Below are 72,089 nucleotides of genomic sequence, written 5' to 3' on the forward strand. Positions count from 1 at the left end.
TATATATATTAATATACTGAATTGTATGAATAATATCTCCTTATTATGTCAGTGTTGGAATAAATGTTAAATATTTACCTACAAGGTAGTTTGATTTTGTATTACAGTAATAGAAGAAAACAGTGTCACGCAAGAGCAAATGACACGAAGCACTGCTGCCCTCTGCTGGACAAAGGAGGCATTGCACTACAGCTGTGAGCCAAATGTAACAAACAATGGACGCAAACAGGTACAGCGTGTACTTATTTCGGCGTCAGCCCAGAATGCATCACTCACACAACCACCTGCACAAAGAAATAAAAACCTTCACGTAATTACTGCTTTCGCGAGGCTCATAATTACAGCGGATGTGACACGTGTCTGACGCCTCTTTGGAGCGCGTGCGCAGTGTTTTTGTTCCTCATTTGTGTTGTTATTTTCATACAATATAGAAGTAAGGGGTTGAAAAAAATAGATAATAAAGAATACTCCCTTTTCTCGTCCAAAAAAATAGGAACACTGCACTTTAAAAAGTGGATTTATGGGGGCGCTGTACCGAAATGGGGCATCATTGTACTGGCGTTCCTGTTATTGTGTCCACTTTTGTAACATATAATAAAGAAACCGCTTCAGGATCAGGAAGCACGTGAAGTAACGTTTTTTTAAAAGGGGTTTATTTCTATATGTATCTATATACACAAACATTTACATTGCACGATATGCAAAGAGGTATACAGTCCATTATGGCACTAAGAAAACAGGGAGGAAAAAAAGTCAAAAGACACGTGATCGACCGCTTTAGAAATAATGTGCTTTAGAAATAATGAATAGTTTTGATCACATGTAGTTCAGGCCGAGGTCCGGAAGGAGGAGATGAAACCTTTCTGAAACATGTCTGCATGTCGGATTATGCTAAACAGGAGAGAAGAGTGAAACTCCAGACATGATGACGTAACACTGGCACTTTAAATGTCGCATGACGATGGGTTCTCCATTAAGTCCCAAGTGATGTGTTTTATCCAGCAGTTTATATATATATATATATATACATATATTTATATTTATATATACACACAAAGTATGAAAAGAGCAGACAGAAATGGCACACAAGTATTTCCTTTTTGTTTCTGGACTGTCACCAAACTGTTTGAAACACTAGAGGTTTAAAGTAGATGCAAATAGATAAAATGGTGTTACCAAGGTCTCTTCCGGCGACATAACTGTAGTACAGTACTTTGATAATATAAAGATGAAAGAAAGGGGTGTACAATTTCATTTCAGGCACATCATCAATTTGCAAATTGCACTTTAGAAATGTATGACTTTCTTTTTTATCTTTTTTTTAATCTATAGATTCAAATGCAAAGTCTCTTTTTGAAAGTGTTCATCCTCAGTTGAGTCATGCCGATCGGTCTTTGCAGATTCAATATAATATAGTAACATTGCAGTAAAACTCCACAACAAATATAATGTACACACACTGTGATGATTAAAATGAACATCATGGAACATCATTTGGAAACAAACCCTAAAATTCACTTCATGTCTGCAGTGTTTATATCACAATATAAAGTCAGAATACCAATTATCTGGAACTGTGACCACCAATATTTTCTTTTTCTTTTCTTTTTTTTACTGGCTGCCCACAAAGCAAAGTTAGTTTGCAATGTTATGTCCATCAAAGGCCGTCACATGTTTCACATATTAAAAAATGTCAAGGATGTAACGTTCTCCTGCAGAACCAAAGAGTGATTGTGTGTTAAATAACCCAGTGGCACCTCAGGTACAAGACACCAGCATTCCGTAGTTTAAAGAGTTCAATTTGAGACATTTATATTACATTTTTCATGTAAAAAGACGAAAACATTGGGAATGAAATGTTTCTCTCCTTTAAAAAGGCCTCCGTGAACTCGGCTGGAGGTTTCATATTGTTCTCCAACAAGAGTTCTTTCCACTTGTCCTCCATCTGGTGATGACATTGTCACACACTCCTCCACACGGCAGGTCACATGGCGGCAGGTAGCTTGCGTTGTGCTCCCCAGACGAGAGTCCCCGGAGGGTGCGTTCGTTTTAATGAGCGGGTGCTATAAAACAGTGGCCTCCTCCATGGCGTTGACCCATCTGAAACACAACAGGAGAACTACAGTTTAACGGGTCGTGACCTCTGTTGCGTCATCATGCAGCTCCCTGGTGGTCTAGTGGTTAGGATTCGGCGCTCTCACCGCCGCGGCCCGGGTTCGATTCCCGGTCAGGGAACTCACTTTTTGTTATTATTATCTTTATTTAAAAAGGGACCACGTATAGTTAAAATATTTATGTCACCGTTTGATGCACTGTACCAGATTGTAGCTACAGCTAATTTCTATATTTAGTCTCTTAAACACAACACAATAACAAACAGTATAGTGTAGACACACTACAACAGTATATGTGTTAAGAAGAACACACACAATGTGAAGCTATACAGCACATTAAAAGTAAGTAACACATACTATTAAAAGTAAGTAATTAAAGGAATTAAAACCATTAAAAGTAAGAAATACAAACTATTAAAAATAAGTCATAAAAAACATTAAAATTAAGAAGTACATACTATTAAAATTAAGTTATAAAAACAATTATAAGTAAGTAATAAAAAACATTAAAAGTAAGTAATACAAATCATTAAAAGTAAGTAATACATACTATTAAAACTAAGTAATAAAAAGCATTTCAAGTAGGTAATATAAACTATTAAAAGTAAGTAATAAAAACCATTAAAAGTAAGTAATAAAAATCATTAAAAGTAAGTAATAAAAACCATTAAAAGTAAGTAATAAAATGGAGCGGCTGTGTCCAGATGGCGCGGCTGTGTCCAGACGCCGTCGAGGTAGCTCCGCGGAGATTGTGCGCTCTTTTAGTTTTTGTGTTTATTTTTAATGTTTTCTTTGCCACAAACACATCGGCACTAACAGCATACGACCACAGCACACTTTTGGACATAAACTTTTGCGCAAAACAAGGGTTTTTGTCCACTTTTTCCATCGATCCAGCGTGGCCGGCAGAGATCGTACGAGCGAACCACATCAACAACAGTGGAGCCGCTACTACGGCGAAAACATCGAGGGAAACGGAGCGGAATTCGGAACAGACTGAGAGTTCAAGCCCACCGCCCACCTCTGCCCAGCATCCTTCTTGCTAACGTCCAGTCTCTGGAAAATAAGATGGATGATGTTAGGGCAAGGATCAGATTCCAACGGGACATGAGGGACTGTAATATCTTTTGTCTGACGGAAACATGGCTGACCCGCTGGTGCCGGATCGAGTCATATGCCCAACCGAGTCCTTCTCTGTTTTCCGTGCAGACAGAACGGAAGAGTCTGGTAAATCTAAGGGTGGAGGGGTTTGCTTCATGACTAACAACATGTGGTGCGACCCCAAGAACATTAAGACTCTTTCGCTCCTGCTCACGAACCTGGAACATCTGACGATCTCATGCCGTCCATTCTACCTTCCCCGGGAGTTCAGCTCGGTCATCACCACAGCCGACTACATACCACCACAAGCGGACACCGACGTAGCACTATCGGACCTACATGATGTGTTATGTCGGCATCAGAACAAGTATCCCGACGCGGCTGTGGTGGTGGCTGGGGACTTTAATAGGCAAACCTAAAAAGTCATGCCGAACTTTCACCAGCACATTACGTGTGCTACCAGAGGAAAGAACGTTGGACCACTGCTATACACCATTCAAGAGAGGCTACAAGGCTGTCTCTCTCCTCCGCTCGAAAATCAGACCATGCCGCCATTTTTCTGCTTCCGGGTACCGCAAAAGATCGCGCGGAAGCGGTAGTGACGAGGAACGTGAAGCGGTGGTCTGACCAATCAGAGGCTGAGCTACAGGACGCTCTGCGTGTCGTCGACTGGGACATGATCCAATCCAGTTCCAGTGACGTCAGCGAGTTCGGAAGTAGCAATGAGCCTCATAGCAACGCTTAGCGGACACCATCGTCCCCACGGTAAAAGTTAGGGTCTTTCCTAACCAAAAGCCGTGGGTTGATGGATCCATCCGTGAAGCTGTGAACGCCCGCACTGCTGCCTATAACTCCGGTCTTGTATCCGCAACATGGACGAGTACAAGGCAGCGGTCTATGGACTGAGGAGGGCGGTGAAGGAAGCCAAAAGGAGGTACCGAGACAGAGTGGAATCACAGATGGAGCAGCGCGACACCAGGCGCCTATGGCAGGGGCTACGGACTATCACAGACTACCAGAGCAGACCCGCGCTATGGTGAGTGCCGACGCATCCCTAGCGGACGACCTGAACTCATTTTATGCACGGTTTGAGGCTAGCAACAACAGCGCTAGCTCGCCGGCTAACAACAACACCGTTAAGCGTAGCCGAGGTGAGTTCTACCGCTGGGGACGAACACACACTCTCTGTGACCGAGCACAGTGTGAGGAGGGCTCTGTTGAGGGTGAACACCAGGAAAGCTGCAGGTCCAGATGGCATATCTGGGCGAGTACTGAAGACCTGTGCTAACCAGCTAGCTCCAGTGTTCACCACAATATTCAACCTGTGCCTGGCTGAGTCCGTGGTCCCCGCCTGCTTCAAGAGATCCACTATTGTCCCTGTGCCCAAGAATGCTTCTCCAGCATGTATGAATGACTACCGACCCGTGGGCCTCACCTCGGTGGTCATGAAATGCTTTGAGAGGCTGATAAAGGACTACATCTGCGCCTTCCTCCCTTCCTCCATGGACCCGCTGCAGTTAGCTTATCGCCCAAACAGATCCACAGATGATGCTGTCTCCCAGGTACTGCACACCACACTCTCTCATCTGGACAGCCAGAGGGGGGGCTATGTGAGACTGCTGTTCATTGATTATAGTTCAGCTTTCAACACCATAGTCCCCTCCAGACTGGCCGGCAAGCTGATTGAGCTGGGACTGAACACCCCTGTGTGCTTGGATCCTGGACTTCCTGACCGCCAGGCCACAGGTGGTCAGGGTGGGCAGACACACCTCCAAATCCCTCACCCTGAACACAGGATCCCCCCAGGGTTGCGTCCTCAGCCCCCTACTGTACTCCCTGTACACACATGACTGTGTGGCCAGGTTCAGCTCCAACACCATCATCAAGTTTGCGGATGACACAGTGGTGGTGGGCCTGATCTCCGACAACGACGAGAAGGCCTACCTGGAGGAAGTTGCTGATCTGTCACTCTGGTGCCAGGACAACAGCCTCCTCATGAATGTCACCAAAACTAAGGAGCTGATTGTGGACTTTAGGAGGGTACAACAACAGAGGACGTACTCACCACTGGGGATTAACGGGACTACTGTGGAGAGGGTGAGCGGGTATAAATACCTGGGAGTCCACATCACCGAGGATCTGACATGGTCAACAAACACAGACACTCTGGTGAGAAAGGCAAGGCAGCGCCTCTACCACCTCAGGCAGCTGAGGAAATTTAAAGTTTCCCAGAGGATCCTTCAGTCCTTCTACTCTGGAGCTGTAGAGAGCGTCCTGACAGGAAGCATCACAGCCTGGTTTGGCAACTGCTCCGCTCAGGACAGGAAGGCTCTGCAGAGAGTAGTGCGTTCGGCTGAACGCACTATTGGAACTACACTCCCACCCTGCAGGACTTGTACACCAGGAGGTGCAGAACCAGAGCCGGCAGGATCATGAAGGATCCTCACCACCCCAACAACAGACTGTTTCAGCTGCTGCGGTCAGGCAGGCGCCTCCGTAGTCACGCTGCAAGAACAGAGAGACTGAGACGGAGTTTCTTTCCTCAGGCCATCAGGACTGTGAACTCCGACCTCACCAGGACCCCCACATAGACCCACACAACTGCCCCTCTTAGGCAGGCACACACACACACACACACACACACACACACACACACACACACACACACTTACTGTAAATATTGTGTTGTTTTTTATTGTAAATAGTGTGTACTTGTTGCCCTTGCACATTCCTGCTGAGCATTGCCACTTTCATTTCACTGCACACCCTGTGTGTGTATGTGACAAATAAAACATCTTGAATCTTGAATCTTGAATCTTAATAAAAACCATTAAAAGTAAGTAATACATACTATTAAAACTAAGTAATAAAAAGCATTTAAAGTAGGTAATATAAACTATTAAAAGTAAGTAATAAAAACCATTACAAGTAAGTAATACGAGCCGTAATAGACATGATAGACTGAATCCTAAAAGGTGATACCTGCGTGCGGTGTGTGGGTCGTCGGCCCTGAAGGTGTAGTGCAGGGTCTTCTTGTGGTAGAGGTGGAACACGTTGCTCTCTTCTCCCTCCGGCCTCTCTGTCAGCTTCACAGTGAAGCACTGCAGAGGCAGACTCTCTGAAGCCACTTTGTCCTGCAGGAATCAAAACACAGAGTCAAAAACACCAATCTGGCCGTCAGCAGCAGCATAATGCGAATAACAACAACAATCATCATGCTTAGGGAAGAACAAAAAGCAGTGCGACCCTCAGACATCAAAAGAAAGGGAGAGAGAGCACAGAGAATCCCTTCATTGGGCTCAGGAAAGGTGTGTTCTGGCCGAGAGGAAAGGTGGAGCAGCGAGCGTGAAGGAGGTCTGTTGGCCGGAGGTGAGGAGGGGAAACGGTTAGGCGGAGGAGGAGAGGAGGGGCCTCTGCTGGGGGGGGTGTTTTGGGGGCTGGCAGGGAGACTCTGTGCCCCCTCACCTCACGGGCCGTGAAGGTGTAGAGCACCTTGTCTTTGAGGAGGAACCACAGGCGCTTCCACTTCCTCTTGCTCTTCTTCCGGCGCTGCAGGCTGCCGCTCATGGTGGAGCCCTCCACGGTAAGGGACACCTGGATGGTGACACATGAGGCACAGGTGAGATAGACAGCTGGGGGGGGGGTGACATTATGTAACCCAGCACAACAAAAAACACAAACTACATAATAGCCACCATCTCCACTTTATTTTGATTTATTGCAGGATTATTGCAATTTATTGCAGGATTACGCTACAGGTCTGGTAAGTAACACATACTATTAAAAGTAAGTAAAAGAAAACATTAAAAGTAAGTCATAGAAAACATTAAAAGTAAGTAACACATACTAGAATCTATCTATCTATCCATCTATCTATCTATCTATATCTATCTAATCTAATCTAATCTATCCATCTAATCTGGATAGTGAATGATACTAAAATCGAGTTTCCTGGTGGTCTAGTGGTTAGGATTTGGCGCTCTCACCGCCGCGGCCCGGGTTCGATTCCCGGTCAGGGAACTACATTTATTTAACAATGGCAGTATAAGTATCACGTGACCTCTTTACGCGACACAATGTTGAACAGAACACTAAAGTGGTGCTTTTCTCATTTAACACGACACGCGTCACTTATCTCGTCCCACGAGGCGACTTTTACCATCTCACAAAAACACACTACTGCCTACACCAGGGGTGGCCAACCAGTCAGAGACTAAGAGCCACATTTTTTACTGTGTCACCGCAAAGAGCCACATCATACACATATGTGTGCGCGCGCACACACACCTCTGATCAGCCAGATTTGTTGTAAATGTCACACACCAACATGATAATGACAGAAATGGACTCCTACAGTACTAAGACAACAGGTCTGTCATGTTCAACAATGAACATTGTGTACACTGTCTCACACACACACACACAAACACATTATCTCAGTTCAACCAAGTCCACAAACAAAATAGAATAATTTACAATAGCGTTTTCTTTTACTATGCATGTTGCTTAGTGGGACTTATGGGATTCCTTGCCTTGAACAATCCTCTTCAAATCTGGCTTAATTCCGTTGTTGCCACTTCAAGCAATCCCTTCACATGGTGTCAATCAGAACAGGTGTCCGAAAATCGAACGGTGCACTTGCGCCATGAATGCCGCATTATGGGGGGCTGGAGTAATCAAACGCCCACCAATAAACCACTTTAGAAGAGAGTGTTCGACATTCGGATGCGGTTCTCCCAACGCTGCTTTTATACCGTGTCCGCTGAATTGAGGGCGGCTGGAGAAAGCGTCACCGTAAACTACTTTAGCCATAGTGCGGGACATCCAGCTGCCCATGCGTTCATGGCGTAGGTGCAGTGTTTGATTTTCGGACACTTTCATTCGCGTAACCCACCGTAGAACGGCCCGCCGACATTCGGATGTGGTCTTTCCGCGTTTGGCCCACGAGTTTGAGACCCGTGCCCTACTGGGAAACTTTGCTTTTTCATCTCACGATTGAACTCTACAAAAACACAAACTTAGATATGAACGTAAGAGCCGCATGACACCAGGCAAAGAGGTTGGCCACCCCTGGCCTACACTATAACGAACTAAAGTTTTTGACCTCTGTATAAGGAACATACGGGTCCCTGGTGGTCTAGTGGTTAGGATTCGGCGCTCTCACCGCCGCGGCCCGGGTTCGATTCCCGGTCAGGGAACTACGTTTATTTAGAAAATAGCAGCTGATTGAATACCATCCAAACCGATCTGACAGATGGCAATTACGTTGAAAGTGACATGTAAACACTCCAATTTTATTAAACCTGTCAGTCATCAACATAACTTATCGTAACTTATATTGTAAATTAACGAGTGCAACTGGTCATCTTGTCAAAAGCATGTTTAGTGTCTCAGGCCACCTGGTTGAGATGGGAGACGCTCTTCCTGCTCTTCCACAAACTCGGGGGCTGCAGGCTCTGGAAGACAGCGGAGAGGGGGCGGCTGGCCCGGTGAGTCCGAGGGCTGGAGTTACCGCATGCCCCCGACACGCTGCCACCTACACACACACACACACACACACAGTTAATACCATATGGAAGAGGAGGAGTCTCTTCCAAAAGGAGTTTTTTCGAGTTAGCCACCACCACATAAAAGCAGAGCTTCACCTCTTTTCCTGAGCTCGGCATGGCAGTGGTCACACACTTTGGCCACCCTGTCTTTGAGGTACTTCAGTGGGTATCTGTTCCTGGAACAAGACCGGCACACCACCTGCTCACAGAGACACAATATGAATATTTGACAGCAATAAATACTCTCACTGAATAATCAGAAGTTGGATCATGAGTTTATTGGCTGAATAGCAATTTGGTGCCGGTCAGTACTCTCTTAAAACTCCAGTACAGTGAAACCCAAAGTCACAATGCTATTTAGATTGTTCTCCATTCTGTGCGTCTGACCTTGCCGCAGGCGTTGCAGTGGTGTCGTCTCAGCGTGAGGCTGAAGTCAGAGGTGCAGTTCATGCACATCATCGCATGGGAGACTGGCACCAGCACGGGGGCCGCCTCGCCCAGGGCCATCCACAACTTCTCACGGGCCTGTGGACACATACGGTGGATTAGAAGAGGCGAGAATGACGTCAAGGTTTTCATAAGCGGACAGTATATGCAAAACACACCTAATAAAAACACAATTTCTGAATCTAGGGCCTTCTTTGGAGGAAACCAAACACATATGCACACATGTATTACACGTTTCACCTCTTTGAGAAGCAAACGCTTCAGTTAAATCTATATAAACTCTTCCAAAGATATCCACATGCCAAGTATGAAACACTATTATCTCGAGTATTTGGCTTTTTAAAATAAGTAGACACAAAAGTTAACACAATGCAACGGCGAAACAAAGACAATTGAATCTGACTCGAGTCCTTAAACTGAAGATGACATGAACATAGTCACTGCGTTGTCGTCAACACACAACGAAGATCAAACCACCTGAATCTCATCACAGGGCTCAAGCCGAAGTGATCTCATAGATTACAGATGTTTTCACAGGTGCATTATGGGTGCAGGCAACTGATAGTTGAGTGTGGTGTTTTGATGGCAGTGTTTAGCACGCACATGCAGGCTTTTAGTTTTGAATATTAAAAAGATAAGTACCGGTGTTTGTGTCAAATGCAAACACTTTATTACTCTTAGTTAAAACTTCAACACTTCTCTTGAAGGTTTCTTCCCTTTTTTCTTCCCCGTGAAAGGGTTTTTTCTATTTCTTGGGAGTTTTTCCTGATCCGATGTGAGGTCAAAGGTCAGGGATGTGACGCAGGGATTTGTATTTTGTGATAACGGGCTATACAAAATAAACTGAATTTAAATAGAATTCAAGGCTCTTATCTTTTAGGCCTCGGCTCGATATTTGCATACAAAGAGAATATCTCTGCCACCACAAGGGCTATTTGAATAATGTTGCTGTTATAATAAGTGTTTGAATGTGTATATATCAGTATCTGAAAATGTAATGTGTGCAGAAACCATTTCAAAAGTAAATTTTTGTAATCTAACCCAAAGAAAAAAAAAGTATTGTCCTACCTCACTGCAGGGTCCACCAAACGTACAGAGACCTGCGGCGTGGTCGGCTACGGCTCGGCTCAGCGTGTGGAACCAGTCCTCCCTCTCCCCGACGGAGCTGCAGGGGGGAAGAAGACGAAGAAATCACGCCGGGTCTGGAATCGCTTTGGAGAATAGGAGTCTTGGCAAATTCAAAAGTTTTTTTCTTGTGCGGGGAGACGCTCACCTCGCTGACAGGGTTATGGTGATGTCGGACACCTCGATCTTCAGACAGTTCAGCACGTGGTCCAGAACAGGTTTGCTCACCTGTGTGATGGAGCACAAACACATCACAGGTGGGCCATGAATCACCGATGACGTCGGAGGTTTGTCAGAGTAAGGGATGAATGATAAGTACCTTCATCCCAGAGAGAGACAGTGTGTTCTTCAGCCTGTATTTACCATCCTGCTGAGGGTAGGTGTACAGCATTATGTCGTTCATCTGGTAGAGGACATGGAAAGAGGAAAGAAAAAAGAGGAAAGCAGAAAGAAGAAAGAGGAAAGAAGAAAAAAGAAAGAGGAAAGAGGAAAAAAGAAAGAGGAAAGAAGAAAGAAGAAAGAGGAAAGAAGAAAGAAGAAAGAGGAAAGAAGAAAGAAGAGGAAAGAGGAAAGGGGAAAGGGGAAAGAAGAAAGAGGAAAGAGGAAAGAAGAAAGAGGAAAGAGGAAAGAAGAGGTGTATTATGTTAGATTTTAAGGGAGATAACAGAACAACATAGCAGGAACATTACCATTTAAAAGTTTGGGGTCACTTAGAAATGTCCTTATTTTTCAAATAAAAGCACTGTTTTTTTCAACAAAGATAACATAATCATAAATACTCTCTCAACATAGTTAATGTGTACATGACTCTTCTCTGGTGTTTAATGAAGTCTCTACAGAGGAGTGTAGAGGCCCATCTCCAGTGTTCTAGTGGTACATTGTGGAGGGGTAGAAAACCCTTGAAAACCCTTTTCATGTGAGCGCAGCTGAAAACAGTTACACTGGTGAGAGAAGCTTTAACACTGGCCTTCCTTTAACCCACAAGTTTGAAGAACTAAATTAATATTTCAAATTAAAAAATCATTATTTCTAACCGTGTCAATGTCTTGACTATATTTTATATTCATTTTGCATTTAATTTAATAAATAAAAGTGTGATTTTTCATGGAAAACACCAAATTGTCTGGGTGACCCCAAACTTTTGACCGGTAGTGTACATGAGAAAGAAAACTCTCGAATGTAATACCCCCTAATCACCACAAGGTGGTGGTGTTAGCTTGAGATAAATACATACACACGCACACCTCTCTCGTCATCCTTTCTTCCTTGAAAGCAACTTTCTGGGCCCAACTCCCTCGGTGGTGTTTCCTTTCACATCGTTCACACATTCCCGCGCGCGCGCACAACAAAAATAAATGTTTATTTGCTTGTCGGACCCAAAGCGTATTGTGACGGCCCGCACACACACGAGAAGTCCATTGTGTTCTGGAGAGGCGTTTCATTTCTTCCCCCAGACAAAAGAGATGACATCATCGGTCACACCTTAATGCGTGCTCTAAACATCCGCTGGGGCCGTAAAGGCGGCATCCAGGAATTCTACGCCCTGCTCCGGCCCCCCACCCCCCCACCCCCCCACTCGCCCTCGCCCTCGGGCTACACTGAGACTGGGTGGAACCGGGCCACCTTCACCACAACAACAACAACACAAACAGCCGCACAGTTACGGGTTCGCCGGCTTGACTACCAGCCCCCCCCCCCCCCTCAAGTCCACATGCTTCACAAAAGACTTTCCCAGACGAGTTGCGACCCCGAGACGTTGTCGTTTCACCGCAACGTTTCATCTCGTCCAGTGACCCTTCACCTCGTTCACCTGCCTCTTTCCCCTCACACCTCCATCCTCCTTCTAATCCTTCTCTCTTTCTACCCTGAGCCCAGGCCCGTGACACCTGCTGCACCGACGGTGATTGATGACTTTCGTCTTTAATCGTGTCCGGATTTCTCTTTTTCCTTCAAAGCCCATAAAAAAAACACGTGACCCGCTGAAGCCGGCGACTTCCAGGAAGCGAACGGCTTCATAACCCCTTAAGGCCTCAAAGTATCAACCGCAGACCCTCTTTTATCGTATATGAACTGCAATTCTGTTTCGAGGGATCAGTGAGGGATAAATAAATCCATATCTTCACGTCTATTTGCATCCGCTTGAGAAATAAAAAGCCAAAATCCTCTCTAGGCTGCTCCTGCGGATCTGTAGCTCCGGCATATTTCCCAACATGAGATGAGACACATGGAACAATAGAGTGGGCTTCTCCATTTCACCTTCATGTGTTTGTGTAGCACCACCCTCTCCTCCTCCTCCTCCTTCTCCTTCTTCTTCTTCTTCTTCTTCTTCTTCTTCTTCCTCCTCCTCTTCTTCTTCTTCCTTCCTCCTCTTCTTCTTATTCCTCCTCCTCCTCCTCCTCATCTTCTTCTTCTTCCTCCTCCTCTTCTTCCTTCTTCCTCCTCCTCTTCTTCTTCCTTCTTCCTCCTCCTCCTCTTCTTCTTCCTCCTCTTCTTCTTCTTCCTCCTCTTCCTCCTCCTCCTCTTCTTCTTCTTCTTCCTCCTCCACCTCTTCCTCCTCTTCTTCCTCCTCCTCCTCCTCTTCTTCTTCTTCCTTCTTCTTCCTCCTCCTCCTCCTCTTCTTCTTCTTCTTCCTCCTCTTCCTCCTCCTCTTCTTCTTCTTCCTCCTCCTCCTCTTCCTCCTCTTCTTCTTCTTCCTCCTCTTCTTCCTCCTCTTCCTCCTCCTCCGCATTCTACAGGGTGTCTGGCCTTCACTCCGCTGTCAGTCCCCCCCCCCCCCCGCCCAATACACAGGAAGCCGGCATCCAGTGACCCACACCAAACATCCTGTAAAGGAAGTGGGGCCCTGGAAAACAAGTCCTGAGAAGGGAGCGGAGGAGCGGGAGGGAGGGAGGGAGGGAGGGAGGGAGGGTGTCTCTGGACAGGGTGTGGTGTCCGAGTTGGAGAGGTCTCACAGCCTTGGCCTCGCGTCCCCCCCCTCCCAGCCTCTCCTACCTTGCAGACCCGGCCTCCACCCAACATTCCTCTCCATATTTTCACAGGCCAACGCCAACTGTGTGTTTGCTTCAACATGACGGCAGGTGTTTTCTACCCCGCGGAGACTCAGAGAAGAGATGTAACGAGCTAATATAGAATATTAGAGAGTTATAGGAGAAGATTGATGTCACTCTCGTATAATTCGGTTTTAATATAAAGCTGGAGACGGATGGCGGTTAGCTTAAAGAACTGGAAGCGGGGAAAGCGTTGAGAAGGGATCCGCTTAATAATTATTAGAGTAGATCTCGTTTGAATACATAGGAAGAAAAAAATTAAAATAAAACATGAGGTTGCCAGAAAACTACAGACTCCAGGAAGTCACTACGCTGGGCCAAGAATAAGCCAGGCCCATAAAACCCTCAATAACACACATATAAATGAAATTAACTGTGATTATTGAACATTAAAAGTGCTGGTCGGCATATTTTGTTTCATCTTAGGACAGAGTCAGGAAAGCTGTGTCCCGCCGCTTACCATCTTTATGCTAAGCTAATCAGGTGTAGGAGCTAATAAACATATTTCCAAAAAATTCTTGTCCTATTAATTTAAAACAGAGAGGGAACAAAAGGGATAAACAGTATGTTAACGTCTTAAAACTCGAGCTTCTACGGTCTAATAATGCGTCTGACAGAGTGATACGATGAGAATATTACCAGAAACAGGTGTCGCGGCTGCCTGCTTTTCCTCGAGACCTTCATGAGCGTTCCTTCTTTGACGAACATCTGCTCGAAAGAAAGAAAAAGAACAAAGAAAAAAAAAAGTGTGAGAAAAGCGTGTCTGTCCGTCAAAATTCACTATTTTCTTTACACCTTCGTGTCCGGCCCGCGCGGCGCTCACCCTGCCGGCCTTCAGGAGGTTCCTCTTGCCCCTCACGCTGTATTCGATGTGGACCAGACGCAGCAGGTTCTCCTGAGGGGGGGGGGGGCACAGCGATGGAGGGGGAGATTATCCAGTGATGGACGGAAGAGGAGACAAAGAAAGAATCTGTCCCTGTTTGTTGTCCGTGAATGAAAGAGTGAGGGAGGGAGGGAGGCGGAAAGGGATGTGATACTGAAAACCAAATAGGGGGGCAGAGATAGAGGGATCCTGTGTTTCCACTGTCTGTCAGCCGGTGCGTGAGCATAGTAGGAGAAAAAAAAGTTACGAAAAAAAAAAAGAGTGTGATAAACAGACAAGGAGGGAGGCACGGGGGATCTTGACAGTGAGAGGCGAGAAAAACAGTGTCAGAGGGGGGGGGGGGGTGATGGTGCGTGTGTGTGTGTGTGTGTGTGTGTGTGTGTGTGTGTGTAAATGATCTCCGTGAACAAGTTCACGTTCGTAAGTCATGTCCACCCTCACACACTTCTCCCTTTGTAACGACACACCTGGGACTTTCTGATGACATCATCTTTCCTCACCCCCCCCACCCCCCCACCCCAACTCCCCTTTTTTGCGTTAATCGACGGGCCGCCAAAAGAGGAATAGAGCGCTCCTTCACCTCCAGCATTGCCGTTTACAAGAGGGACACACACAAACACACACGGGCTGTCTAACCTCTCTTCACGCTTGATCTCCATCCCCAAATTGCTCCTTCATTTGCCGAACATAAAGAGATGTCTCCAACAAATGGGCCCACTGGGCCGGGGAATATATATATATATATATATGTATTTATATATATGTAATTATATATATATATTTATATATATATATATTTATATATATATTGATATATATCAATATATTGATATATATAATATATATAAATATATATATACATATACATTTATATATATATACACTACCGTTCAAAAGTTTGGGGTCTTCCAGACAATTTCGTGTCTTCCATGAAAACTCACTTTTATTTATCAAATTAATTGAAAATTTAATAGAAAATATAGTCAAGACATTGACAAGGTTAGAAATAATGATTAATATTTGAAGTATTAATTTTGTTCTTCAAACTTCAAGCTCAAAGGAAGGCCAGTTGTATAGCTTATATCACCAGCATAACTGTTTTCAGCTGTGCTAACATAATTGCACAAGGGTTTTCTAATCAGACATTAGTCTTCTTAGGCGATTAGCAAACACAATGTACCATTAGAACACTGGAGTGATAGTTGATGGAAATGGGCCTCTATACACCTATGGAGATATTTCATTAGAAACCAGACGTTTCCACCTAGAATAGTCATTTACCACATTAACAATGTATAGTGTGTATTTTTGATTAATGTTATCTTTATTGAAAAAACAGTGCTTTTCTTTGAAAAATAAAGACATTTCTAAGTGACCCCAAACTTTTGAACGGTAGTGTATATATATCTTTATATATATAAAAAAATATATATATATTTCAGACTCAACGGGAGCTGAGCGAATGCTCTAAACCCACGGAGCGTATCCAGAGTGAACTCACCCCCTGCTTCAGATTGTCGTTGGCCTGGTCCGCCACCTCGGACACGATCACCAAGGCAGCTGCAACGCAAACAGAGGAAAGAAAGAAGGGGGAGATTTATGCACAGCCCAATTCAATTAACACACACTCGGTGACTGTGACTCCACAGATAGGGTTCTGATGCATGCGGAGCAGCTGCAGCGTGTCAGTACGCCTCTGATGGCTGAGGGGACGCCGCCCTCATGGCTCTGGGCATCATAGCTGGAGATATATATCCTGCAGAGGCTTTACCTTGCGTGTCCTCGTATTCTTTTGAATCAGGAGAGAGGTTGTTCAGGTAATCTGGAGAGGACAAAGGGGGAAATATAAGGTGTGAAAATGTCATTTAAATGCAATATCGTACATGTGTGCATGAGTACACGCCTATGTGTTCACGCAGCTGGCATCTCTTGGGTTGAGAATGACATTGTTTCAAGAAAAGGCTTTAAAGAAATTGCAGCAGAGGATCTAAGAGACCATAGAGGATACACAATATATCTAAATCAGTAATGTAGGCTGGTCCAAAACCATTAGGAGACATGAATCAGGGACTTCTTTCAAATACAACTGAGCTGGAAACTCACTTTACTCACTGCCTCGTGTATATATTTTTTATATATTTGGTATATATTTGGTTTCCTCTGTATATTTAGTATTTTTTCCGGCGACCTTGAGTGTCTTGAAAGGCGCCTTATAAAATAAATGTATTATTATTATTATTATTTTAGTATTTGTATTTTGTATCGTTATTGTGTTTTATTTTAATTTTTTATGAATGACATTTCCTCACTGTGGGATTAATGAAGGAATATCTAATCTAATCTAATTTCTTTAAACCCATTTTATATAACTGCTTTTAAGTGATGCCGTCCTTTTATGCAGTTCTTTGGTTCCCCTAATTTAGTGTGTCTGTTATTTAGTATTTACATTTTTCTATTCCATTTATTTTTCCATGATTCTCTGTATAGAGCACTTTGTAAACCCTGTTTTTAAAGGTGCTATATAGATAAAGTTATTATAATTATTATGATATAAACATTTAAAAGAACACTAACGTCGGGTTTCGATGGAGGGTGACATATCTTCGGGTGGATATCACCTTTGCCCCTTCTTTTTCACACATTTGAAAGCCTTTTTATGACACCCATGATAGCTTTTTACTTTCATTTAATGAGCCGTAGTATAGGGGGAGAATAAAAGAACAGTACTTACATTTGCCATGCATTGTTGTATTTTAATATATATTATGATGAGAAGTACTTTTTATTATCGGGTGTATTATATTATAGTAAAATATAGCCAACGCTAATACATTTATGTAGTGTTCTAGGGTTAAAACCATTCCTAATAAGAGTGATAAACTGCGCTCTGAGTTCTGAATAAATAATACATCTCACTCTATTGAGTTCTAACAGTTATTATTATTATGCCATAATTGCTACTACCGTAAACGTCCGTTTATTGAGCAAAAAAATGGCACTGTGTACGTTTTAAAGAGTACCAAGCATGTGCGTGTGCATGTGCGTGTGTGTGTGTTACCTGTGAGGAGCATTCGATATTGAAGCACTCTCACGATAACCTGCAGCAGCTGGTGTTTCAGAGGGACTTCAGCCTCCTCCGGGCTCCTCTTCTGCACAGAGAAAGGGAGAGTCTCATTTATGTCTCATTTATTTCTCGTCTATTTTATTTGACTGACGTCTGAAATAAAAAATCGCGGTCGCCGTGACGTCCGATCGGAGGGCTTCGGGTGCGTCTCTGAAGTGTGCGCGCGGCTCTGTGAAGGTCACGCGGCTGCAAGTCGAGGTCGCAGGTGACCGCGGGGGACGCTATCGGGCCGGACGACCTTCACGCACACAATAAAACGACTCCCCATTGTTCTCCTCCGAGTCGTCTGCAGGTGAAAGGGGACGAAGAGCCACGCAATCACAGAGAGCCTCGGAAAATCAATCAAGATCTAATTGTCTCTGACAGGTATTTATGCCCCCGGGCGGTGGAGGAGCAACAGGGGACAAGAGGAACACACACACACACACACACACACACACACACTGTCTCTTCTAATCCAATGAAGTCCTCGCCTTCATTAGAGAGGCACAGATAGCTCCCCTGCGGGAAACGGCATCTTCATCTTATTTACGCTGCACGCGCACACACACACACACACACACACACACACACACACACACACACACACACACACACACACTGAATCTCAGACACATTCACAAACACATCCAATATATTATTGATGATACGCCCCTCCAGACACACACAGACACACACACACACACACACAGACCTCGGGCTGGCGATGCGATAACACTGATTCTGTCTGTGAAGGGGAGGGATGGGGGGATGGGGGAGGGGGGGGAGGGGGGGAGGGGGGGGCGAGTTAAACACTCCACTCTTTGTCTTCATAATCTGGAGTGCAGGAGTCAAAAGAATCGAGAGCTGTTGCTTCTTCTAACGAGCCGGCCCTCCTGACGACTACATCTTCATTATATTTATTTATCTCCGTCTCATCATCATCATCATCATTTCTCCTCCTTTGTCTCCAAACCTCTGATTTGAGTTCCCCGCCCCCCCCCCCCTCTCCTCATCACTCCACGATGCATCGAGCGCAATAATAAACCAACTCTCGGTTACATTAAACTCCCACTTGGCTTCGGCACTTCCGCTCTCCTCCTCCTCCTCCTCCTCCTCCTCCTCGAGTGTCGCCGGTAAATTGTCATCCAATTGACGTGTTCAGAGGAAGTGGCGTTCCAGAGATGCTAATTATCGTGTGGTTGTGTTTGGCTGAGCGATCCAAGAGGAGGAGGAGGAGGAGGAGGAGGAGAGAAGAGGGAGCGTCGGATGCCTCTTGCTGCGAGAACACACACACACTCGCACACACACACACACATGCACGGAACCAGCAAACACCATCTTTCACACTCTTGTCACACACACACACACACACACACACAACTGATCTAATTGGGGAGTTGTAAAGGAGGCTGCTTCTCTAATTAGCTTCTGTCCGCCTCATTGCCCGGCTGCCTCTACGACGAATTCACTCCGTCGCTCTCTCCCTCTATCGCTCTCCGTCCACCTGCTGCACGGCCTCCTCCTCCTCCTCCTCCTCCTCCTCCTCCTCCGACAACACACAGGCTTTGCCCAAAAAACGCTGAGACTGCCGCGTGAATATAAATCCACGATGATGCGTTTTGAAAAGAGATTTCTTGAGCGCAGCATTTAAAAAAACGGAATAAAATGCAATTGTTTCACGGGATCCCCACAATGTGTGTGTGCACGTGCACCTGCAATAGGATCAGACACCTGCACAACGAGGAGCAAACACACACACACACACACACACACACGTTGCACACGGTAAGCCAACGTTTGTGGATGGCCCGTGGAGAGGAGGCTCGAAGGCCCGCCAGGGTCTCGCTCTGATCCGATCACCCCCCGTGGACACTTCATCACTGTCGTCACCACGGCCACGATGAAGTCACGGAGGAGGAGGAGGAGGAGGGTGGAGAGGAAAGAGACGTGTCGACGGAGCTACGGGTTTACGTGTCAAGTCCAAGGAGGAGGATGAACTGCGAGCGATTGATGAAGGAGTTATATTCTTTTAATCAATAAAAAAATAGATGCAATGAGGTAATTAAAACGGCCGAATCAGCGCTTCCACTCCTATGAAGCATCACGACCAGCAGACCAACAGGCGAAGGACGGCCGTCCTTCTCAGTAGCAAATATCGGGCCTCCAATGGCCCTCCTTGGTCACACACACACACACACACACACACACACACACACACACACACACACACACACACACACACACACACACACACACACACACACACACACACACACACACACACACACACACACACACACACACACACAGTTCAGGCCTCAAATGATCCTCTTATATTCAATATGGAAAAATGTAGAAATACAATCTGCCGTGCGGTGAATCTTCCAGCGGGCTGAGAGAGAAAAGGTTCTGGAACGTGCCTCTGGGTGTTCATCTTTAGAGGCGTGAGATGAATCACAGTCTGTGTGTGTGGAGCCGAGTGAGGAGACCAACCTTTCTGCACAGGGAAAAGACAACTAGTGCCCTTAAACGAGAGGAAATCCTTTTTCTTTTTACGACGGCTCCAGATAGCAATTAGTGGTTTATGGCGTGAGGAAAAAGATGTAATATCAACTTCACGAGGCTGAAGGGAAGAAGGCACACTGTTGACTTTGATCGGGGTCATCGAGGGCAACGCTATTAGCTGACTTAGTTCAGGTGTGTGTAAGATACTAAAGGTCAGTCTCCATCTCTCACCTCCACTGCCTCCTATTTACATTAGCTCCATTAAAGTCTGCTTTCACTGGGAAAAGGGGGCAGCTGCCTCTGAATATTCATGAGCGGAGAGACAGTCGGGTGCCTTGTCCGCTCGCTTCTCTCATCAGACCAGAAAGAAAACGCCACGGAGCCGTCGTACTTGTACCGCCTATGTATACTTTTGATGTGCCTTGTTTTGCTTTGTGTTTGTGTAATGTGGGGGGAAAAAACAATACAAAATATTTGCCAAAAGAAGATGTATATAAATGTTACAAAAACATATATATCACAAATATATTTCTGCTTTTCTACGTGGATTCGTCTATTCGTTTGTGGATTTGTGGAAAACGAAATGGCAGCGGGGGAGGGGCGGGGTGTGTGTGTGTTAAGCAGTGCTCCGAATGCCAAAACAATATCCTGTAATTACACGAGGACGGACGCGACGCTGATTCGTCAGGTTCCCGGTCCGACTCTTTGGGTGTTTTTACCTCGAACGTCTTGACGGTGTTGGCGAAGGCCGCGTTCCCCCTGCAGCTCTCCTCCAGTAACGACATGCTGCGGTCGTACTGAGAGATGAAGGTGTCGAACACCCCGAAGTCCTGCCGGCGCGACAGGATCACGTCCACGACCCTTTGGCTCTCCTCCCTTCACGCGAAGAAGAAGGAAATCAGAGATTTAGGACATTTAGGCATTCGTGTCCAACACAAAGTCGAAAGATGTTCCGCTTTGACGAATTCTCCCTAAATTACTGATTTCCCGCATTTTCCATAATGATGTTGACAACCTCGAAGGAAGAACGTTGTGCCTGCGCTATAATATGGTCTCTTGAGGATTTTTCTTTAGAGTTTCCAAATACTAAAGCACTGCCAGTTATGTTTTTGTTTAAAGAACATTTGTTTTCTTGCCAAATGTTGTTTTTGAGAAGATTTAAAGCCTCTCATATCTGTCATATTTATTATTAAATCATCTTAGCGAGGTATCGGACATAGGCTAGAGACAAGCTAGGTTCCCCCCCCCCCCCTGCTTCCAGTATTTATGCTAAGCTAAACTAGAACGGGCACTCGGTAGAGCGCATACCTTCGCATATCACAAGATTGGGCATTGAATTATGAACATTTTGGCATTAATTGGATGCCAATTGGATAAAAATTGACCGTGCTATGGTAAAAAGAAGATTTTGACCTTTCCATGACCTTGAACTTTGACCCGATTGATCCCAAAATCTAATCAAATGGTCCCCGGATAATAACCAATCATCCCACCAAATTTCATGCGATTCAAGAAGATTTGGACCTTTTTCATGACCTTGACCTTTGACCTTTGACCCGATCGATCCCAAAATCTAATCGAATGGTCCCCGGATAATAACCAATCATCCCACCAATTTCCATGTGATTCAAGAAGATTTTCACCTTTTTCATGACCTTGACATTTGACCTTTGACCCGATCGATCCCAAAATCTAATCGAATGGTCCCCGGATAATAACCAATCATCCCACCAAATTGCATGCGATTCGGTTTAATACTTTTTGAGTTAGGCGAATAACACGCATACAAATAAATACGCGGCGATCAAAACATTACCTTCCGCATTTTCAATGCGAAGGTAACTAGCCGTCTGTCTTATGTTTAGTGCACAGACATAAGAGTCCCTCTCCCAATCAGGGGGTTGGCGGTTCAATCCCCACCCGAGTCAACGTGCCCTTGAGCAAGACACTTAACCCTGAACTGCTCCCTGAAGCTGTGTCTACGGTGTGTGAATGTAAAGTACCTTAAAAAGAGCTATTTTAATTAAATGGATTATTATTATTATAAAAGAATGATTAATTAAGAACATAAATAAATAGTTTATTTCCCAAAAATATTAAACTATCCCTGAATCTGAAGAGCACACCAATGATGCTTTAAGAGCTTTTCAATGACGTAGAAAGTCAAATACAAAGTTTAAATAAAAATAAAAAAATCATTACATCATCTTGGCGTGTTTTTTTAAAAGCAGGGTTAAGAAACTTTAGAGTAATTATTGTGACAAGAGTGGGGAATGAGTGATGGATGTATAGCTCACGTCTCTTTTCCTCTGAGTTTCAAGGGTACGGCGGCGACATAAATCTCCCGCCATGAGCCACCGCGGCATTTCTTACCACTGACTAATGCGTTCCTCCAGCTCGGCGAGGATGCTGCTGTGGAGGGCGTAGACCTGGGGGAGCACGCCCAGGATCTCCCCTAACCTCTGCTCCTCCAGCACAGGCTCCCCTTCCCCACCCGGCGCCGACGCCTCCGTCACCGCGGCCCTGAAGTCCTGCACAGGGGAGGGAGGCAAGAATTTAATAACACCAAAAAACATGTGGGGTAGAGAGAGAGAGAGAGAGAGAGAGAGGAGTGGAGGAAGTGGAGGGAGGGAGAGCAGGAGACATGAAAAGCATTGAGGAATGAGGAATGAAAAAAAGGGGGTGAAAAATGGAAGGAAGGAAGGAAGGTCAGATCCTCCTTAAACATCCTTCCTGCCACCCTCCCTCCGAATCACCTCAGCACCTCCTCGGCCACTTTGCGCTCCGTCCAGGCATTCAGGAAATTCTGGGGCGGCGCCGCTCGCACAAGGGTTACCACGGCCAGGTGCTGTTGCATAAAGACCTTGGTGCTCACTGACACAATGAGGGTGTGTAGCCCCCCCCCCCCGCTTTTCACCGTCCACAAAAAAAAAGTCATTAAATTGAGTTTATTTTATATAGCCCAATATCACAAATTACGAATTCGCCTCCGAGGGCTTTACAACCTGTACACAGACGACATCCTCTGACCTTTGACCTCACGTCGGATCAGAAAAAAACTCCCAAAAAATATAGAAAAAAAACTTTTTACTGGGAAAAAAGGGAAAGGAGAGCAACAGAGGAGGATCCCTCTCCAGGATGGACAGGAGCAATAGATGTCATGTGACCATTCAATGAATTCAGGTCAAGAGAAGCTCCATTCAGAACACTTAAAGCAATAGGAATTAATATCTGCAGCCGCAGAGACTAAGAGGACTAATAGGAGGAGTTATGATGGCACATGGGAGACGTTACTTATCTCCATTTATCTAGTACGCAAATTATGACAAGAAATGGATCAAAGTCATGTGACTCATGTGTCAACATGCTTTAGCTGTCTGGCAAACTAACATCATATATATATATATATATATATATATATATATATATATATATATAAATATACAGGACTGTCTCAGAAAATTAGAATATTGTGATAAAGTTCTTTATTTTCTGTAATGCAATTAAAAAAACAAAAATGTCATGCATTCTGGATTCATTACAAATCAACTGAAATATTGCAAGCCTTTTATTCTTTTAATATTGCTGATTATGGCTTACAGCTTAAGAAAACTCTAAAATCCTATCTCATAAAATTTTAATATTTCCTCAGACCAAGTTAAAAAAAAGATTTATAACAGCTGAGTGTTTGTCAAGGCTCAGGAAACCCTTGCAGGTGTTTCGAGTTAATTAGACAATTCAAGTGATTTGTTTAATACCCTACTAGTATACTTTTTCATGATATTCTAATATTTAGAGATAGGATATTTGAGTTTTCTTAAGCTGTAAGCCATAATCAGCAATAAATCAGAATAAAAGGCTTGCAATATTTCAGTTGATTTGTAATGAATCCAGAATGCATGACATTTTTGTTTTTTTAATTGCATTACAGAAAATAAAGAACTTCATCACAATATTCTAATTTTCTGAGACAGTCCTGTATATATATAAAAAGAGAAACAAAACCGAGTTTATATATATATATATATATATATATATATTTATATACACACACACACAGGATGTGTGACTGGAGCCTGTAGTGTCGTAGTGGATTTAATATGTACTTGCAAATGTAAATAAGAAAGTCTGTATGTTTCAAATTAATACATAAAGAAAGATATGATAGTTAATAAGGGATATTATGAAGAATATTATGGAGGGATGTATTGTAAAGCACAAGAGGAAGACACCGTTTTATTATTGTAGCTGTATGTGATGACAAATGAAATAACAAATGTATGATGCATGAGAATAAAAGAGATTTCATTGTTTAGAGATGATAGTTAGAATGGATGCAGGTGGAAAACACAACCGTTACTTTTATTCTGAAGGCTTATATATATATATATATATATATATATATATATACAGTATAGCTTCTGCGTGAGGGATGAGTGAGTGGAGACCATCTATTCCAGTTGTGAGTAAAGCACAGACATAAAACAAATAGAGTTGTCCCACTCGGCCCTTCAGAACACGCCGTTCATCATGCACAATCAATGGCGTATGAGTTAACGGCTCTGGTTGGCTCCCAGGTTACACACACACACACACACACACACACAACATCACACACACTCACAGCCATGAAGGAGAGAAGCTCTAATCTTCACCTTCTCTCTCCTTCCAGTCAGGCCATAACTCGGACACATAAGAATCAGGTCAAAGGTCACGGGGGCTACAAACGAAGAAAAAAATGTAAATAATAATAACAAGTCTGCATATGTTGAAGCTGTTACAGGGAAAGCCCTTAAAAAAAAGAGGAGCACGGCCTGCCTTCCTCCGCGGGAGACAGGGTCTGGAAATTCGTTGTATTCTTGTTATTCCTTATCAAACAATGGAACAATAGCCTCTCACTTAACGCTGCCCCCCCCCCCCCCCCTCAAGTGTTTCCCGGGCCGAATCGCTACAGTTTCATGCTAATCGTGACATCAGTCTGCATCTAACGGCGACGAACATGTCGCGGTTTGAAGTTTCGAATCATAATAATAATAAGACGCCCCCCCCCCCAAAACGCCGCAGCGATGCATTATGCAACAGCGCCATGAAAAAGCCGTCAATGTCACCTTTGAATGGAGGCGGGGAAAAGATTAAATTAGGTAGGAAAAGGTAACGCGGGCCAAGGTCACGCGAGAACTTGTGAAAACAAAGATGATTTATGATGAAAAAAGTTCAGGCCGCAGCATCAAAAACGTCACGTCAGTAATTAGTATAATTGAGCATCGCGACGAGATTGCAGATTTATGATTACGAGAGTCGCCCCGTATAATATTTGCATTACTTGCTTTTTAATGGCGTCGCATTACACACATTACACTACACACATTAAACTACACACATTACACCACACACCCGGCAGCTGCTTTGGTGTCCACATCAGGGTTTTCATAAATCACGGAGAGAAGGGAGGGGGGGGGGCACACGTAAGACTTTCAGGTTACGACCTTGTTCAAGGTCGTAAGGCTCGGCTGACTGGTGGGCTTCTTTCTGTTGGTTTAATGAGTCCGCCTGTCAGAATCGTACCGGCAACCGTCACCTTAATGGCGACTCTTTCATGCCGTCCTTCAAAAAAAAGCTGCTGCCGATCTGACCTCTCCTGTACGACTTTCCTTTCTGATTATATATACCTGTATATATTATATATATATGTGTTATTTTTGGTAAATATCTTTCTCTGGGGAGTTGGATCTTCTTTTTTTGACAGGTAGATGACAGCCGTCGGTGCGTTGAGGACCTCGGGGAGGTTTACCTTTAAACCTTCGGGCTACATGTTGAATTCATATCGTAGAACACAACTAGAATATCTCTTGACCTCGCCTCAACCAACCAAAAACACACTCGTTAAAACCAAAAGACTTTTAGAGAAACCGAGATTTACAGTTTTCTTAAGGTCAATTTAAGCCGATACGACCACGATGAAAGACCTCGGCGACCTTTTCGTGACCTTTAGGTGTCAGTTTTCCAGCTGAGTCTTCATATCGTAGAACACAACTAGAATATCTCTTGCGCCCGCGTTAACCAAACAACCTCATTTCAGTGATCCAACCCCCAAAAATGTGGTTAATCAAATAACATTTACAGAAACCGAGATTTACGGGTTTTTTAAGGTCAATTTAAGCCGATACGACCACGATGAAAGACCTCGGCGACCTTTTCGTGACCTTTCGTTAAACCGAAAGACTTTCGGGAAACCGCAATTAACGTTTTTTTTAGGTTTCATTCCCGCTATCGGGGCCTCGTACCCATGAAGCCGATACGGCCCACGATGAAAGACCTCGACAGCCTTTTTCCGTGACCTCGACCTCGACAGCCTTTAGGCGGCAGTTGGCCAGCTGAGTCGAGTACACACACACACACACACACACACACACACACGTTGAGTACGGACTCAAGGACGGCGTCGACAACACAGCGCCCGGTTCATCTCACAACCGACCGCTCCAGAGTGCAACATGTCCACTTTGTCAAGACCAGGAAGTAGATCTCTGCTGCAACAACACTGATAAACCTGGGCAGAGCCTTACAGGAGGGAGGGGGGGGGGATTAGGGAGCAGACACACAGGGTATTTACGATGGTATCAGTCGGGTTTCAAGAAGGTTTAAATCGGCGGGAGACGTTTAAAAAGCCGACGTGACACACGCCCGCGGTTCTTCTCACCTGCTGAAGGTACTGGAGGGCGCCGACGTGCCTGAAAACACAGAAGAGAGCGAAACGCACACTTTAATTATGCATTTCTACACAAACACGGCCCGCTGTTCAAGACTCATTAAATCCTCTAAGTGATGCACGGCGAGCGAACGCCATCGCACCGATGAATGGCTCAGTGCGCGTGCTTTTAATAATAAGTCACGCCAGGCGCTCGCGTGAATCGGCCGTCGGTCGCTCCGCCCGCACGATGCTGTCGGCCACGAAGGAAGAGAGGAGAGTCGGATACATGGGGGGCCGGGGAGAGAAGACAAAACATCCGATGTTTGCAGCGCGACGACGGACACGAAGGGGAAGTGTGCAGAAATAGGGGGAAATCCACAAGCGGGGGGGATGGGGGGTGGCGGGGATACTCACAGTCTCTCGGAGTCGACGAGTTCTTTGACGACGTAGAACGCTCGGGACCGGCCTTCAATCTGTGTGGGGGGGGGGGGGAGATGAATGCACACAGCTAATGTTTAAAAAGGCTCTCCGGGGGCGCTTAGGCCTCTCAGACATTAATAGCGATGAGCTACAGGCGGAGGGGAAAAAATCAAATTCACTTTTTTATAAATTCGTCCTCCCGTCAAAAAAAGGAGAAGACGGATTATTCCATTAAAGTACCGCGTGGCGGCGGCGGCGGCCATGACGGCATTCTCAAAACACGGGACTTTTTTTTAAATGCGGATGCATTATGTATGAGAGGCTCGACTTGGTGTGAGGCGACAGCAACGACGCCGCTGATTGAGAGGCCAATCGCATCCGACATGTCACAGTGAAGCCTTTTAAGGTTTCTCAGCGGCTGAAGGCCCCTCCTCCTCCCCTCCTCCTCCTCGTCCTCCCCTCCTCCCCTCCTCCTCTCCTCCTCCTCGTCCTCCCCTCCTCCTCTCCTCCTCTCCTCCTCGTCCTCCCCTCCTCCCTCCTCCTCCTCCTCCCCTCCTCCCTCCTCCTCCCTCCTCCTCTCCTCCTCTCCTCCCTCCTCCTCCTCCTCCTCCTCCCCTCCTCATCCTCCTCCCCTCCTCCTCCTCCTCTCCTCCTCCTCATCCTCCCTCCTCCTCCTCCTCCTCCTCCTCCTCCTTCACCTCCTCCTCTCCTCTCCCCTCTCCTCCCTCCTCCTCCCTCCTCCTCTCTCCTCCTCGTCCTCTCCTCCTCCTCCTCCTCTCCTTGTCCTCCTCTCGTCCTCTCCTCCTCCTCCTCCCCTCCTCCCCTCCTCCTCCCTCTCCTCCTCCTCCTCCTCCTCCTCCTCCCCTCCTCCTCCTCCTCCTCTCCTCCTCCTCCCTCCTCCCTTCTCCCTCCTCCCTCCTCCTCCTCCCTCCTCTCCCTCCTCCTCCTCCTCCTCCCTCCTCCCTCCTCCTCCTCCTCCTCCTGCTCCTCCTCCCCTCCTCCTCTCCTCCTCCTCCTCCTCCTCCTCCTCCTCCTCCTCCTCCTCCTCCTCCTCCTCTCCTCCTCCTCCTCCTCCCCTCCTCCCTTCCTCCTCCCCTCCTCCCCTCCCCCCCCTCCTCCTCTCCTCCTCCTCCCCTCCAGTGTTATTATTGTCCTGCGTGGATGCGTTTCACTTTCGCTGATACTCATTTCCCTCGAAAATAAAAAACAAAAGCCCGCTTTCATGAAATGAAAGTCCAGTCTCTCTGGTCCTCTTTTCCTCAACGTATCGTATTTTTTTGTTTTTATTTGAAGGAAGAAGAAAACAGGGGGATGCGTGCCACGTGATGGGATGCTGTGGCCTCATGAGTCCATGAGCTACTGTATGCCGCTTCGTGGACGGAGGTCAACGAGCTCGACCTCTCCGGCCCGGCGTGTGTCCCACGCCCCTGAGCTCGAACCGGACTCGCTGAAATCACGTTGAATCGAATTCAAAGGATCGATTTCACCGCTTCCCGCTTTTCACCGGTCTCCGAGCGCCACGTCTCACCTGTCTGTCGTAACTGGGCTCGGCCACGCCCTCTTCCTCCTCCGACGTCCGCCCGTGGTCCTCGTCCGCCGACAGCCCGCCGGGGTTCATCGGGAAAGGCTCCGTGTAGGCGCTGCCGACGGAGAGAAAGAAAGAAAAGGCCGCGTGAAGGACGAGTAAACACGAAGACCAAATACTGCGACGCCGGCTACGCCTCGCGTCGAATGGCCGCAGAGAAGGACGCCGAGTGTGTTCAGGTCGGGGACGAGAAGGAGACGTCGGTGACAATTTCCGCAGCGGCGCCGTCTCAAAGCCCCGAGCAATAAGTCACGTGTGCTATAAATACACGCTCTTCCTGTGTGTGTCTCGCACGCCGTCCTCCAGCGGCGCCACTTTAATCTCTTCCATCGTTAGTTCTTTCTCACAGATGGAACCGTCGGGTTCGTACGCCGGTAATCCTTTTGTGTGCTGCCGTACCTGAGGTGTGTGTGTGTGTGTGTGTGTGTGTGTGTGTTTCCCATGTAATCCCTTCAAATGCTGCCTGTGGTAATTATGAATGTCCCATTATGACACATTTAAACTCACATTGATAACTGGATAACAGCTGTAGTGCAGCTCGTCTTATAGCTGCTTCACAACAAATTAAAATGTTGTATCGCATACATGTTTTATTTTATTACTATGACACATATTTAACAACTCCTTGGTCTTTGATTTGATTAAATCACACTTAATCGGGAAATTCCGTCCATATTTTGACATGAATTCAAAGAATACAACAAACCACAAAAATATGGAGTATGTTATTTTAAGGAATTCCCTTGCGGAAGGTTATGTTTTGATCGCCGTGTATTGATTTATTCATTTATTTGTATGCGTGTTACTCGCATAACTCAAAAAGTATTAAACCGAATCGCATGAAATTTGGTGGGATGATTGGTTATTATCCGGGGACCATTTGATAAGATTTTGGGATCGATCGGGTCAAAGGTCAAGGTCATGAAAACATCAAAATCTTCTTTTTACCATAGCTCGGTCAATTTTTATCCAATTGGCATTCAACTAATGTCAAAATGTTCACAATGCAATGCCCAATCTTGTGATATACGACATGTCATAATGACCACAATATCCGGTATCAAGTTACATCAATTTACAGTTCCCTACACTCTCATTCCAAGTCCCAAAAAAGTGGCTGCGGCGAAGGTATGCGCTCTACCGAGTGCCCGTTCTAGTTGTCAAATGAGTTATGACCTCACGGGGACGCCAGCTTGTTTTATAGCTGCTTCACAACAAATGGAAAGGTTATATAACATACATGTTTTTTTTCTATGACACATGTATCCCTCATGTGTGCAGAACATGTTTTAAAAACTTCTTGTAATGTTGTCAATTTTTGACATGAATTCAAAGAATACAACAAACCACAGAAATGGGGAGTGTGTTATTTTAAGGACTTCCCTTTAATTGTCAAACGAGTTATGTCCTCACGGTGACGCCAGCTTGTTTTATATCTGCTTGACAACAAATGGAAAGGCATTAAAATAAGTTTTTTTATGACAAATCTCTACTTCATCTGTGCAGAACATGTTTGAACAACGTCTTGTTCTTTGATTTGATTAAAACACACTTAATCAGAAGAATAGGGAGTATTTTATAAGGACTTCCCTTTAATCGTAGAACGAGTTACGACCTCGCGGAGGTCACGCTCTACAGCTGCAGCGGCGACTCCGTCTCTCAGAGTCCATTATCTGCGATATCTTTCTCATCGATTATTGGTTTTAAGTCCTTTTGAGCAAAAAATTCCAAACGCTCTCCGGCTCCGATGTCTCAGTCGTGAGACTCGGCTTCCTTTCTTTCGTCTCGTGTGATATTCAACTGATTATATTTCAGTTTCGACCTTTTCGGGCAACAAAAAACAAGCAATTTGGAGACGTCTCGTCGGCCTTACGGGAATTGTTATTGTTTACACCTCTTCAGGCATTTTACAGATAACGATGGATGCTTAACGGCTCCCTGCTTGTGAGTGTGTGTGTGTGTGTGTGTGTGTGTGTGTGTGTGTGTGCAGAGAGTAGAGAAGACGGATATTAGAGGACTAAAGGTTAACAGAGTTACCCACCGGACTTCATCTCCATTCAGCCGCACTTCAGAAGGTTTACACTACAGACACACACACACACACACACACACACACACACACACACACACACACACAGACACACACACACACACACAGATACGTTCATCAGCCCAATTGGGTGGGTTGAAAATGCACCTACAGGCCATTACTCATGCTTGACCTGACGGATCAGCCCGGCGAGGGTCTTCTTTGAAACTCATTCCTGATGATTTATTCTCCGAGCGACGGGAATCCCTTCCACGAGTTCAAGAAGAACACACCGCAGATTCTCACCTCCACCTTTTTCACCCGTGACAATCTCTGAAATCGGCTTTAATGGATGGCCGCGTCCCATTTAAAGCGATGTCTCTCCCCCCCCCCCCCCGAATAAGCTAAACGGAAAACTGAAGAAGAAAAAAACAATCACCCTAAATAGTTTCTTCTTTGAATTACATCTCGGAAAAACAATAAAGTCTCGAAGTTGAAGTCGGCTTCGGATGAGAACGCGTCCGCGTTCAAATGTGCGGGTATGCGGATAATACGGGACGCCCTTTAACAAGACCGTTAAGGCGCTGCTATTATTCCAGCAGATTGCAATGTCTTTTATAACACGGAGTTAAATCTACTGTGTCAGATGAGGAACACGATGGCTCTCTGTATTCCACCCATTCTCCTGTGGATTCGATGATGCCTGTAATATGTAATTCAATTGAGCCCAACAGTCAGTATAGAAATATATATTAGCTGCAATCAGACGGGGCGTTTTTCCAACTTTTAACGGCGCTATTATAAGAAATAGGAGCAGCTGAATAGCTTCATTAGCCTGCTAACTATAGACGATTGGGATACTAATGGGGGGCGGAGGAAGAGATAGTGGGTCGTTTTTGGAGTGTTTGCTCCTTTTAGTGATGATGATTACATGTAGCCTCCGGCTGTCGCGCTGCTGCAGCGTGTGATGACGTGATTTGGATAACGATAACTCCCCCATCATGTGATTCGGTGGACCTCGAGTGCGACATTGTTATAACCTCAGCTCGGGACCGGCGTGTGAAGTGGGAGGCCGGCGGCATTCCTGACAAACGGGAGCGACAATAATGGCCGACCTGGCATTCCTGGTTGGCACCACGCCTCCTTTTGTTGTACAAGGGGGAGTCTATGGGAACACCCCCCCTCCTCTCCTCCGCCGGTGACCCCCTTTCTCCTCCCTCCGCCTTATCTGTTCCTCTCTCCCGCCTCCCCCCCCGCCCTCCTTCTGCATTTCCTGTAAACAGACTGGTGGGGAAGCTCCCATAGGCTGGACACTTCCTCCCCGGGGGATGACCTGGCAATGACCTCAGAGCGCATTGGCACCGCGGGGCCCGGCGAGCCGACGGACACGCCCTGTCCACCGGCACCTCGCCGCGCGGCCCACACGGCCGCCGCCGCCGCCGCCCAGTACAACAATGTGCTTAAGATGGCTCCCTCATCACTAATAATGCTAACATAACAGTGGGTGGAGGAGCGGTGTTCAGAGGCCACGGCCGGGGTTCCGTCACCGCTCTAGAAGAGGTTTGTGTTTACAAGTTTGAAGTGAACGTTACACCAAAGAGTAAAAAGCTAGAGATGTAGACCACCGAAAAAGTCTGGGGTCACTTAGAAATCTCCTTATTTGGAAAAAAAAGCACTGTTTTTTCAATGAAGATAGCATTAAATTAATCATAAATACACTCTCTACATAGTTAATGTGTCGATGACTATTCTCTGGTGTGTCATGAAGTCTCTACAGAGGTGTGTAGAGGCCCATCTCCAGTGTTCTAGTGGTACGTTGTGTTATCGCCTTAGAAGACTAACGGAGGGGTAGAAAACCCCTGAAAACCCTTTTATGTGAGCGCAGCTGAAAACAGTTATGCTGGTGAGAGAAGCTGTAAAACTGGCCTTCCTTTGAGCGACAAGTTTGAAGAACAACATTAATATTTACAATAAAAATCATTATTTATAACCTTTCAATGTCTTGACTACATTTTATATTCATTTTGCATTTAATTTAATAAATAAAAGTGTGAGTTTTCATGGAAAACACCAAATTGTCTGGGTGACCCCAAATTTTTGAACTGTAGTGTACATTCTTGCACACATTAGCAGATGTGTTGTGGCCCCTAGCTTTTTGCAAGGGGCCACAAAACATCTGCATTCTTGTTGCAAGTCAATACCTGGAATTCCTTAAAGTTGACGAGAACACTCAATGGACTCCAGGTGGAGAACAATCAGCAGACTCTGGGCTTTTCTTTGCTGAAACGCCTCATTTGTTGCTTCTTGGCGAGGGCGATTCTGCTGAGACGGCATAATCAGCAGGAGCCTCTCATCTTTGATAAAGCAGCACTTAGTTGTAACTTAATGTGCATGCACATATATGCATCTACACACACACACAATGCGGTTGGGTACAGGATGAATCATTAGCGTGCCTCTTTTTTTCCACCGTGCACTTGCTTGCTAATGAACACGTCTCTTTCGGCGCCCGACGCATGTTTGTGCCGGAGTAATGTGTGAATGTTGCTGAACATTAATCTCACAGCCAAGCCTCAGGAACAGCGACTTTATGTGAGTTTCTTCTTTAAAATGCACGTACGCCACCGCGTGCACGGCTCGCCAATTTCCCTCAGCGCCAAAAAAAAAGAATCCACTCTTTTTTCCTCTGTGGTTTTCTAAAAAAAAACCACGTTGACTGTTGACCGCGTTCCCAATAAATCACGGTGCCACCGGGACGGCGGCGAAGTCGAGCTTTGAACAGAGTTCATTGTGAGATGTACACACAGAGGAGGCAGGGACACATACACTAACTACACATGACTTGCATTGAGTGTGTACACAACACATGCATACACTCACACTCAAATAAACATAAAAAAAAACACCCCCGCTATAGGATAGACACACCAAAGAGTGGCCGTGGCAACGGGAGCGTCTCCGGGGGGAATGCGGCGACGGGACGGATCGGTTCTTTGCATCATTGTGAGCCGTGTGAGACTTTCACCGCACACAATGATGCACATCCATAACATCACCGGGAGGGAAACAAGAGCCCCTCACTGAGGGACCATTGTCTGGGGGAACAGAAAGGTTTCCACTGTTGAGACATATGTAAAGTGTACTGTAAATAAAGAGGAAGGAAATCATGGCGTAGCGTCTACCGCGACGTGCTTTATGCGTGTGAAAAGCCGTGTAAATGATCTTTTTCACATGATATAAATATAATTTAATGATTTTGTTTATTATAAAAATAATGCAGACAGTGTACAGAGTTGAAGTAAAGTCACTGCCAGACTGTGTACAAAGTTTGTTTTCAATGCATGAGTGTAAATATGATTTGAGAGATGTTTGTAAGTTTACTGTACAAAAGGCTGAAAAAGGGATTAAAAGAAGATGTATTTCTGTTGTAGGAGTCCAATTATGGAATAATGTTAAAATAGATGTAAGAATGGTCAACTCATTTTTGGTTTTCAAAGGAATTATTTATAGAACAATTCTTGAGAGTTATAAGTGTGATTGAAATGTATTTATATGGAAGATGTATGTGGATATATATATATATTTTATTTTCTTTGTTATTTTTCTTTATTTTATATTAATTTTCTGATTTATTCGAGCATTTTTTGCTTCTACCTATAACTTTTCAGTCTTTCTGTTTTGTATATTATATATAATAATATTGTTCTGTATTTGATTGACTGAATAAAAAAATACACACATACACACTCATAGAATGCTGAAATAAGCTCTGCAAATAAAATACAAACAAAGGGGGTATAGCACGAGAAATAAAATGCACAAGCATTTCGAACCCCGAGATTATCGTAAACTCTTGTGTAAAGGCCTGTCTGTTTGGCTACACACAGATCATCAAAAACACACTATTTTATTAAGACTGTGGGAAAGAAGTGTAGCCCGTCGTGGCTGAAGCTGAGGCGCAGGCCAGGGGTAATTTCGTGCAGTCTGACCGCGGTCATTCCTCACTCGATCACACACTGCAGTAAATCCCGCGGTCCCCTTTAGGGTCCGATGAAAGAGAGGCACTCGGGAGAGAGCTACTTTAATAAAAGCCCTCCTAAACTTAACAATAAGTGTCAGGTACAGGAGAGCAATTACACCGGAGCCCGCTTCCTTTCTTTCCTCCCCCTCCCCCTCCTCGCTATATGACTTTATCGCTCCACTCCCTGTATCCTTTACTCTCTTCTGCACCTTCATATTAACACATCCCCTCCCCTTTTTCACTCTCTCTCTCACATTTTTCTCATCCTTCTCCACCTCCTTGTGTGAAAGGAACTCCCCCCTCCACACACACAAACATATTTCTTCACTTTTAATTGCAACCCTTAATGACTTTCTCTAGTGGGAGGAGTATAACCTGCATGCACCCGGTGAGCTAACCAAAACCACCATGACCTGTTCTATCACCAGCTCACACACACACACACACACCATCTAGCACCAGATGCGACCTCTTAATCCAGCAAATGAAAAAACAGGAGTAAACTCTCCCACAAGCATTGTCCGTCTTCCCAAAGCCAGGGATGCCTGACACAGCAAGCTGCTCATCTCTGGCCGAACACTGTTCTTTAAGGATGGAGATCCGACTCTACCCGGCCAGGTGCCCTCCGCTCATCTCTAGGAATTATTATCGGGGCTCTTCGGGGGTCAAGATAAGATAACAACTCAGATGACTAATTTAAGAGTGGTTCCAGAGATGTACATGCTCTTCTTTCGAGTACAACGTGAACATGCCGTATGTGCTGTTCAGGTTTCTATAGTTTAATCCTGGCATGTACAAGAAGATTAGCTGTAAAATCATCATAAATCATGCTTATTACGTGGAAGACGCCTAATCTAAGGCTGCAAATTAGGACTATCTTTTTGATTAAAGTGATTAATAATGTGGTCTATGAAATATTATGAACAATGGTCGTTACAGTTTTACCAGGATTCAATCGGATGTCGTCAAATAGCTTGTTTTTTCTCCAACCGTGCAAAACTCATGCAAATATCCTGTGCTCAAGCAAATATTCACATTTTACAGGGAGTCAAAAAACAATTAAAATGTTGCACCTTTGCTGGAAAATGGTTTTAATGATCTATTTCTAATCATAGTTTTGCATGGTGCTAATGGTTGTTATACGTGTAATACATTAAAGGGATAGTACACCCAAGTAATTTATGTTTTATTTGCCCAGATTTGAAAAGATCTCTGAAATGTCAACTCCTAGTTCAGGAAACTAAAAGCATTAAAATAGGTTTACAACTCATTGAGAGGGTCTTTTGGGGCCAGTGAGTTGCAGTATTTGTATATGGCTCGATACCACTGAAGGTAAAACAAAAGGTAATGGAGCATCATTAACTTAAGAACATACAAAGCCATTTTAACCTTGTACTATACCTTTCAGTGTCTTCTTTTGATGTCTGGGTTATGCTTTCAAATCCAGGGAAACTGTTCATATCCACATAGCCATCGTTCTCATTGCAGGCGACTGTAGCGCGATTGGGGTCCTCGAAAAACTCTGTGACGGTGTGGGACCTGGTGGGTCTGCTTGGGATTTGAATGTTCTCGTAGTCGGAGCTCATGGCCGGGATGTTTTCATAGTCTGAGGTGTCGGCGCTGGGGAAGGAGATGGAGCGGGGTTTGGTCAAAGGCAGCGGCATGGCGGAGCGCCGAGAACGCTCCTCGAAGGACTCCACTCTGGAGACGCCCCCGCCGAAGGTTTTGGGGTCACCTTTCTTCCTCTGGAGGTCTTTGTAGAGGACGAAGGAGGGGGGCGGCGGCTCTAAAGGACGCTGCTGGGGGTTCACAACGCGGTTCTGAAGCTGCGGAGAGCTGCCGGTGCTCCTGCGGTCGAGCTCTATGACTCTCGCTGTGCCGTGGTGGCTGGACTCGGAGGACGAGCGCGAGGAGCGGACGCTCACGTCGCCGAAACCTTTCGGATCCGTCTTCCTCTTGAACTTGAGCGCCAGGAAGCGCTTGAAGGACGACTTCTTCTTCGGCGTTTCGCTGGGTTCATAGTGGATCAAGAGGGATGGGGAGCTCTTGGCGACTGGCCTTTTAGCGATGTACGCCAGCTGAAAGGGCGGCGGGATGTCCACGAGAGAGGTCGGTGTGGAAACGCCACTGGATGATTGAAGGCTACGCTGGGAGAAGCTTCCAGAAGAGGTTATGACGCACGGAAGAGAAAGGGTATCATCTTTCCTCTTCATCCTGATGTCATCCTTCCGAGAGTGGTTGATGTCTGTGGGAGAGGTCAAGGTCAGTTCTGGACCCTCTGCGGATCGAGAATAAAACAAGAAACGTTGAGACTTCATCGACGGGATCAAACTTTTGACCCCAGGTGGCTGTGAGTGGCCGAGCGGTTCCTTGTTTTCATCTAAGGCCACTGTGCAGTAGTCGTGAGTCGGGTACTCCGTCCCGGTCTCCGTCCCGGTCTCCTCCGGTACGGTTTCTGGGACAAAACCCGAAATCTTCCCCGAATAAGAGCGCGACCGCGTGACGATACTCTTCCGATCAACCGTCACAAAGTTCTCCCCTTCGGAGTCGAATCCCGCCTCCTCGTATATGTGCTCCTCGTCCTCCGAGTCCGTGTCCTCGTCGAAAGGCACGATGTGGCAGTCCAGTTCCTCGATGTCTTCTTCGAAGGCCTCGGTGGTGTGGGCGAACACCACCCTGTTGGTCATCTCCGGGGTGCGGCCCGCATCCAGCTCCGTCGGCACCGTGATGTTGCACAACCTGAGGCGAGGCTGGCAGCTCGCCCGCCGGCTGCTGAGGAACGCCTGCTCTCGTTTGGCCGTTCTCTCTTTCGCCGTTTTCCCTCTGACGGGTTTCTTTTCCGTTTCTTCCTCTTCGACGTCGTCGCCGATCTCGACGTAGTCCTCCGACGAGACGCGCTCCGCCCGCCGGTCTTCCGCTTGTAGGCACAGCGAATCGTCGATGTCCGCGTACTCGTCCGTCGACTCGCCGTCCTTCGCTCCGCCCTCCCGCTCCTCGTCGGGCGGCTCGGCGCTCTCCTCGATCCCGCCCAGTTCCGAGAGGACTCGCTTATCCTCGAGCTTGTCCACATCGTCCGACGACACGTAGCACGGTTCCGGGTGAGAAGCGCCCGCGCTTGCGGCTCGTCGGGGGGTCGGTCGTCGGCGTCGTCCTGACTCCACTCCGGGTCGGCGGTGACCGTCATGTCCGGCGGAACGGCTTCGATGACCGAATAAGGCCCGAAAACATCCTCGGTGCTGGACGTGAATCGGAAACAGCCGGAGAGGTCCTTCGTGGCCCGTTCTGGTTGCCATACCTCCGTTTCCCCTGTTTCAGCCGGCTCACACGTGTCACTAGCGTCATCTGTGGGGCCAATCACATCGTAGGGATACTCCTCCGTGACGGTTGGAAGCACGCTGAATCCAAAGGCAAATCCTCCAACTTCCAGATCAGTCTCATCTGGGAGTAAACAGTGTTCCCTGTCTGCTTCTTCACGTCCAGGGACATTGTCCTTACTCCCCTGACTGAGGGACCGCGGTTGGTCTAGATGCTGTTCTACATGTCCTGAAGAGTCAGTTCTTTCACTAAAACTCGGTTCCTCCTCCTCCTCCGCCTCCTCTCCCGTTTCAGCAGGATGAAGCGAAGGCGTAGATGTAGACGTCTCATCATCAGCGTGATGACCGCCTTCAGGCCGGGTCAAGTCATTGTCCGTGTTTTCGGAATCGACATTAGAACCGCCATCGGCTCTGACCGTGTCCTCGGAGCCGACGCCGTCGCCGTCGTTATCCAACACACCTGCTTCTTTTTCTGTTTCCTCCCCGGCGTCGTTGATCCCGTCCTCGCCGCTCTCCTCTCCGTCCAGGTTCTCCGCGGCCATTTCGCGAGGATCTTCATCAGAGTGAGCCAGGTCTCCGTTACTCAGGCTCGGCGGCGGGGAGGACTCCCCTTGTGCGTGTGGCTCACACGGGGGTCTGGGCTTGGGGGCGACGGGAGGATTTGGAACACAGACGTGGGGTGGACACGGCCTGGACATCAGTTTGGACTGCACTCTGATGGTCAGGTGACTGCGAACCTTCGGTCGAGGGACTTGTAGCGGATTTGAAAATCTGTGCAAAAAGAGAGTAAAAAGGTAATTTAAAAAAAGCAAATGACACATAATAAGAGTTGTATCTTGATATCAGTTTACACAGGGATACAAATAGGTCCTGCTTTGGTGGAGAAGGCGAAGAGGAACTCAAGTCGTGGTCAATAGTCAGTGACATGCAGAATGCTGCAGGGGACATTATCAGCAGGAAAAACAACAGAGCCACAGGAACAATAACAGCTCCCTGTCTGGGAAGTGACACACGCAGGTTGGATGCTGATGGCAGATTTAACAAAACGATGGCTAATTGCCATCAAAACCTCTTAAAGATTCATTTAAAAATGGCAACATGAAGGATCATTCAGCTGCTTTAATGTGGAAATGTCAGCATCCTATACTTATGACCCTGAGCGTCTCTCCGTGTGTTGCTTTTGAATTCAGACTTTACTTTTAGTTTTACAGTTATAAATGATGAATTCATCAAAGTGCCCTTCTAACAACATGTCATGACACACACCCCGTACTTAATAAAGTGTGTACACCCCTTGTCTCTTCCTGTTATTTCGTACCTGCCCTGACGCACATCCTCCTAAACCCTGTGTGCACTCTGGCTATCTCTCTCTCTCTCTGTCTAATATGAGCTTTTTGAAAGCTTTTTGAGCTTTCACGCCCACGATTGTACATATTGTTTCTCTATTAGTGTCATTGCACTCTTTCTTTTGAGATCTCCAGGTTCATTAGCTGACCCCTCACAGGATGTCCGTGGGAGGGAGGGAGGGAGGGGGGAGGGAGGGGCATTAAAACCATGCCCCCCCCCCCATCATTCTTCCACGAACCTCTCTAGGAGTACAGTTTTTCACAACACAAATGGACTTCCTTCTCGTCATTCTTCCCCAATTCTTACAAAACATACTGCAGCACACACACACACACACACCGACACACACACTTTTTCTTCTGAAAAGGTCCATTGAGTGCGTCAAAGAACAATACAACTGGAAGAGAAAACAAGGGTCCCCGCTCTGACAAAGCACCCGACTGCAAACAACAGGATATGAATTATGCAGCGAGAAATTCAATTAAAACTAATGTTTGAAAACAAAAAAGGACGAGACACTGCGGGAGCGTCTCACAGGACATGATTTCAGATTGTGTTCTCATTATATGAAATGTCAGCCTGTTAAGTCTGAACAGCCATGTCTTAAAAATCCAATGTGACAAGTTGAACTTTTCAAAAGAAATGTTTCATTCGACATGAATCATATACAAGAGAATATTCCCCTGAATACATTCACAGCACACTGCACTTGCAAGACAAGTGTCACAAACCTGCGTTATAATCCTCGCTCTAACCCCTTTACTAATCCTAGAATAGATTTCCCCACTGAAATCAACTTTCACCAATGCTATGGATTTGAACTTGAATTCATCCCATTTGCATTGTTATTATGGGAAAACTCACAGCATCCTTTCCATGGAAATTCTAACAGCTGTATATATTTGACATATGCAATATAGCCTAACTATAGAAAAGGCTGCATCGAGTTGCATTGTATATCAATGTGGAATAGGTGGATAATAAACAGATCAGACAACTCACACAAAAACACACGTGAGCTACACACGCACGCACGCACACACACACACACACACACACACACACACACACACACACACAGTCTCACTCTGTTTGCCATGAACACATATAAAGTTTGCTTTCCTGACTCTTAACATGAACATTAAATATATATATATATATATTTGTAACCAACCTGTGTTCATTGTGGTTCATCATCATCCACGGGAAGCGACCGTTATCCTCATGTTTCCCCCCCCCACACCCACCCACACACACACACACACCGACCGGCGTCGCTCGAAATGACGTGAAAACTTAATCCAGATACAACATCAAGAGTTTCGGTTCATGTCGTCTTGTCTTTCTTGTTCCTCCGGTGAGAGTCTGTATATCTCGGGGCTGAGCTGAGCTTTCAGCCGGCGGCGAGCATCATCTCCGGTGCTGATGCTCCGGTAAACTGGTGCGCTCCTGTGTGTGGAAACGGGAGGTGCCCGCGCGCGCTTCCTGAGGCAGGACCAGCCTACAGCACGGCGCGCGGACCAAACCCCTCTCTCTCTCTCTCTCTCTCTCTCTTTTAGCAAGACACACAGCATTACTATAGCGTATTGCACATTTACATCTGGTCCAAATTCTGTTTCAGGACATGTCTGCTCTTACAGATGTGGGAGTGTGTGTGTGTGTGTGTGTGTGTGTGTGTGTGTGTGTGTGTGTGTGTGTGTGTGTGTGTGGAGGACGGGTTGACACCAAATCCACTCAGAAATATTTGGAGAGGAGACCATGAGCTATGTTTTTCATTGAGATGATGGTCTTTTTTCTGGTAAATCACATTGTTATACTTGGTAGGACTGTAAACACATGCAGAGAGGATGAAATCCCGCATATATTGTTTTCTCCAGCCTGTTTTGCCTCTGTATTATTTCCTGAACCAGAACAGTGCACACAGAGGTTCCTAAAACGCCGTTTCCAACACACAATTTCTAGGACACCAACACTTTTTTGCTATATTGGCAGGGCTTCCTGGCCCAGGCATCTGTTGCATGATTGAATGAATTCAAGCCTTTAAAAAAAAAAAAAAAAAAAACTCTCTTCATAACAGGAAACTGCTCTCCCTGTTTCCTGCACAACAGGCAACACTTCCTTAGCAACAGATGGGAAAGGTTGGCGGCGTTAACCCCTTAGAGAGCCGGCCGACTGGCGCGGTCCTGCGTGAGCCTGATGGATCGAGGAACGGACTAAACCTGGACCGGCACGTCGTCTGGGACTCGATGTGGGGCTTTCAAGGACGGAGGCACCTTGTGCAACACAAGAAGAGGGCAGGAAGGGGGAGAGAGGGGGCTGACCAGCTCCCACTTGGGGTCTTTTCTTCATTCGTCAGCCCCCCCAATGCTGGGGAAGACACCTCCACACCTCCACACCTTGAAGGTCAAACAATGGAGCAGACTTCTGGGACTCTTTTTCCAGCAGAGTTGACATCTAAAAAAGTATAGAAGCACTGCGGGGGTGGGGTGGGGGGGGGGGGTCTCTGGTTCTGGCTGCTGCTGCTGCAGCGGCATACAGACCCATACATTATACACACGGCATAATTCCCACTCCAGATGGTTTGGTGCAGGAGGAATGAAGCTCCGCTGCAGGTGCAGAGCTCCGTCGGACTCAAAGAGGCAGTCAGAGAGAGAGTTCACGTCGTAATCACCTCGCGTTCTCTCATCAAACGCTAAATATAACGACGCAATTACCAAATGATCAAGCGTGTCGCTAAATGAACGTATTAATATGAATATGAAATGTTTTGTGTTGAAGATGCACCCTTCGTGTGTGTTTGCTGCAGTCATTAAGCTGCTGATTTGTGTACAGATAGGATGCTGAATCATGTGTTTTGCAATGTGCTACAACAGCACCGAAAACAATGAAATCACTTGGAGTCAATTGTTTTTGCTTCCACGTGATATACCATTGTTGATGCCAAGACAATTTGTTGTATGTGTCAGTAGTAGCACATTTATAGCTGCCATAAAGTCATCTTTTGTTTTCCAACTGGACGACTAAAGATAGCTCCGCTCTGGACTTTTCTTTTTTTGTTTGGCATGTGCCAAATTGCCTCTCTCAAGAGTATTCCGCTCACAATTGCCTCATACAACCTTCTTTTTTCTTGTTTTTCCCCCCGGTTTCATTTGTGCAAAACATGTTTTTTTGGGTGCTTTTGCAGGGTGTTGCAAATAGAACCTGTCAAGAGGATTGTGTCACGCGGCTTCATGGGAGTAAATATCCCCTCCAGATGTGGCACGGGCGGATAAAAACATGTTTTTTTGAACCGGAGGACACCGACATGGACTGCTGTGCTAATCTGTCTTCCCCCATCCCCCCCCCTCCTGGAACATGACTTGACTGGAAGAGAAAAAAAAGGGGGAATGGAGACATTAGGAAAAACATGGCGTATAGTATAGCAGGGGGACAAACAGACCCTATCGCCCCTCGACTGGGCTGCACACACAATGCCAAACAGGAAAGGGATCAGGGGAAGGGGTCAGCAACTTGTTCCCAGGGCCCAGACAATCTATAAACACCTGCATGGCCGCTAGACTCGATGGACGCGCTGAGTGTTTTTATTCCCCTCTGAGACTATACGGCTATATGTGACATCACACTTTAATGCAGCTGATTACTGGAAAGGGGTTTTCCCCGTCGGGCCACAGTGTGTTCTTTCATGTGTGTGAGTGGCAAGCCGAGAGAAGATTTCGAGGAAAAGAAGTGCTCTTAATCGCGTAGTTACGCAATCTAGTATAATAACTTCAGGTGTCGATCGATGTGATACTCAAGGGCAATCCGGCTTTTGACTCTTTAAAGTGACCCACACACCTTTGTGATTGGATGGCGATGTGTGTGACTGCAGTAACGGATCAAATCGTTATTGACATGTTTTATTGATTCTTCGCGGTGGAACCACAGCCCCGAGCTCCAGATTCTGATTAGGGAGACTTTGGAGGGGATGATATGTATATAAGAGGACGATAGAGACTAGACTTCATTAAAATATCAGATTAGATTAGATTAGATTCAACTTTATTGTCATTACAGGTGTACAAGTACAGAGCAACGAAATGCAGTTTGGCATCTAATCAGAAGTGCAACAGAAAGTATCATAATAAATACAGCATATACAGATTATCGTAAATAAAGCGCTATACAAGAGGACGGCTTAAGGCCTGACATGGTACTATTGCTAATAACATTAGACAAAACAGGAGACAGATGAAATTAACATTTAAATAATGCGGAGATATAAACATAAACTAAAAATATCATATTATTATCGGATTAATGGATGTTTTGGTTGTGTTTACAAAAGATCTGCGACAAGATAGACAATGCATTATTACACCGAGCGTCATCAACCTGCAGGTGCCCGAGAAACTAAAGCGTCTTTATGCATGAAGAAATAGTTTTTTTGTTACCTGAGTGAATAATAAAAATAAAAACCCTGTTGTCAGCATATACTCCACTCTCCCCAACAATATTAAGCCAGGAAACCCTCCCCAGTGAATGCTCTTTTGCATACACACACACACACACACACACACACACACACACACACACACACACACACACACACACACACACACACACATAGAGAGCGGTGCAGTAAACAGGTGGACCATGGAAGTCAGCACTTAAAGGTTTAATTCCCCGCAGGGCCTCCACAGAGAATCAATGAAACCGGCTCGTATCATTGTTGTCATTTGAATAACGGTATATTAAATAAAAAAAAGGTCCGAGGTCGTGTTTTTCGTTACAGCGCTGTAGTCATCACAATGTGGATTCCCCCCCATGTGTAGGCACTTAAAGCCCCATAATGGAGTTTTTCCCTTTTAGCGCCCCCTTCAGTTTTGGAGGTATTTAACGTTTACTTCAGTGTCGTAAATACCCAGTTACGATAGATGCAGCCTCGCATACACTTGTATTGATGACCAGACGAAGTCAGAAACCAAGAAATGATGTCAACCGATAAGGTAAGAATATTCAAAGATTTTACATAAATATGACTGCATAGTTTTTTTCATTGTGATATCGGAGATGAATGCTAACATAACCAAAAGAATGACATTTAGTTTAGATGAAATACCGATCGCGTTTTCAGCCTATATACGTTGTTTTCTAAATGTTTGAATGTGGAGTACGTGTGATCGAATACAATATTGTTGACAACACCAAAAAGCTACATATTCATAATTTACATTGGAACGTGTAATTCATTACAAGAGACTTCGCTTGCTTCGCCCTTATACTGTAGCTGCGAGCGTGGACTGGCACTATATGACATTGCGTAATCACTGCCAGAAAGCAGGTCGAAGTACATCCGCCCCGGATCGGGCAGCCCCAGAATCCTACATAGCGGAGTTATTTCCCCACAGACCCCCGATGGCAATGGCGGAGGCGCACATCGCCATATTAAAAGTCATTGTAGCGGCACAATTTTTTTCAAGCTGTTATTTTAAGGTACAATTGTTGCATAATGTTACTTTAAGAAAAATAAATAAAAAATGCCACCTAACTTATCCAAATAATGATTGAGAGGTATGTCGGTGGCTCATTTCATCCCATTAACTTGTAATTCCAGAAGAGCTGTTTGTGTTTCGTCTCGCCCACGAACCGAACCCAAGATAGAGCGGCAGCGTGGCTCCATTAGCAAAAAAACTAAGTATTATTGCTCAGCGGCAAAAAAAAAGGCCACGGGCGACGGCACAATAGCTGTCACGCCGCCGTTAATTAGCCAGAAGCCCAGAGAGTGGGTGTCGAAGCACATTGTGCGACTCGTGCAACGACACAAGTGTGTGACTTCAACCCACGTGCAAGGCCGCGTCCGTCATTACGCCGCGGTGCATTCGAGTGTCGAGCGAAAAGCGCGTATTCCTTTGTGACATCGTGGACATATCGTCCTTGAAGGTTTCACGTGAAAAACCAACACACACACACACACATACACACAGTATCAGCACAAACCATACGTCCTTTGATAAATCTGCACCGTTCATTGTGCGCAGTAGCGTGTGCATAAATTGTGTGCGCTACGAAAACAACGACACTCCCACGCACACACACACACACACACACACATCACGAGAGGGGGAAACATATGTGGGGGCTTTCCAACTTCTTCTGACAATGCATGTTTCATCACAGATATGAGTGAGCGATGTGATGTCCATGTGTGTGTGTGTGTGTGTGTGTGTGTGTGTGTTCGCTCAGCCCGGCTGTCTCAGCTCGAGACGGACGCACCAGAGTGTGTGGAAAACACACAGATGGTTGTTGCTTTTGCGTCTTCCGCCAGACCTGTGTGACCTTTTACACAAAGATAACAGGGCGGTCTCTTATCCTCAGGACCCCCCCAAAAACAGCCAGGGCCTGGCAGCTCAGACGGAGGACTTCCTCCCTTCGAGCTGTCTGATACAACAATATTGCCAACGCACACACACCACACACCTCCCTTTTTTGTGTCTCCACCAGGCTTTTGTTTTGGAATGATTAATTCCTTTCTAATCAAGACAGGAAATGAGAGAGCTGCATTAAAATAAGACGTGAAACCCCTTCTAACTCCTCGGTCTTGTATATTTTTTGGCACTATGACACTCGGCATTTGTGTCGTGCAACACGTGAGATCACAAGTTTGAGCATATTTAAATGTATTTGTTTTCATCACAAGAAATTTGATTGAGGTTTCTTGGCCTCCATCTTGGATCATTGTGCTGTTTACATTTCTACTCACACAGCAAGTGTCAAAGACGTTGATATCTTGGCCATTTTTACACATTTCATGTAAGATCATTGACTTATGCACATTAACCCTTTACAGAGAACTCATTGAAATACTTTGAAATTCAAAATGTCAACACTACAATGTCATTAGAGGAGATAAAAATATGGTTTTACTGTTGTAATTTGTAGGTAGAAAATCAACATTGACGAAATGACCATATATGGTTCCTAAAGATTTAAAGGATAAGACTGCCTATAAAAAGAAAACCCATGAAAAGACTCAAAACCAGATTGTTTAAAATGAGTCACAGCTATTTACTCAATAAATTCCATTAACACCTGGGCATTGTAGTTTTCAGTAAAATATGACTCTTACTAATATTACATTTATATATTCTTGGGGATTATTTTTTACCTGAGGATCGATACACCTTTGAATTTCCAAAAAGTATTTTCCAGCACGGTGACAGCGTGTCAGCGCTCACTCAAAGCGTCCGTGTTCCCGGTGAGGACGGAGCACACACACAGGACTTGTTCGTAGCGTCAATCCATTGTTGCTTCTCTTCTTCTTCTTTTGTGTGTCTGACGAACAAAACATCAGTTTTAATTTCTGTCTCATTTCACCTTCCACGTCGCCGTGTCCTCTACGTTCTGGATGGATGCCGTGCCGGCTGATTGGCTGCAGGTCATTGTGGATCCTGACTATATTTCCCTGGACATTGATGTCCACTCTGTAAACACAAGGTGACCCCTAGATACAAGAGGCCGCTATGGCAGCATGTGGGAAGCTTACTTGAATACATTTGACTGCTAATATCTATTTTCTGCCTGTTTTCTCATCCTCATCCACCATGATGATTTCCCTTTCTTTTATTTATTCTCCTCTCACACACACACACACACACACACACACACACACACACACACTCAAGGGACATGAGCGGTTCTAGCTGTGTTGTGTCTGGTCAGATATTTCTGCTGAGGTTGGTTCAAGCCGGGGCTCTCGTGTATTCTCATGCACGGTGAGCCACGAGGGATGAAGGGTGTGGCGTGGGAGGAGGAGAGGAAGAGGAGGATGCTTCATGCACAGACCGGTGGGGTGTTCTACCAACCTCAGCACAAAAAACGGCACGGTCAATTTTTATTTATGGAAGAAGCAAAAACCACCAAAGTGTGTCATATGCTTCGGCGTGTATATTTGATCACGCGATTTATCACGACAACAATGCCCCGGTCACAACAAGGTGCGGTCCAACTGCGTCTCGATGGGAAGAAGAAGAAGAAGAAGAAGGAGAAGAAGAAGAAGAAGAAGAAGAAAAAGGAGGAGGAGAAGAGGAAGAAGACGGAGGAGCAGGAAGAAAAAGGAGGAGAAGAAGAAGACAGAGGAGCAGGAAGAAAAAGAAGAAGAATAAATAGAAGGAGGAGAAGAAGAAGAAGATGGAGGAGTAGGAAGAAGAAGAAGAAGAAGAAGAAGAAGAAGAAGAAGAAGAAAAAGGAGGAGGAGAAGAAGAAGAAGAAGACGGAGGAGCAGGAAGAAAAAGAAGAAGAAGAAGAAAAAGGAGGAGGAGAAGAAGAAGAAGAAGAAGATGGAGGAGCAGGAAGAAGAAGAAGAAGAAGAAAAATGAGGAGGAGAAGAAGAAGAAGAAAAAGGAGGAGCAGGAAGAAGAAGAAGAAGAAGAAGGAGAAGAAGAAGAAGAAGAAAAATGAGGAGAAGAAGAAGAAGAAAAAGGAGGAGCAGGAAGAAGAAGAAGAAGAAGAAGAAAAATGAGGAGGAGAAGAAGAAGAAGAAAAAGGAGGAGCAGGAAGAAGAAGAAGAAGAAAAAGGAGGAGGAGAAGAAGAAGAAGAAGAAAAAGGAGGAGAAGAAGAAGATGGAGTAGCAGGAAGAAAAAGAAGAAGAAGAAGAAATAGGAGGAGGAGAAGAAGAAGAAGACGGAGGAGCAGGAAGAAGAAGAAGAAGAAGAAGAAGGAGAAGAAGAAGAAGAAGGAGAAGGAGAAGAAGGAGAAGAAGAAGAAGGAGAAGAAGGAGAAGAAGAAGAGAAGAGAAGAGGCATACGATTGCATTATCTATGAGTAATATCTTCACCTCAGTGATGGGTACCATTCACTGCCAATCAGCAGCTATCCAGCTATCCTCTTGAGACCTCGTGTTTCCACGGCAACCAAGAGGTCAAAAGGGTCAGCGGCCGATACAATGAAGCACGACCGATCGTTACAGTCGTTTGAAACACATTGCCGGGGGTTTATATCGGCCGAGTTGTCATTATTGGGTGCAGAGAGAATCCCTCTCTCTCCGTCTCCGGGGACCCACTGGCTCCCCTCACCCCTCATTGACCCGGCGGCCGTCGTCTGTGACGCTCACACTCGTTTTCATGAGCGCGGTCTCGGCTCCGCCGGATCACACTGGTTTATGAATTCGGCAGCGTGGCGCCGGTGCAGTAACCGGGATTTAAATGTCAGGTGATGGAGCCACTTAAAGTGTAAGTGGGTAATAAAGATATACTACTTGTAGAGAAAGTGGCTTTTTAAGCGTTGAGTGAGTCATTTGTGAAATATGTGGCAATATTCCATCCGTGTGTGTGTGTGTGTGTGTGTGTGTGTGTGTGTGTGTGTGTGTGTGTGCATGAGTAGACAATTATATATTTGTATGTATTGTATCATTTTTCTTTGTTTATAATAATAACCCATTTAATTTTAAGGTCCTCAAAGATACTTTACGTTTATACACCGTAGACACAGCAATACAGGGTTATGTGTCTTGCTCAAGGACACATACACCAGGGCAGGGATTTAACTGCCAACCCCCTGATTGAAAGACGGACCTGCGAACCCAGGGGTCTCAAACTCATTTTCACCGAGGGCCACATCAGCATCACGGCCGCCTCTTAAAGGGCCGGTGTACCTGAATCGCTGTATAAACTTCCCGAACATAATGTGAAATAACTCTCTTTGCATTTCATTATTGTTTATTCGAGAGTAGGAATATTGTACACAAGAACATTTCTCTAATATTATAACACAAATCCATTTAATTTGTAACCTTCAAAATAAAAGCACGGGATATAAAGTTGATCATATGTCTTTCAAGCCGCCAGGGGCCGCATAAAAATGACATGGTGGGCCACATTCGGCCCGCGGGCCTTGTGTTTGACACCTGTGTGCTAACCCCTGACCCACAGTCGCCCTCCTCGTTGAGGTTAAGTGGCACCTGGAGCTTATAGCTGGCTGTAACGTGTGTGTGGATGAGCAATTCAATTAAGTTAAGTTCCCCTGTTGTGAAGCCAAATTAAACCCTAAAGTACTGAGTCGCGGCAAAAACACATCTGACTGTTATTGAGATATACATGTCTCGATAGCGGCAACCATTCAGGCTAAGCTAATGCAATGCGGCTGATTGGATCAACGAGAAATATTCAAACGGCGTCTGCTGTCAACGCCCTGAGTTAGCCAGCAGCCTGCGATGAAACACGACTGTCAGGAGCATCATTACGGGCTCTCCAGCGCCGCAGATATACGTCATATTAAAGTGATTTAACGCCGGCGTGAGGACGGCAACGTCACTTGAAAATGTAGCTATGAACGCCTCCCTGTCAGAAATGATTCCTTTTACCAATTTGTGTTGTGAATGTTTGACAAATAAAAAATGACGTGGATGAAAATACGAAAAATATAAAATTCAGAGAAGTACAAGCATCGCTGCTCTTTCCACGGCGATAGGTCCCTGCTGTGAGAATAGCTCTACCTTCAAGCAGTATGCACTTTTTATGACCTCCATTACAAAGTTTTGTGCACACAGAGACACATACAGGCCATAAAACCAGAGATATCATCCTCTGGGCAAACCTCACTATTGGATTCCTGTCCTCAGGATGGACACATGCTTATTGTGCTGAACGGATCCTGGCTCCCTTCAGCAACAACACCTTTCAGCATGTTTCCCCTCCTGCCTTTGGGAGGTGTGAACGTGACTGCGTGTGTGTGTGTGTGTGTGTGTGTGTGTGGTCTACAATTATCCACAGCTGCACTTTTCATTTCTCTCGAGGTCGAGGGGGGGTGAGGTCGCCTTGGATCATACGGCGTATAGGTGCGCAACTAGTGTCGGTGAAATGAGATGTAATATGTGGCGTGACGGAGAGGCTTTTATCAAACCGACGCGTACTCGCAGGCAGACGGCGAGCGGCGGGGAAATGAAGGCTTTCGGTGGCCGCTGAGATGGAACAGGAGATGTCTCGGTCAGATAGATAACAGCGGAGCTCACCGCAGAGCCCCGGAGCTTCCTGCAGAGAACAACGGAGACGGACACATGTGCACACCAGTGGGCTGAAGCTGGGGCAGCAATAGTCTGTCAAGGGAGAGGGCGGGGGAGAAAAAAGGAAAGGGGGATGAGGAGGAAAGAAAATGCGCCGGTTCAAATCCCGACCCCGGTAGGAGGGAGGTTTATGATATTCATAATAAAAGTGCTCCTGTTGCCCAATATTGACTTGTGCAATGTACTTAAATGTTATGTTAGTGTGAAATACAATTTCACTACTTTACTTACATATCCAATGCAAATGACACGTTTTAAATATAGCGTCCCTTGTTTATTGAGGTATTGACGTTATCTATAAATTAAGCTGGCAACGTGAGGCTGAAAGGTGTGAGCTGGGGGAACAATAGTCTGTCAAGGGAGAGGGGGGAGAAAAAATTAAAGGAGCAGAAGGGGGAATGAAAAAGAGAGAGGAAAGAAAATGCGCAGGTTCAAATCCCGACCGAGGCAGAATGGAGGTTTATATATTCATAATAAAAATGCTTCTGTTGATGTCAATATGTCGATATTGACTTGTGCAATGCAATTAAATGTTAAGTTAGTGTGAAATACAATTTCACTACTTTACTTACATATCCAATGCAAACTAGAACGGGCACTCGGTAGAGCGCATACCTTCGCCGCAGCCACTTTTTTGGTACCTTTTCATGACCTTGACCTTGACCTTTGACCCGATCGATCCCAAAATCTAATCAAATGGTCCCCGGATAATAACCAATCATCCCACCAAATTTCATGCGATTCCGTTTAATACTTTTTGAGTTATGCGAATAACACGCATACAAATAAATAGACAGCGATCAAAACATAACCGTACGCATTCTCGAATGCGAAGGTAATGACACGCTTTAAATATAACGTCCCTTGTTTATTGAGGTATTGACGTTATCCATAAATTAAGCTAGCAACGTGAGGCTAAAAGGTGTGCACGCAGAACAGGAAATTCTTCCAGCATGTTTTCAAATTCGAAGCGTCAGATCTTATATGTTCAGAGCAAATTCATCCCACAGATTTGTTGTTGTGTTGTTCCGCTGTAACCGGCGTGTCCGAACCTGCAGAGGACAAGGCTGTCACCATCTCATCTCCGATGTGCATCCATTGCTGTGTGGAATCATAATGGGAGCGAGCCACTACAAGGGCAGAGCCGAACACTAACACGATTATGGTAATGACTGCCAACAGCGACACCTCTCAGTGCCAGTGGAGATGCGCGGTGGAAAAAGCAAATGCCGAACAATTAATCAAAAACACATAAATCGCCGTAATGCCGTTGACTTTCACTTCTGACAAGTGATTGGCGAATGTTGTTGATTCCTTTTAAGGCTATTCAATCACTGAGACGCATGGCGTTGAAAGTGGGGTAGGGGGGGGGGATTTGGCAGACTACAATACATCACGCCAACATTTAGTTCACACCATGTCAGCAAATGTAATAAGCTGGAATCACAATTTTGACACGAGAGAAACCTGTACGAGATATGTCTGGCATCCGAACGTCCTGGTTAACTTTCAGATGGAACGACCCCAAGGGGGTTCACATTGCGATGAGTAAAACTATCATGTTCCTATGGCGTGATATGTTAAATTAAAAAAATATTGATAATAGTGCTTTTAATTATGCAAAGTGGCAGGCAAATGTAATTAAAGACATGCTGTTAATATGCGCGTAATATTCTTTAACGTTTACCATCCTCGCCACCTTGGCTCCGTGTGTTAGCGTTAGAGTTTTGCTAGTGTTGCTAAAAAAACATTCTGCATAGAAGATAGCTCCTCTCTCCTCTTCTCTCTCTCTTTTATGGATGAATTCTCATCTCTCCATTCCACATTATTAACTCTGCTTCCTCCCCGGAGTCTTTGTGACTCCACGTCTCACAGGGTCCATTGGACCTGGCTGTGTCTGATGCCTCCTGCCATGGCCCTGCTGATGCCCCCCCCCCCCCTCCCTCTCTACCTCCTTCTGTTTCATGGATCACGGAGGTCTGGACCAACTATCCATCCACTCTGTCATATTCATTGAATGTGTTTGTGTAACTCTGTCCATCTGTACACATGACATCTCTTGCTCCTGTCCATCCTGGAGAGGGATCCTCATCTGTTGCTCTCCTGAAGGTTTCTTCAGGGTTTTTTCCCCCTATTTTTTGTTTTTTTCCCCCTGATCCGATGTAAGGTCGAAGGTCAGAGGATGTCGTACGTGTACAGATTGTAAAGCCCTCTGAGGCAAATTCATAATTTGTGATATTGGGCAAAATAAAATAAAACGAATTGGAAAAAAAATAGCAGCGAAAGGGTGCATGTAAATATTCCTCTCACCTTTATATCTCGTCGCGTTAACGTCACACATGCAGCGGCTGCAGAATGAGCTGTATTTCTCGAATGGATCGGAATGATATGTGTTCAACAATACGTCTATAATAATTTCTGAGCTAGTCAAAGAGTCAGTGTGAAGTTTTAAAACGTGTTAAAACTACTCCCCCCCCCCCCCCCTCCCTCCTGCTTTAGGAAGCAGCAGACAAGTGTAAGAGCCGACACCTCCCATGAGCCCACCAGCCTTTCACAGGAACATCCCCACCTCAGCAAATACACTTAGTGATCTAATATACAGCATGTGTGATCGCTGGAGCATGCGCTTAAATGCCAGTGTTCAGCTTGGTGCACAGACACAGATGGTACCCCCCCCCCCCCCACACACACACACACACACTCTCTCCTCCATCCCCCGACACACACCCTTCCCCTTCCAATACCACCACCCCTTTCCTCCTTTTTCAGGAAATACATGCGTTTGAATTATGTGCTACACCCCCATTCGCAACTTTCTCTTTTTTGCTCCTCTCCTCTTCTTTTAATTGCTTACAGTCTCTCACCTTTTTACGCTGGAAAAGGAGGAGGATATTCTCAGAGAAGGTGCTGCCTCTTTGTGGGGCTGGAGTATGTGGCTGCAGGCTTTGGAATCAAGAGATAAAGCACATATCATGTGCTGGTCCACCTGAGGCTGGACCCACATGCTGGACCGGCCTCCCATCTGACAGAACTTTATATATGTTTCATATAAACTGGAAATCTCAATCTCTATTTCTGTTTATGTTACCGGTTTCCGGCGATATGAAAAATCCTAAAACGCAATAAACAATGATCTTCTCCCCCCCATTTATGTGTTTATCGCTCGGTGTGGTTTCTCCACCCTCACTATCACCATGGGAAGAGTACAACCGAGGCAAATATATGGCTCTTATCACACAGTGGCTTAAGGGTCCCCGTGTTTCATCAAGGGCCTGCACTTAGAGATATATTAGATATACCTTGTATTAATATCAAATCATGAATAACATGGCATTGACACACCTGCTTTTATTTTATTTCTCGTCATTCATATCGAGGCATCGTGCATTCAAGAGGAAACAAAGATAGCTGTAGGCGAGGCATCAAACGCTGGAGATATTTCGGGATAGATTGGGAAGAAAAAACAAAGATGGGCAACTGTGAAGTGCGTGATTACATCCCCAGAAGCACCACTCTGTTCATATATATCACGCCCCTGGATTGCAGTGCGTTTGGGATTTCGGTTTGCCCCTGAACATCATAAAGTGGGGAATGGTCTGTGTTTATTAGCAGTGAGAGGACAGCTTAGCCATGATAGAGTCGTATTGATCCTCCATCAACAGCCCACATACTAAATCCTCATCTTGATCAACTGGGATCGAACACGTCGCTCATAATTCGCTCGTGGGGTTTTGTGCGATGAGGAAATCTGCGGTGAAGAGTGTCAGCGATGTGTTTTAGTTTTAGAATAAAAATGCAATTTTTCCACAAAAGGTTTTTTTTCTATCGTGGTGAAGCTGAAACCAAAGAGCAGAGCACCAGTTTGTTGCCAAGGCAATTAACCCTCCTGTTACCTTCAATTGTACTCACATATTTTACCCTCGGGGTCAATTTGACCACAGCAATTAAAAACTCCAGAAAATGATTAGAATTAATATTGTTTCCCAAGTTTAAGTGTGAGGTACTTTATGTTTGTTTGTTGACTATCTAAATAGCCCTTTAAATAAATTAAAAAGTTGATATTTTCTTATATATTTTACACAGTGAAAAACAGCCTGGGGTCAAATTGACCCCAAAGAACACCGATGCGTACAAGTTGTGTCCAGGACAGTGAAAACATATCATCATGTGAATTTTAGGTTTTTCCAGTCGTCTCCAATAAATTAGGAAAAGTCATGAAATATGAAGCAAATAACATGATGTCAATCATTTTTTTAGAGACGTTAAATATTGAATGGGGTCAAATTGACCCCAAAGGTAACAGGAGGGTTAACTGAACGCTGCAGTCGTGTATTTTAAACGAGGAGCCTCCATTCTGTAACCACTGCACTGCCTCATATTTAACTTCATAGTCCTGTGTAAAACTGGTATGTGTGCATTTGTGCTCAGTTCTTATTGTTTAAAAAACATGCCTTCCCAAATGAAAATTCATTATTCCATCAAAAGGTTAAGACCTACAATGAATTTCCGTCTTCTGTGGTAGATTAATTTGTTGAAAATATAGCTTTAATGGCAAGCATTTGTCCCCTGCTGTGCCAATAGATTACTTCGCTCTTAAAACAGCCCGGTTGAACGACGAGAACAATGAAAATACAAATTGATACACATAAACCTTCAGTGCTGACGCCCCGGGCCGTTCACTAAGTGTTTGCAGTGACATTAATAAAGTTAAGTGAAGTGTCCATTTGTTGTGGGAATGGAGTAGACGGCGGTCAGGAGACTTCGACAGTATTTTAATCAGTGGGCTATATTTGGTGGCGCAGCGATGAAGTGCGACATGACACGACATCTCAAATGTAACCCGACGGAGTTATCAGAAACTACAGATTAGTGCGTCTTCTTGTCTCTCCTTCAATGTAAAACTGAGTTCAGTGTGAAGGATTTAGTGGATATATGAGGAGAAATAATAATAACATTCATAACTGTGTTATCATTAGCTTTAAATGAGCCTTCTATATAGGGAGCGACGCCTTTTCATTGAGTCTGTGTGTTACATCGTCATGTTACATCATCATGTAATGTCATCATGTTACAATGTAATGTTACATGTCATATTACATGTCATGTAACGTCATCATGTTACATGTCATGTAACATCATCATGAATAGTTGTTATGTTACATGCCATGTTACAATGCTGTGTTACAATGTCATGTTACAATGTCACGTTACATTGCCATGTATTGTGGTCATGTGACAACATCATCATGAAACGTCATCATGTTACATGTCATGTTACATTTCATGTTACATGTCATGTTACATTTCATGTTACATGTCATGTTACTATGTCATGTTGCAATGTCATGTTACATGTCATGTTACTATGTCATGTTGCAATGTCATGTTACATGTCATGTTGCGATGTCATGTTACATGTCATGTTGCAATGTCATGTTACATGTCATGTTACATGTCATGTTACTATGTTGGTAGAGCTCATAAACTGACATTGCACTTCAATACAACTGAAGTTATCCGGCCCCCACAGAGGAAGCTTTCATGGACTGTAATCAAGCATTCTGGTGTTTTTGTGCCCACAGTTCTGATCACTAGCAGAACCATTTCCTTCTCCTACAGAGGGTTATAAACGCAACGGATCAGCATAATCTCATTGACTACTTCTTCATTAATCTGTTCCTCGACAGCTGTTATCAGGAGGGCACATCTGCTCAAAATGAATGCTTTCATCATGTGTTGCAGTCACCGTAAGAGCTGGTCATAAAGAACGTATGATCACTATCATGAAAATGATATTACTTTTATAACTCCAATCTGTATTTTACATCTTACGGTCAAAGGTACAAAATCCTGCGGGAGAAAGAATATTGTAAACATCCTAAACTGATTCAGGTGATCCGATTCGAATTAGTCTCCACACATGGAGCCAGCGTGTTATTGGATTATAGCAGAGCAGCAGCCACTTTCACCACCGCTTTCACCAATTTACAGTAAAACACACATTATTTCTCTAAATCGTGACGCACACATGAACTACCTGGCAGCGCGGACACAACTACAACTGTGCGCAAGCTGTTTTTTTTTGGGAGAGCTGTAAATCCCCCACTAGATGAGGTGTAATGAGGGAGTGCTGGACCCTGATCCCCTTCTGCCCCGAGCTTAATATGCTAATACCTGCACCCACTTCACCCCGGGCCATCAGCCCGAGTCCACAACCAGGATTTACTCTCTTTATTACCTTTGCGGAGCATTTCATTTCAAAGGATATTTGGGTGGGTGAGTGGTGCACAAGCAGGTGTTGTGTTAGGACTGGAAATCACTCCGGGTGATGCGGGGAGACAGTGACATATGATGGAGAGAGCGAGGGAAAGAGAGAGAGTGAGAATTAGTTTGGTGATGATGAGGTTGAGAAAAGAGACGTGTGCAACACACACACACACACACAGTTGCAAGTGCAGAATGTGTGTGTGTGTGTGTGTGTGTGTGTGTGTGTGTGTGTGTGCCTGCCTCTGTGTATTATTCATTCAGTATGCCACGTGACGGCTATTACTTCCCTTAGTGGCCACGCAGGAGCCGGTAAACACCACTTCACCACCACCGTAATAAATAAGTTAGCACCCAAATTGTTTTTAATCAAGATCTCATTTGACTTGTGCTCTAATGAATTCATTATGGCCGGGGCTTGGGGGGGGGGGGGGGCTAAACTCCGGTCGGCAAGTCGCCCTGCACGAGGGGATCCTCTGTTATGTCATCGAACAGGATCTGTGATAATCACGTATTTTATAATCCTGTATCATCCCGAGGAATAAAGGGTCATTCCATATTTGTTTTTATTGTGTGGACATGAGTTGATGTAGATGTTCCTTTATGTGGAGATTGGCTTTTTTACTCGCTGTGGGCTGGACTATGGATACCGATACTACTGTTTGGATTGTATGCTAGTTATTTTGTTGTGTTTATTTATTTAAATGTCAAGGATTGCTCTGTTTTCCTGAAAATGCTAAATATAAAGTTCAAAATATATATATATTTGTTTGTATGAACAGGTTTATTTATCATAGTTGTGGCTATAGTTGGTTTGATTGTACACACACTAAAGTAATACAACATTTAGGAACACGTTGACATGAAACATGTCCGGCTGCGTCCAGTTTTATACAAACATAGTCATATTATGTCAAAAACTTAATTTCAATAATTGTCAACACTCAAAATGTTGTCAATAAGTTATCAGCTGTCAAACTGTTGCTTATTTAAATATACTTTAGAAAAGGACTCCACTAATTTGGAGTTATCTTTGTTGCTGTCCTTGTCAAAATAATCTAAAAAGCATCATATACATAAATATTGATCATAGAAGCTTTTACCTGTGAACTTTACTTACTTACATCATGGCTGTTTATAAGGTAACTGCTGAGCTCCGGTTTGGTTGGTTTGATTTATATTATATTTACTTTGCGGATGGACCGCAAACAAAAAGGGTCGCAGGAAATTCACCAAAAAAAACAATGTTCCACCGTTGATCAGATGAGTAATGAGTCCAAAAGTACAGGATCAATGTGAGCTTTGAGATTCTGATGGAAGAGGACAGCCTCATTCCCCTGGGCCACGGACTCTGTCAGGGGCGGGAGTGAGAAATGGACTCTGGGGTTATGTTTGCATTAATCTTTGCCCTATAAGGTGACATCATACGAGTGGTACGTCATGTGACCATGGAGCTGTTTAGCGCTAGTGTGCTGTTACATCGACTTTTCACTCTACCTGCATGTGTGTCTTTTGTTGTTGTTGTTCGGCTGTGTTTGCTGTTATATATTTAATTTACTCTGAATGCATTTGAAATGGATGTTTTTATTCTGTCCATTTTTACACATTTCTCTCCCTTATTTTATTTGCTTTGTCTGTTTTGAATGTGTGAGTCTTCTTGTTGCATGTCTTGTTATTACTCGACGACGTCTAAGAGGATACTCACTATTCTCACTATTTATTGTTCGTGCACCCATTGCAAAGCGAAAATATTGTATTAATATTATATATGTAATCTTGTGTTTTTAAGTTTGTTTTATGTAATCTGACTCTCGGGACTACAGATGGAAAATAGCCTCTTGGCTAATAACTCTGGCACATTTAAAAATATATATATATTTAATGTGCACTGTCACTTAAGCCAAAGTTTAAAAAATACAAAAAAACATTGTACTTGCGCTAACTTTACATTACTTTATCTTTCGCTGCTGTAATCCTGTACTAATAAAGGATTATCTTATCTTATTTTACAACTCTGAATAAAACAACACAATACATTTGAGAAAAAAGGGAGTTTCTTGATATTCACCCTCTCTCTTCTGTTCCCTGCCACTTCATTTCGAGGTGCGTTTTCACATTTTTGGGTGACTGCTGACAAACTGGATGTCGCCTTCACAATGCACAATGTCTCTTTCTTTCTTTTTTATGAGGAGGGGACAAGAGTGACGGAAGAACGGTAGGAATGGTCGAGCAGGAAGCGTGCCGAAGGAGGACAGGAAATAGGAAGCGAGAGCAGGAATAAACGTTGTTGAAATAGCCGGAGGGTAAATTTCCGTTCACTGTCTTAAGGTTCTCCTGCAAAGTGGACAGAGAGCGAGCCTCTCCCAGAGATCAGCCTCTGATAGGAGGCACACACATCACGGTTGATATTAACACTCCACTGATATAATCAGCATGATGGAGACATGGGCCCACGTATTGTGTTGTGTATTTTTATTCAGTCAATCATTGAAATGCAATACAATATTATTCTACATAATTAGAAAGACTGAAAAGGTATAGGTAGAAGCAACAATGCTTATATATTCCTATCCTGAGTTATTATCATCAAATAAAACAGATAATTAATATGAAATAAAGAAAAAGAACAAAGAAGAAGAAAAAAAAAATTTATATATATAAATATAAATAAATATATAAATATAAATATATATATATAAATGTATATATATATATAAATATATATATACATATACATCTTCCATATACATACATTTTAATCACACTTATAAGCACATGGGTCCACATCATTGTTTGTTTGCTACCATCAATCCAACTTATAAGCCTGTACTAACAATCTGGTGGTTATTATAATTAAATTGAGTAACTGTCAAGACTTGAATGTGACATTTATTCTCTTTATTGCTATACATGAGATTAAAAGATTAAAACCACTGAGATATCTATACTGTAAACATATAGGTGGTTTCAGCAGGTGGTGAGCTTAGTTTAGCACAAAGAGTGGAAACAGAGGGAAATATTTATTATTATTATCTTTATTTAAAAGGAACAGATGTACAGACATAAACATAAAACAATAACAAACAGTTCAGCATACGACACACTGTATGTGGTACGAAGAACAAATACACACAATGCTCTCATCTCACAACCTGCAAATGACTGTATTTTCCATAATGTAGAATTATTACTTTAATCTTGACAAAAGACGATGGACATTAAATTCTCATCTGTATTTTCATCAGCATCATACATTTGGCATCTTAGTTTATTAGTTTTTTTTACTCAGCTTTTTGCTCTGCGTACATCCACGTCTCCCCTGAGAAGGTCTTCCTTTGCTTCAGCATATTTATTTGCCCGGTTTTGCTTTTATGTTGTTGTCAATGTTTATGTTGTTGTCAAGGCCGATCTGTAAGTAACACGAGTACGATAATATAAAATGAAGTTGTGGCAAAGTGCTGGTTTTATACTTGCAAATGTCCTTCTCTCTCTCTCTCTCTCTCCCTCTCTCCATCTCTCTCTTTACCCCTCTCCCTCTATACCTCTCACTATATATCGCTCTCTCTCCCTCCCTCTCTCACTTGTTCTCTCTACCCCTCTCTCTCTCTCCCTATCTCTCTACCGCTCTCTCGCTCTCCGTCTCTACCTATATATCTCTCTTTCTACCCCCTCTCTCTCTACCTTTATATCCCTCTCTCTCTCTATATATATATATTTCTCTACCCCCCCCCCATCTTTCTCTCTCTCTCTCTCTCTACCTCTATACCTCTCTAACTCTCCAACTATAATATATACTTTTTTTTAACATTTAATTCTAATATTGTACCAAAGCAGAGTAATGTTTCAAAGGTCAAAGGTATGTTGCCTTTAAATAATCAGACTTTTCTTTTTAATGTGAAATATAAATCCAGTGTTTGGGTCAGACTTGGCCACGTTTTACTCTTATGGACCAAAAGGTCAAATCTTCCGCCCCTGGTGATCAAATCCTCCGCCCCTGGTGGCAAGAAGTGGCGAGCACAAATCGCCTTCGGGGCTCTGCCTATCGGAAACAGGAAGTGCAAAGTGCAAAGCAGCAATGACGCCACACACCTCCCTCTAGGAAGATGGATCGTGTTGTTGAACACCTCGGTGATGTCGCAATAACCCCTCGTTACATCTGGTCCGGGATCTTCGCTTAGCGGCATGTTGTATTGTTGCCGTTGGCCGTGGGAACCTATTTGTTATTGCTGCGACACTCCATTAAAAAAATTAATGCATTTGTTAAAAAATAAAGCATCTTCTTTATGTGAAATTGTTTTTTTTTACCGGTGGTTATTGTGGACTTGAAATAAAAAAAGGAATTCAAGAATGAATCGCACTCGTGGTGCCTGCTTCCTCGCCTCTTCTTCTTCCTCTTCTTCACTCAGACTAAAGAGATCAAGACGAACCCAAACCCCTCTCATCCCCGGACCATCAAACACGGCGTGAGATCTATTCTTCACGCTTCCAGGCAATCGTGAAGCTGATACACTCCAGGCAATTTCCGTTAAAGGTAAACACATCCATCACCGACTCAATAATTTTATAAATACCTCCCGTGCCACACATATACACCGCTTTAATAAAAAGAAGAAAAAAAGTGAACTGAGAGGTTTCTTCTTCTTCTTCTTCTTTTTTTCCTGCAGAATCTATTCATACAGATTCGGGGGAAGCATTTAGATTCACGCCGTCGCCAGATAATGTAATAACATATGAAGATAACACACACACATATTGGGCTTCATATGGCAACACGACATTGTTTTGTTGAGTGTATATATGGAGTCTTAATTGAATTGTGAGCAGTGGCTATAAACCACCGGAGTCCCAATCAAAGCCCCGCAACGGAGAAAGTCATCAATCACTTACTACACAACATCACCCCTGTAGCGTCTCCCCGTCTTCTGGCTGGCGGCCTAACACGCGGGACACGTTGATGACACATTATCATTAGCGCAATCAACACCACTTTTGGACGTCCTGACAGAGAGCCATCAAATGGCAAATGGATATGGAGATCTATGAGGCCGTAAAGACGATCAAATAAACCCTGGTTGTCATGTCGGTGCACGCGAAAAGGGAAAACCTGGAGAGCTAGATGAGGAGAATAGTGGAAGACATCATCAGCTGCTCTAAAGTTCTTCTTCCCAGGAAAAGGTGTCACATTACTGATCAAGTATTTCAAGTAAAGGTGTGTTTACTCAAATGCATCCAAGGTGGTTCTCCCTATGTGCCCAATAATGTGTGTTTTGGGACTCATACCAAAGGACATTAATGTCAGCAGAGCTGACATAAAGATGGTTACCCTATGTCGACTACAAGCCAGACGGACTATTGCAAAATGTTGGAAATCTATACAGAAGCCGACTACCAAAGGCTGGCTAGAGGACATTGTACAAGTTATAGCCATGGAAAATAACAAATATGCACAGTTTGAAGAGATGTGGACTTCCTTCTTGACTTTGTAAAGGGCCCTCAATGTCTTAGGGCTCTAAAGTGACCTTACAGTCATTACCCCTGTGCAATCTCTGAGCAACGCACTGTCTAAATACCCCTTGCAAATGTACCAATGAGTGTGCCATCCAGCATTGAGTGTCATTTTATATAATTACCTTCGCATTGAAAATGCGGAAGGTTATGTTTTGATGTGTGCGTGTTGCTCGCATAACTCAAAAAGTATTAAACCGAATCGCATGACATTTGGTGGGATGATTGGTTATTATCCGGGGACCATGTGATTAGATTTTGGGATCGATCAGGTCAAAGGTCAAGGCCAAGGTCATGAAAAGGTCAAAATATTCTTTTTACCATATAGCACGGTCAATTGTTATCCAATTGGCATGCAACTAATGCCAAAATGTTCATAATTCAATGCCCAATCTTGTGATATGCGAAGGTATGCGCTCTACTGAGTGCCCGTTCTAGTTAATTTTATTTTTATCATTATTTGTATTTTTATTTTATTATTGTCTGGTAGCATGTTTCTTATGTTTACTGTATTTGTAACTTGTTCTTCCTTGAAGGGAAAAAAACAAACAAAAAACAAATAAACGCATAAATAAAAAAAAAAGAAGGTGTGTTTACCGCTCTTCAATCTCTGCGTGGACCGGCTAACTGTAGCTGGCTGTGATGGATGGCAGAGAGCCGGGTCAACCTCAAAGGCAGCGCAGTGGCATTCACAGTGTCCCCTCTTCAGGTATAGGGGGGGATGACAGATGGCATTTCAATGGAATCTATAAAAATGGGTCAGCAATGGAAGATATTTTTGACTTCTACCCCCCAACCCCCCCTCCCACACCTCCCTCTGCCCTACTTCGGAGCCAGTCTGAATTCAACAACTTGATGCGTTAAAGACCTTTGGAATAATGCTGAAGGCAAAAACCAATACAGGGGACACATCGCTTGAACCTGAAGAACCGGGCCCAATCATACCTACTGAAGTGCCTTTGAGCAATGCTCATTCATAATACAACTGATTTTTAAGTGTCTCGTGGGCTTGAATTTTTTTGGGATGAAAATTCATCTCATTTCCCTTTTGTTTAACATGAGAGCATAGCTGACGTCAAATGAAAGAAGACAAGATGGACTGAAGAAATATAAAGAGAGAGAGAGAGAGAGAGAGAGAGAGAGAGAGGAGGGCCGAGATGGCAGTCAGTCAGCTATGAAGGACATGGCCGCAGCAGTTATTTTTAGTTATCGGTTTTTCGGAGGCTGTCATTCGGAACATCTCATTAAGTATCTGAATTTTTTTTGATACTCCGTCAAATCATTCAAATCATCAAAACTCTGAGAGAAAAAAAGCTCTATATCATCTCTCTCTCTCTCTCTCTCTCTCTCATACACACACACAGTATCCCAAATAATTCGAGAGCACCACCATGCAATGGATGCGTACATTAGGCAGTTATTTGATGACCTCTGAAAAAGGTATCTACTGCATTTCCTATATTATCAGAGGGGTTGCAGACAGATGGATTAATTATGTCCATGAGCCCACAGGCATGTCTCTTAAAATGCAAAGCTCGTCCACGGTTTATTAATCATTCTATAATGAGAGATTAAACACCGAGATTCATTAGCACAATGTGGACACCGTAAATCAGATACGTGAGGGAGATGCCCTCACTAGTAAAGTCATTAAACTTAATAACAGAATCTCCATTTCATGTCTTATTCATGCTAAGTGCCTCATGCATCCATTTACAATGAGGCAACCCAAAGCAATAAATCTGTGACCAAGTTAATGTTTATGCACTTTCACAAAGTGCTTTTGTTCAGTTGTTTGTTGCAAGTTAATGAAATAATAACAACACAATAAGTGCTGTAAATGAATTGAAAGATTAAATTATTGATCCAGCTAAGTTTGAATCCATAACAATTTGATTATGCTCTTGAAACAGGTTTATTTAACTCAAAAGGGCCATTGCTTTCTTCCTGTCCCTCTTTGACTGTTAAATGGTTTTATAGGTAATTGCCTAAGTTATAGGGTTGAACAATACAGAGCAGAGCAATTATCAAGTAATTATGAGTAGAGTCAATTATTTAACATGGCTTGGCTCGTAATAAACCCACTTCTCCAATGTCCTACATGTCTACAAATTGCAGCTTTTTCATGCAAACCTGCCAACATTTAGAGATATGTGCTGAATACACGTTAACTATAAACATTTGTGACATAAATACAGTTTGATATCATCTACAGTAGGTCTGCGCTGGCGGATGAACCGTCTATCTATGTGCCATACGAAAATAAAAGGTAAATGCTGCCCCCTGCTGGATCTGAGGTGTATCTACCGTCTTTGATTCGGTTTGTTGACAATGCTGCTTTCACAACTATCGGAAATATGATATTCAGCGAAAACTACATAGCTAATGCTGTTAGATTATGTATTTTTATCATCTGCTGTGCCTCGCTACACAACCTAATAGATATATAGGGCTCATATAAAAACTACTAGCAAATCTTCATTAGTCTTTGGGACAATTGTTGTTATTATTGCCCGCGAGGTTTTATATTTACTACGGTCGACGTCGGCCTTCGAAGGCGCATAAGTGGCCAAACATGGCGGACGCGGATGAGCCGTAAGTAGCTGCCGAAGAAAACAAGCAAGGAACAGTCATTAACTGCCCGAAAGATGCTTTCAAATCTCATTAACCTTCCGAAAGCACGGCATGAATGAACCTTCTTTTATTCTCTCTTTTTAGGGAGAAGAAAAGAAGGAGAGTAGTGGAGCTGACTGAGAAGTTAGTGATGAATTTGGTAGAACTGGCGGAAGGTTTGAGATTACCAGACAGGGGGAAGGTTACCGTCAGCTATCTGAAGAAGCTAATATCTGACATTTAATGGCGACTCTAGGCTAGGGTCCAGAATACCGAGCGGTCGCTCGTGAGTAGCTAACACGACTGTACGGTAAAACATGGCTGGCGTTGTTCACCTGCGTGTAAAGTGAAAGGTTTTTAACTACCTTCTTACCGTCGACATGCAAGCTATTCACCTAGCCTAGCTGTCGGGAAATGTCCAGCCGGGAGACGTAACCCGGAAAAGGGCAGAGGGTCAGAAACGCCCACATGTCAGAGATATGCAATATGATTAAAGTTAATATAAAGTTAATGAAACTGTAAAATAACACGTTAGAAGGACAGACATTAAAACACAAGTGGATGTTAACATAGTACTCAATGAAGCTGATGGAGGATTGCAAGATTGATTGTTTATTTATTTTGTGTTCATGAGCCCAGTAGATGTAGAAGCTTGTGTGTAATATCAAAATGCAACAATGCTATTTATATGCATGACAAATACCAATAAAATACTGCAGATGATACGTCCTAAATGTACTTGTATTGTTGTCTGCAGGATGGTGGTCGATGGAGGCAGTGGACGCACCTGTGAGTGGGACGGTCGGTGGAACCATATCAAAAAGTTTCTGGAAAGGTCGGGGCCCTTCACGCATCCTGACTTTGAACCCAGCACAGAGGTAACAATATCCCGGATCGGAAACATGCAATCTTTTGTCATCTTGCGTTTGATATATAATGTCTTTATCGCTTCTCGCCACAGTTATTGCAGTTCATGCTCGAAACCTGCAAAATCCTTGTCATTGGTGCTGGTGGTCTGGGATGTGAGCTACTGAAAGACCTGGTATGATCACTATTATTATATTTTTAGAAATATTTGGAAGTTATGATTTCTGCTTAAATAAATGGCCAACACTTTTTCTGTTTTTCTTTTCCGGTTGGGGCTCAGGCTTTGTCAGGTTTTCGAAACATTCACGTCGTTGACATGGACACCATTGATCTCTCAAACCTCAATCGGCAGTTTCTCTTCAGGTCAGAAACATTACATGAAAATGAAATGTCAATTTATTACCGTTTTGTGTAATGTTTGAATCGATTAGATATGTTTTTTTTAATGTGCGCGTGTGTGATGTCGACCAGGCTGACCGATGTCGGTCGACCCAAGGCGAACGTGGCAGCTGATTTCATCAACAACCGCATACCTGGATGCTGTGTAGTCCCGTATCCTTTTGACTGAACAACTATAACAAGTATTTAGATGCTTGATAGAAATGTGTTTAAAAAGTTTAAACCACAATCCACAAGATTAAAATGTTGAAAATGTTGAAAACAGTTAATCTTCATGACAGAAAGTCACGAATTCCAGATTTTGTAGATTAGACATAGCAAGTGGTCCAAACTAAACTTCTCCTTAATGCTTTGTGCAGACATTTTAAGAAAATTCAAGACATAGATGAGACATTCTACAGGCGTAAGTATCATTAAGAAGTTTTAGTTGCAACTTTTTGAATGTGGGGTTGGAGAGGGTGTAACAATTCCGTTGTTTTAAAGCTCAGATTGATGCACTTACAATACCTTTCACAAAAATAGAATGACATATGACCAAAAGACACGGACTAAATATCAATTCTAGCATTTAACAAGAGCAAAAAAAATTAGATTTTAATTACAACTTGCTTGTTATTTTGGTGACCATTGGTTCCCTTTCTAAAACACTTCTTACCGCTCATATAGCCACTGATAAGATTATTTAAAATGAAACCGCATTTCATTTTTCAGTGCTACAATGCAATTTGGCTATGCATCATACAATGTTATTACACTTTGTCGGTACCGTATCGGACATTATATTATAATTGATTTATCTTTCTTTCCTTCATCTAGAATTCCATATAATTGTCTGTGGACTGGACTCTGTAGTTGCCAGGAGGTGGATGAATGGTATGCTGGTAAGTTATTGCTCTATTAGCCGCAGCCTCAGTACTTTGGCCAAATGCTTTTTTTTTCTTTCTTCTACAAAATATTCTATGCATAAATACCTGAATTTAAAATGATAAAGCTGTAAAATGTGCTAAAATGAACACGTGTCCTCCGCAGCTGTCTTTGCTGGTGTTTGAGGATGGTGTCTTAGACCCAAGTTCCATCATTCCTTTAATTGATGGTGGGACGGAAGGATTTAAAGGCAACGCTCGAGTCATCCTCCCGGGCATGACCGCCTGCATCGACTGTACCCTTGCGCTTTACCCACCTCAGGTGAGGTAGCATTATTTTATTTTTTTAAACATAAAAATAACACCCCATAGCGGTCAAACTAAATTTCTGTTTCTCCTGTTTAGTTTGTTGTTATTAAAAATAAACCTGTTTTTGTAGATCAACTTCCCCATGTGTACGATAGCCTCCATGCCTCGTTTGCCAGAGCATTGCATCGAGTATGTCCGGATGCTGCTGTGGCCCAAAGAGATGCCCTTTGGAGGTATGAATCACACCGCAGTTATCATTTCTGTTCACCGGTCTTTTGTAATGTTTAGAATGATCACAAAGAGGCTCAACAAACCCGACTCCTGACTCTTAAGACCTTTTTTTAAACTTCTGGTTTGTGTGTATGTGGATTTAGATGGCGTGGTCCTGGATGGGGACGACCCAGAGCACATCCAGTGGGTGTACCAGAGATCCCTGGAGAGGGCCGCAGACGTCAACATCACAGGGGTCACATACAGACTAACCCAGGGTGAGCGCACAATGCACATCCATCCATCAACAACAACACACTGCGAATGCTAAACGGCAGAAAACGGCAACATTTCTCTTCTTGACATTTGCTCCAATCAGCAAATATACATTTATGTCTTTAAATTGTCCATTTCTAGCAGTACACAACATTTATATTCTCTCTACTCTAATTTAATGTTGCAGGTGTTGTAAAGAGGATCATTCCTGCTGTAGCGTCGACAAATGCTGTGATAGCTGGTGAGTAGCTTGACTCCATGTGACCGTGCGTTAGACAGCTGTGGATCAAAGATTGTCCACCCTGCCTGTTAAAGAGTTAATCATTTCCAAGCCGTTACAAGTATAACATCTTTCTGTAAACAGAACGGCGTACCCGGATGTAACTGTTTATTTTCCTTATTTCTTTTATGCAGCTGCTTGCGCAACAGAGGTCTTCAAAATAGCATCCAGGTGAGTTCGCAGGTTCGGCTTCGGCGGCCGTACGCGCAAAGTGAACATCTGTCTAAACCATTTCATCGTTTCTCATGTGATTTACTGTGTGCCTCTGCAGTGCCTACATACCTCTCAACAACTACATGGTCTTCAACGACGTCGACGGCCTGTACACCTACACCTTTGAGGCAGAGCGGAAGGTTTGTCCCTGAATTTCATCCGGGCCGCTCATAAGTGCTTCAGTGATGAATTTTAAACACACGTTTAACGTTCACCTCTGATGCAGGAAAACTGTTCGGCCTGCAGCCAAGTACCTCTGGACTTGCACCTTTCCCCTTCTTCCAAACTCCAGGAGATGTTGGACCACCTGACTGAGAGTGCCTCCCTGTAGGTTTAGCTGCCTGATGATGATGTATTACTTATTACTGCACCGTGCCCCACCCTACTCCACTTCTCCTTTTGGTTATATTTGCTTGCTGTTAGATTACACGTGACCTTCAACAACCAAATTATACTGTTTTTTTCCAGACAAATGAAATCACCTGCTATAACCGCAACAGTGGAAGGAAAGAACAAAACATTATATTTACAGGTAATTAACCTCTGGTCCCACACCATTTTCTGTTTTTATTATTATTATTAGGCAATCATGCCCATTTTGGTTTGAGTCTACATTCATTTGGTATTTTTTATCTTGCAGTCTGTAGCTTCAATTGAACAGAGGACACGGCCAAATCTGTCCAAAACCCTGACGGGTGAGTTGCTTTTTTTCCTGAATGTGTTTCCTCCAAATGTCATTGCCTCCACTCTGTGTTGGTGAGATGAGTGCACGGGGAATATGCTAACTCACAGCATGTTTTCTTTTTTCAGAGCTGGGCCTGAGTGACGGACAAGAGCTAGCAGTAGCTGATGCCACCACACCCCAAACCATGTTGTTCAGACTCTGCTTTACCTCATAAGATGAACTCAAGCACTCTCACAATCAGTTGATTTCATTCTTGTTTCTAGGTCAACTCTGAATGCAGCATATTTAAATTGGCCTGCAAACTGGAACTGTTTACAGTGTGTTAAGTCACAGTGTAAATTAGTGTAATTTCATTATTTTAATGTACTTATTGACTAATGTTTTGCACTGAAAAGCCAAAACCATAGTTCATACCACGACTTTTCTTTTGGCGATACATTATCTGCTAATGTTGAGGATTTCTGCGTGCAAGCAAAGAGACACAAAATGGTTACTTTGGTAAATATTATTGTGTAAATTTTTGAATATTTATTTATCCCCGCACAGTTTTGTTGTTGTTGCAGTAACCACTGAAGTGGAAATTGGCAGACAATAATAATGTGTGAACTGGAATAAAAAAAAAAGAAGAGATTTTCTTACAAAGTTGCTATTTTCTTTCTTATGCACTCAATATTGGCATATGTAATTGAGATTTCGTTTGCATCAATCCATCATGTTTCTTTTCACGGATGTCTCCTCACAAATAAGCAAGGCTGAGACATGCGCACGCGCGTGTTGCATTCATGCGCACATCCTCATACCTTATAATTTCAAATCAAACTAGAACGGGCACTCGGTAGAGCGCATACCTTCGTATATCACAATATTGGGCATTGAATTATGAACATGTTGGCATTAGTTGCATGCCAATTGGATACAAATTGACCATGCTATGGTAAAAAGAAGATGTTGACCTTTCCATGACCTTGACCTTTGACCCGATTGATCCCAAAATCTAATCATAAATGGTCCCCGGATAATAACCAAACATCCCACCAAATTTCATGCGATTCAAGAAGATTTTGACCTTTTCATGACCGTGACCTTTGACTCGATCGATCCCAAAATCTAATCAAATGGTCCCCGGATAATAACCAATCATCCCACCAAATTCCATGTGATTCAAGAAGATTATGACCTTTTTCATGACCTTGACCTTTGACCCGATCGATCCCAAAATCTAATCAAATGGTCCCCGGATAATAACCAATCATCACACCAAATTTCACGCGATTCGGTTCAATACTTTTTGAGTTATGCGAATAACACGCATACAAATAAATACGCGGCGATCAAAACATAACCTTCCGCATTTTCAATGTTAGGGTAACAATGAAAAAAAGAAGCACCTGAACGTCTCATGCGGAGTCGGAGCAGCAGGCAGACGGGGGCCGTGACGTCATCGTGCTACGTGGAAACAACAGGAAGTAGCGAGCGGCAGGCTAATGGGGCGACCAAAACAAACCATGACGGCGGAGCAGAGGGAGCCGAAAGAAGCCCGGGTCGGTTCGCGTTTGACCGCCGTGGAGTTCTGGATGCGGTGTTAAGAGATACCTGTACGTCTACGCGAGAAATGACTCGGTACTGAACGCCAACCGGCGAGTGCGCGAGCGGTGTCCGGACCACTCGATGCCGTCCCTTCTTCACAGTGACGCTACAGCTAGCTGTCAACAGCGCGTAGCTGGCTGTCAACAACGCGTTCCTGGGCACCACGACCTTTAATATAAGTACTGTTGAGGTTGAGAGGGGGAAAACATATGAAGACGGTGTCGGTGACTTTGCGTGGTGACGTTAAATTCCCGCGTAACATCCGTTTGACAACTCTGCGAGAGCTAGCTTAGCTGCGTTAGCCTCACGAGCCCAACATGAGTTGGTTCAACGCGTCTCTGTCCAGCTTCGCCAAACAAGCTTTAACCACAGCTCAGAAGTCAATCGACCGAGTTCTGGACATCAAAGAAGAGGACCAGTGGGGTAACACCGTTGTACTGCCCTTCGACGGTAAGTACGGTCAAATATGAGGTGGTGGGGGGGAAGATAACAAGCTAATGTTGTCATATGCAAATGCCGGATTAGTGCTACAACTTGGTGGTGCAATGTTCTTTGTTTTCCTGTCAGACGTCACAATACCTGGGAAGCTGTCTCTGAGCGGAGGATGGGGAATGACGCAGTGGGAAGCGCCCCCTGAGGAGAAGACCGCCTCGCCTCCTCCATCCTCCGAGGCCATCACCACGCCCGTCACCCGCACGGTCGTGGACGAATCCGAGAACTTTTTCACCGGCTTTCTGCCTCCCGGAGACGTGCAAGGTGTCGCCGACGCCCAGGTGGTGTCCGTGCCCCCTGCTAAGTCTCAGAGGACGCCTCGGGAGAAGGGGAAGGACACCGGCGAAGAAGCGGAGGCTCCGATGCCGGCGCCTGCTGACGAGGGTCTCGGGAATCAGACGGTCGCTGAGAGGCAGCCCGAGTCGCCCAATTTAGACGCTGTCCTCCTGCAGCCGTTTTTCCCATCTCCTCCCGGCGACCCCGACAGCGACGAGAGCTGTGAAACCCCAGACGCTGGCTCTGCCGACGCAAACGCGGAGCCCTCGCAGACTCCGTCAGACCGGCAGATTGAGCCGGATCCCGCGGATTCACCGCCAGAACCCGCCGCTGTCGCTCCTGAACCCGAGAGCGCCGCACCTCGCGATCCTTCGCCCTCCCCGCCCTCTCGGGAAGTCCTCGTCGAGCCGAAAGACTCAAAGGGGGAGGACCGCCAAAGCGATACCCCCTCTCCGCCGGTCAGCGCTTCCTCCTCGGGAACCTCCACCACGAGTGACATCGAAGTGCTCGACCACGAGTCCGTGTTGAGCGAGAGCTCCGCCAGCTCCAGGCAAGAAACGGGGGAGGGCAAGGCTGGCCTCCACCTCATGCAGGGCTCCTTCCAGCTTCTCACCGCCTCCACCTGCGAAGATTTCCCCCGTCTGGACGACTATTCCAAGCTCACGGAGAGCTGCGGCTCGTCTTCGGACGCGTTCGAACGCATCGACTCGTTCAGCGTGCAGTCGCTGGACAGCCGGAGCGTCAGTGAGGTGAACTCGGACGACGACGTCCCCGGCAGTCGGACGCTCGCGTCTGTCACTGCGGGACCGCCTCCTTCAGCGGTCTGCCAGAAGCAGGAGGATGGCGTGGTGGAGAATGAAGGCGAGGAGGAGGAGGAAGAAGAAGAAGAAGAAGAGGGCTTCACTGAAACCACGAGGGAGCAGTCGCCGG

General features: G+C 44.6%; 3 protein-coding genes and 3 non-coding genes across 10 annotated transcripts in view; 5 read left to right on the forward strand and 1 right to left on the reverse strand.

Moving 5' to 3' along the window:
- Positions 1-631: 631 nt before the first annotated feature.
- fgd5a (FYVE, RhoGEF and PH domain containing 5a) lies at positions 632-40,500 on the reverse strand. The gene is given in 22 exon segments (XM_056437606.1): positions 632-2,100; positions 6,198-6,349; positions 6,681-6,809; positions 8,615-8,751; positions 8,861-8,963; positions 9,152-9,289; positions 10,280-10,376; positions 10,485-10,564; positions 10,656-10,739; positions 14,023-14,091; positions 14,207-14,278; positions 15,768-15,826; positions 16,038-16,088; positions 17,325-17,415; positions 20,597-20,753; positions 22,251-22,408; positions 26,578-26,608; positions 26,983-27,041; positions 28,517-28,628; positions 36,025-37,735; positions 37,738-38,708; positions 40,459-40,500. Coding segments are annotated over 22 exon segments (4,524 nt in total). The 5' UTR covers positions 40,485-40,500; the 3' UTR covers positions 632-2,063.
- Positions 2,164-2,235, forward strand: trnae-cuc (transfer RNA glutamic acid (anticodon CUC)). The gene has a single exon. It is a non-coding gene; the product is annotated as a tRNA-Glu (tRNA).
- trnae-cuc (transfer RNA glutamic acid (anticodon CUC)) lies at positions 7,164-7,235 on the forward strand. Its single transcript has one exon. It is a non-coding gene; the product is annotated as a tRNA-Glu (tRNA).
- Positions 8,342-8,413, forward strand: trnae-cuc (transfer RNA glutamic acid (anticodon CUC)). The gene has a single exon. It is a non-coding gene; the product is annotated as a tRNA-Glu (tRNA).
- Positions 40,501-64,664: 24,164 nt separating the features above from the next.
- uba3 (ubiquitin-like modifier activating enzyme 3) lies at positions 64,665-69,446 on the forward strand. Of its 5 annotated transcripts, XM_056436790.1 has the most exons (18): positions 64,665-64,684; positions 64,808-64,846; positions 65,460-65,580; positions 65,664-65,744; positions 65,850-65,932; positions 66,041-66,121; positions 66,328-66,371; positions 66,785-66,849; positions 66,998-67,153; positions 67,271-67,373; positions 67,515-67,628; positions 67,814-67,867; positions 68,041-68,077; positions 68,178-68,259; positions 68,346-68,446; positions 68,588-68,651; positions 68,760-68,814; positions 68,930-69,112. In XM_056436790.1, the coding sequence occupies exons 1-18, from the start codon at positions 64,665-64,667 to the stop codon at positions 69,016-69,018; spliced, it is 1,389 nt and encodes a 462-aa protein (XP_056292765.1). In that variant the 3' UTR covers positions 69,019-69,112. The 5 variants fall into 5 exon arrangements, with proteins under 5 accessions (XP_056292765.1, XP_056292766.1, XP_056292764.1 ...); XM_056436791.1 differs by lacking the exon at positions 64,808-64,846 and having other exon boundaries at positions 68,930-69,446; XM_056436789.1 differs by lacking the exon at positions 64,665-64,684 and having other exon boundaries at positions 64,711-64,846.
- An 80-nt stretch (positions 69,447-69,526) lies between these two features.
- The window catches only part of tmf1 (TATA element modulatory factor 1), an 11,863-nt gene continuing 9,300 nt past the window's right edge, over positions 69,527-72,089 (forward strand). The window contains exons 1-2 of the mRNA XM_056436786.1: positions 69,527-70,841; positions 70,959-72,089. The exon at positions 70,959-72,089 is cut by the window's right edge and continues 191 nt beyond it. Of these exons, the coding sequence (XP_056292761.1) occupies positions 70,709-70,841; positions 70,959-72,089 (1,264 nt within the window). The 5' untranslated portion in view covers positions 69,527-70,708. The remainder of the gene's footprint in view (positions 70,842-70,958) is intronic.

Source organism: Pseudoliparis swirei, chromosome 18 (assembly GCF_029220125.1).
Source record: "Pseudoliparis swirei isolate HS2019 ecotype Mariana Trench chromosome 18, NWPU_hadal_v1, whole genome shotgun sequence".
Lineage (NCBI taxonomy): Eukaryota > Metazoa > Chordata > Actinopteri > Perciformes > Liparidae > Pseudoliparis > Pseudoliparis swirei.

Bases quoted from the DNA above. Each gene is read 5' to 3' on its own strand.
- uba3 (XM_056436788.1), top strand. From the start codon at position 65,380: ATGCTATTTATATGCATGACAAATACCAATAAAATACTGCAGATGATA. The intron at 65,933-66,040 runs GTCAGAAACATT...GATGTCGACCAG, and splicing joins AATCGGCAGTTTCTCTTCAG to GCTGACCGATGTCGGTCGAC. The intron at 67,374-67,514 runs GTATGAATCACA...ATGTGGATTTAG, and splicing joins CAAAGAGATGCCCTTTGGAG to ATGGCGTGGTCCTGGATGGG.